The sequence below is a fragment of the Heterocephalus glaber genome, unplaced genomic scaffold (genome assembly GCF_053883595.1).
Source record: "Heterocephalus glaber isolate CG9 unplaced genomic scaffold, H.glaber_assembly_v1.0 deba00001610, whole genome shotgun sequence".
In the NCBI taxonomy this organism is placed as follows: Eukaryota; Metazoa; Chordata; class Mammalia; order Rodentia; family Bathyergidae; genus Heterocephalus; species Heterocephalus glaber.
Window position 1 is genome coordinate 19,285,799 of NW_028258381.1, and position 72,089 is coordinate 19,357,887.

Consider the following 72,089-nt stretch of genomic DNA (forward strand, 5'->3'; position numbering starts at 1 on the left):
GTTCTTAGAAGGCAGAGGCCTTTGAGGCAGTGACTTGATCCTGAGAACAGAGCCCTGAAATTGGAATTGGTGCTCTTATAAAAAGGGCTCCAGAGGGCTGCTCCCTGCTTCTGCCATGTGAGAATGCAGACAGAAGGCGCCACCTATGAAACTGGAAGTGGGCCCTCACCAGACCCTGAATTTGTTAATCTTGTATTTCTCAGCCTTCTGAATAGTGAGAAATAAATTGCTGCTGCTAGTAAGATAAGCCCAGACGTTGACATTTTGTTATGGCAGCCTGAAGAGATTAAGACAAGAGTTCTGGGCGCTGGGCGCTTGGAGCTGGGAGAAGGCCTGCTCTGAGATGCAGCAAGAAGCCCAGTGGAGAGGGAGAGGGTATAGTAACTGTGCAGGTAAGTGTGAACCTCAACCTGAGCTGGGGATGAGATAGGGAATGAGAGGCATAGGAAAGAGACAGGGAGTGTGCAACACACAGGGACTCTATCTATCTTGTTCACTTACTGTGTGCTCAGCATAGAGTAGGCAGTCACTAAATATTTCTGAAATGAATGAATCCATAGGACTTGGCCACTGATTCAATGTGGGGCTGGATTAGTCAGCTTCCGCACTGTTGAGACAAATACTTGATACCCACAATCTAAAGGAGAGGTATATTTGGGTCATGGTTTCGGGGGATTCAGTCCATGGTCAGCTGGCTCCAAGATAGAAACATTATGGTGGGAGGGTTTGGCAGAGGAAAGCTGCTCATTTCATGGGGGCCAGGAAGCAGAGCAGGATAACAGTGCTAGAGTGTAAGGAGCCAGGGACCATATATAACGCCCAAGGTCATGCCTCTGTGATCCACACAGACACACCAAGAATTGCACGTTACTAACTCTCTAGGTACCTACCAAATTAAGCATAATTGTTATAGGGAGCAAGGATGGGGCTACTGATTGCAGTAAAGGATAAGGTACTGAGTGGTACTCGGGGGATGCAGGAAATCAGGGAAAAAGGCAAAGCAGCAAACAAACACAAAGCAGAAAGCAAAGAACAACTCAGCCACAAGACAAAAAAATAAAATCAACCACACACAGAAGAGATAGGCTCACCTCCCTGGGACTTCTAGATCAGTGGGGTATAGCTGAACTCTTCTAGGGTTAGAGTCCCAGCCCTATCTCCTACTGTCTGCATGATCTTGGTCAGATTACTTCATCCGTGTCAGTGCCTGAATTTCCTTGGGTGGCTGTGGAATACAGTGGATCCTCATTACTACTAGCCTGACATATGAACAACTTGGGTTATGACCAGAATTTTAATTTTAACTTAACAACCAAAGTCTTGATTTATGACTTGAATGCTGGCCACTTGTGCATCCAGATGGTCTCAGATACAGATTTTTTCTTCCAGTACCAGGAATTGAACTCAGGACTTTGCCCTTGCCAGGCAGGCTCAGTGCCACTGATCTACATCTCTGGCCCATCAGATACAGATTTAACCCTTAAAGAGTTCTGGAAGAAACATTACAATATCCTTTCCTGTGTGGGGTTAACTGAGAAATCCTGGGTCAATGTCTCTCTAAGGACACTGAGATCTGCCTGTGTACAGGAGAGAGACTTTGAAGGCGGTGTAGAGGAGCCTGAGCCTTCACTGACCAACTTGCATTACAATCAGCCCTTCTGAAAGAATTGAGTTCACAAGTCAAGGGTCCACTGTGTACCAAGAGGATATTTTCATAAGGCTCAGATAGCACCTGCTACGCAGCGAGTGTTGCAGACGTTTGGCTGCTGCTGCTGTCCTGACTACAAGAGAAGGGCTCCCCTGTATGAGACGCGTGCAGCCACCCAGAAGCCAGGCTGCAACTGTGGACACCACAGGATATGGTGACAGCTGCTCTCATTGGCTGTCTCCAAACTTAAGGTCGCAGCACAGAATGATGGAGCCAGGCAGTTTGAGAGGCTGGGAGATAGGAAGAAGCTCCGGGAGAGAACAGAGAGAGAAAGTGATGTTAATGAGGAGAAAATGGCTCCACCCCTGAGCCCCAAGGACACCAGGAAAGTGAACAAAGGGCTCCTAGAGTAAGAGTCCCTTTTGAAGGAGCAGAACAAATGTTCCCAGGCAAGAGAGCTGCGAGAGTTCCTGAATACCCAAGGGTCGTTTGGTGGAAAACACTCTAGAGCTATGATTTCAACCAACAGCCGGAGCAGATGGGTTCAATAAAGCCAATGGTTATTTACATCAATGCGAAGACTGCATGTGTTTATTTCGGGCTCCTGGGGTCTGGAAAGAAAAAGGAATGATTGCAAGGAAGAACATGCCGAAAGGAAAAAATGGACAGTCTAACAAGAAAAAAATGTTCATGCTTAGTGGAATCCCTTTCATCCCAGGGCCTTGGAGGGCTCAGCATGGAGATCTTCAAGCTCCCCAAAGACCTCAGATCCATTCCCACTGGGACCCACAGAGGAGCACAGGGAGTCATTTTCATTTTCCTGTGGCCAGCAGAACACAGGACTGGGTGGAAAGGAGGAAGAGTAGAGGGGCACCTACTTCAGTGTGTGCTGGGAACTGAATCACGCCCCATCCTGTTAGCTGGATCACTTCAGGCAAGACCAGAACCAATCTGTGTTTCCATTCCCACGTCTGTAAAGGGGCAAAGTAATCAAATATCCCTCACTGGGCACTGTGACATACTGTGTGTGTGTGTGTGATAATGGGGACTGAACCCAAGGCCTTCACACTCCCCAGCCCTTTAAAAACATTTTTATCTCGAGACAAGGTCTCACTAAGTTGCTGAATTGCCCAGGCTGGGTTTGAACTTGTGACCCTCCTGCCTCAGCCTCCAAGAGGCCTGGGGTTACAGGTGTGCACAGTTGGGAAGGCCTGTTTGGCTCTTGGTGGAGGGGTCTTCTCTCCAGACAACACAGTGACACACCAGGGCAAGCAGGACAGACCAACATTGCACCAGATTGTGTCTAGCTCTTGTCAGGGGTTGGGAATAGGCACAGGCAGCGTGATGCAGTGGGCAGGGAAATCTGGTACCTTGAAGAACATTCTCAGCTGGCTCAAGCTCTGGGCCATGGGCTGGGCTAAGCTGGCTTAATGGGTGAGCAGAGCCCACTGGGCTGGAGAGCTTCTCAGAGGCTGGTGGGATGCTGTAGGTATTGCTCCTGGGTTTGGGAAGTGGGGTAGGATTTCTGGCCTGTGCATTTGGGGAAATGCCCTCTCTCCACACAGGGGACCTAGAAACTGGCTTATTTCCTCCCCAGCAAGCCTTGTTCTTGGCTGCTTAGTGCTAGATGTAGAAGAGGTGGCACCAGAGCCCGGGGAGGGGCTGTCGGGAGGAAAGCTGATTCCCCTATAAATCTCCTAACTCCCACTTTTCTCAGTGGGGTTGGAAACATCGAAAACTGCACGCAGGGTTTCCTAAGTCTTTAAACACCCCGTTTGCAGCAGCTCTTAGGGTTCCTTTGGAATCAGGTCCCACCAGACTTAGCACCAGCACATGGCTCTTTCGATAAGACCTGGCAGCTCTTCAGACTGAGCATTTCCCCAGCTCTCTGAAGTTGCAAATGGTCCTCCACAGCCTCACCACAGGAAAGCTGCCACCTGCTTGGGCACAGTCCTCAGATCTGGGGTGCTGGGAGGCTGGACCCTGCTGGGAGGCTGCCTGGGGTCAGCTGGGAGCCACTAATGAGTGCATCCTTCAGTTAGGTTAAGGCCTGGTCTCTTCCCTCTTTCTGCTACATACAACCCTGGGTTATAGCCAGGCTTTTCTTTTGTTTTTGCTGGCTAAGGGTGCTGACTCAACTTGCCTGGTGCCACTCACAAAGTCCAAGGCTAGCAGCACTCTTCCAATAACATACCCCTCCCATGTATGCTCGTTGGCCACTTCCAGGTAACAGGGCTTTTTTTCGTTGGGTGGCACCTATAATCCATGTTCACTTACTCCTCGATCCTCAGCAATGCCTGGCACATGGTGGGTGCAGTGAACATAGGCTGAATGGATGAGAATGGAAAAACCAGTTCCTTTGCAAAAGAGACCAAACTGGAGAGGGAGGCAGGGGAGACCATGGGGGTAGGAGGTGGAGTGAATTAACCCAGCTGCAGGGCTGGCCCTACAAGGGTGTGGTGACAGAGAAGGGAGAGCCTGCGGTTCAAGTGACAGAGTCCAGGGGGCCAAGGTGGACTCTGGCTCCATCCAGGCTGGCTTTAGTTCCCAAAGAAACACAAAAGTAGGGGCTATGAGTCTGCAGCAGGGACCTCTGGAGAGTGACATGCCTTAAAGTTGGGTGCGTGGCAGGGCTTTGGTTTTAGATGCCTTATTCCACCTGAGCAGGAGTCTGAACAGTGGCTAAGTCCTTCAAGGCAGGGTCCTGACCTCAGAAACATAGGTTTGGCAAGGGTGAGGCAAAGTGGGCTGGATCTAGCCAAGCTAGATGGGGTTCAGGGAAATGTGTTGTTATGGACTGAATATTGGTGCCCACCACTCTCCCCAGTTCTGTGTTGAAACCCTAACCCCCACTGTGATGGTATGTGGAGGTGAGTCCACTGAGATGTGGCAAATGGATGCATCATGGGCTCATGGGGTGGGGCTCTCATGATGGGATTAGTGCCTTTATAAGAAGAGAAAGAGGCACAAGATCCATCTTACTCTTTGATATGAGGACACAGAGAAAAGACAGCAGTGTGTAAACCAGGAAGAGAGCTCTCCCCAGGATCAAACTGGCCGACACCTTGATCTTGGGCTTCTCAGCCCACAGAACTGATGGAAATACATGGTTGCATTGAAGCCACACAGTGTAGGTAGAGCAGCCAGAACTGAAGACAGATGTGGAAGCCCACTGCCCAGGGAAACCAGTGGCAAGGAGGATGCAAGGAGGATGCAAAGGCAGTGGGGACTGAGGGGATATAGGTGAATGGGCACATGGGGTGAGCTTGTGCATATCGGACTTGGGACACCAAGGCCAGCCACTGACATCATTGCTGGCATGCATGTGTCTGTTGCAGACACTGGGCTAACCTGTTTCCTGGTACTACTGCCCAGCACTCTGGCTTCTATGCTTGGGTCTGTGTACAAACTCCTGAGTGGGTCTGGTCACTCACTGTGCTCCTCAGGATGGCAGAACTACATCTCCCAGCCACTCTTTCCTTCTCCTCCTCCTCCTCCTCCTCCTCCTCCTCCTCCTCCTCCTCCTCCTCCTCCTCCTCCTCCTCCTCCTCCTTCTCCACCTTCTCCACCTGCTTTCTGTGCAAATCTTGGTCTCGCCTGTGAGAGGCACATGCACACACACAGACATTGCCTACATCTGCTTAGTCTTCAGCTTTCTGGAGTTCCAATTCTATCACTGGTAGAATTGGCTTGCCTTCCATCTGGAAGTCATCTAGGTTGAAACCAAGCAGGCTAGAGTCTCCTCTGCTCATGTGTCAGCCCAGCCATTGGACATTGTCTTCTCCCCAAAAACCCTCGAGCACTGACTTGTAGCTAAATACCCAAAGTCCTTCCTCGCACAGGTGGATGATGAAGATGTCTCTCAGAGGTCATAATGGTAACTTGTTCCATAACCTGTTCCTTATTGGCTTCCTTTCTCCGTAGTCTCACTTTCCTACCCCTCTACCCAAGCTTTTGGGATCATCTTCTAAATGCATTATATCCATTTGAATTCTTGCTGCAGGGACTGTTGCTAGGAAACCTAAACTTAGTTACCTGGTGTGAGCCTCTCCCTCTACCCCAGCCTAGCTGTTCAATATTGGCTCTGGACCCAAGCAGTGTAGAGCTGGAACCCATTTTTAAGGAGTAGAGACTTAGAGTCCCTCGCTCAATGATAGGAGCTGCAGAGTACATTTCAAAGGCTGTGGATACAGGGTGGGCTGGAGTATGGCAGCTAGCTCCCCCGACAGAGTTCTCTAGAGCTTTCTTCAGCCCCTTCCTCTTCTCACACCCAGGTGGTTCCCAAGTGCTATTGAATCTACCTCTGTAATATCTTTCTTAGACCATTTGTGCTGCTGTAACAGAACACCTGAGACTGGATACTTTATCAAGAACAGATTTATTTTTCACAGTTCTGGAGGGTGGGAAGTCCAAGAGCACGGTGCCAGGCTCTGGTGAGGCCTCTGTGCAATGTCTTAACATGGCTGACAGGTACCATACATGAGAGACAGATGCAAAGGAGGGTCAAACTGGCTCTTGTAACAACACTCCATTGATCACCTACTCCCTCTGTAACGCCAGTCCATTCATGAGGTGGTGCTCTTATGGCCTAATCACCTGGTAAGGCCCCACCTTGAGTACTGTTACAAGGCCAATTACATATAAACATGAGTTTTGGAAAGGGCCTTTAACCAGTAGCATATTTCTTGAACTATACATCTATTTCCATTCTCTCTTATTTCTGGCCTGAATGTATACAGTACCTCCCTTCCCTTCCCACTTTTTTTTTTATGGCACTGGGGATTGAATCTAGGGCCTTTACACTAATCTACATCCCCAGCCCTTTTTATTCATTCATCTTATTTTGAAACAGGTCCTCACTAAATGGCTAAATTGCTCAGGTGGAACTCAAACTTGAGATCCTCCTGACTCAGCCTCCAAGAGGGCTAGGATTATAGGTGTTTGCCAACACACCCAGTAGAAGCCACTTTAAAAGCTACTGAGGTATAAAGAAGGGAAAGGAAAAATTATGAGAAAAGAAAAAAAAATGGAAATGATGTCTATGTAAATAGGGAAGGGTAGAGGGGGTGAAGGGTGCACAGGGAATGGGGAAAAAATAAGAATCAAGATACATCATGTACAGGTACAAGCACCCAATGATAAATGTAAACGTACTGTATACCTAAAATGTACCAATAAAAGAATTTAAGATTAAAAAAAAAAAGCTACTGTGGTGAACTGGGTATAGTGACACATGCTTATAATCTCAGCACTCTGGGAGGCTGATGTAGGAGGATCCCAATTAGCGTCCTAGCTGGGCAATATAATGAATTAGTGAGACTTTGTCTCAAAATAAAATTTAAAAAAAATTAAAAATTCATTTAAAAAAGGACTGGGGAGGTAGCTTAGAGTGAAAGCCCAGGGTTCAATCTCCAGTACTGCAAAACTTCTCACTTCAGTGCTCGGGAGGGATCTTTCTAAAGCCCATCTGAACCTTCATCCTTTTGCTCAAAAATCCTTGCTGACATCCCACTACTTATAGGAAAATATTCAAATGTCTCAGACTGCCATTCAAGGCTCTCTATGACTTAGTTTTGCAGAATCATTCTTGGCATTTTCCACCCACATCTTCCAGAAATACCAGATTTTTCTCCATTCCCAGTAAGTTCTCATCACCTTCCCTTTTGTTAGGAAACTTTCCTCCGCTATATTGATAGCTGGCATCCTGAGAATCTGCTAGAGGGGAGCTAAAATACCTTATCCTGTGTTTCTTTCTCCTATCACTCCTGTCTCTGTGCCTGTCCAGCACTTTGTCATTGAACAAATACTCATCCAGGCAACTTTTGGATGCTCTGGGGTTGTAAGGCGTGGAGTATTTATTTGTTTGTTTGCTTGCTTGCTTGTATTTAACCATGAAATTGTGAGCTCCATGAATAAATGGAATAGGTCTTCCAGTGTGTACCAAAGCTCAGGATGAGCGGTAGGTGCTTAGTAAACCTTTGTAATTCAAATTGAACTGAAATGAATTAGATCCCGGACAATAAGAGAGTCACCTTGTGCCTTGTGTGAATGATCCAATTCCACAGACATGAAATACAGTGTGAAATGCACTTAACACGGAAGCACTACTGAACATAATTTAATCTTTCTCCAGTGGTTCAAAAGCATTCCAGGATCCTGTAGTGCTGCAGGGTCATCAGTGCAAGCATCTGTTCTCATTGTGTGGAGCTGCCAGCTAAGAGCTCAGGCTGATAGGGTTCTGGAGAAAGCAGAATCCTTCTTTTTTTAAGCCAAACAATTTGCTTAAGTGTCTTTAAAGTGCATATTATAATCAAATCTTTGATTAAAATTTTATTTAACAAAGCAGGTTATTTCTGGTGAGCTGTTGGGTAGATAAGAACATGATTAATGGTGACTATGGGGAGATGAGCTCATCAGGGGCAGTCCTTGCATAGGAGCAGTTATGACTCTTGCACCAAAAAATGGCAGCAGGTTCCGGAATGGTGATGCCAGCGCTCTCTGAGCTTGTAACCAGCACAGGGACTAGGAGTAATGTAAGTGCTCTCCAGTGGGCCAGTAATGCTAGGCCAGGACAAGTTTCTGAGATCAGACTGGAGATTCGGTCATCCCCTCTGTGTGGTGAGGCATGCTCTCTCTCTGGAGTCAGGGTTGGCCAGCTGGATGGAGCAGCATGGAGCTGAGATCTGGATGCTTTGAAAAAGAACAAGCAAATACAATTATAATATCCACACTGCAACATAATCTGCTGAACTTCCGATTTCATTCCTGCATGTGAAGAGCTTGGATGTCACCACCCCTGTCTCTTTTTTTTGAAATGGGGGTCTCACTAAGTCATTAAATTGTCCAGGCTGGGCTCAAACTTGTGATCATCCTGCTTCACCTTCCCAGAGTGCTGGATTGCAGGTGTGAGCCACCCTGCCTGGCTTCACCTCTATCTTTTAACAGCAAGAAAATAGATTGAAATTCAATGACTTTTCCTCAACTCCTCAGAAATCGAGGATGCAGAGCAAACCACCGTTTGAAACCTACTGAGATAGGCAAACCCAAGGACGCACAGCCAAGGTCTGTTTGCCCAAATCTGAAGCCACTTGAATCCATAAACTGGTAGGAACTCTTAAATGGCAATTTTCATGAATGCCATGAGGCCGTGTGGCTCACCCAAGAGGGAGATACCCAGGTATTTGGTGATTGTGGAACACAGATGAGTGACATGAACGTCAGCAATGTCAAAGGGATGTGAGGGATAAATGGGAATGCTCTCTTCTAAGGTCCACATACTGTGTGTGAAGCGATATAGTGTTATTTGAAGGTGGACTTAGATTTAATTAAAAATGTGTACTGGAAACTCTAGGGCAAGTGCTAAATCATTTTTTAAAAGGAAGTTTAATTGATATGCTAAAGCAGATAAGATAGAATCAAGTAAAATAATTAAAGCCAAGGAAAGCAGAAAAAAGGAGAATAAAGAACAAACACAATGAATAGAAAACAGGTACAAACACAGCAGATATTAATCCAGTTAAATCAATAATCACTATAAATGTGAATGGTCTCTATACACAAATTTAAGAGATAGACTTTGTCAGAGTAGATTAAGAAAAAAGACCCAATGATATGTTGTTTACAATGTAGGAACCTATTTTATGAAGACTCAGATAGGTTAAAAGGAAAGACATGAAAAAAAATACACCATGCCAAGACTAGCCCCAAACAAACAAACAAACAAACAAACCAAACAGTTTGAGTAGCTATGTTAATTTTAGAGAAAGACTTCAGAACAAGGAAAATTATCAAGGATAAAGAGAGGCCCTACATTATGAGGAAGAAGTCAATTCTTCAAGAAGATATAATTATCGTAAATATTTAAATATGCATATACTAATCACTTATCAAAATGCACAAGTCAAAAACAGAACTGCAAGGAGAAATAGATACACCCAAGAGAAATAGATACATCCACTATTACAGTTGGAGATTTCAATACCTCTTTTTCAGTAATTCATAGATCAAGCAGGCAGAAAATCAGTATGCAAAATAACTTGTACTTGACATAAAATAACCTGCTGAGTTACATGGTGAACATACTTTTCTGTTTTTTTTTTCTTTATTTGTCTCATCTCTTTATTTTGTTTCCTTAAACTTTTTGGCATGTATAAAGAGACAGCCATAAGTGAGGCCAGAAACATTACTGGAATTTAATTTGGGTGAAAACCCTTGGTTCTATTAAAGCAAATAATGATACTCCCCTTTAGTTTATAAGAGTATTATAAGATAATGATTCTTATATGATATTTTACTTGTACAGTCACTGCTTTAATTCTAAGTACTTTTATTGCCTTAGTCCATAAGATCCTTACATTACCTATAAAATGGGTAGGAAAAATATGAGGTGTTTCACTCCCATTTTATGGGCTTCAGAGTCCAAAATTCAAGGGCATCAACTGACTTCTCCGTGACTCCCTAGCTAGAGGTGGCAGGTCTGGATAAAGAACCCAATTCTTTCCACTCTTACCCCAGCTATTCCATCCACTCCACCAGGTTTCCTCTCAAAACAATTGTGTTTGAGAGAGACGTCTTTGCACATTGCTATTTTGGACTTTGTAGATGCAGCATAAGGGGAGACACCCCCCACCAACACACTACAACATCTGTACTATATTCCCTTCCAAAGATGTTTGTGAAAACAGCAGCTATTGTTGATGAAGTCATTCTGGATTTGACAGGATTCCAAGCCTCCTGCCTTCAGTCCTTCTCTCCTTGCTGCACTCCCTCTGCCTCCACATCCTCCAGACCACTGTACCTGAGGCTCCCTCTGCTCCCAGAGCAAAGGCGGAGAAAGAAGCCCCCCATATTTGTCTTAAGATGCATTCCTGGTGTAAGTCAGAGAGATTTGGGGGGAATACATATTGTGCAGTCTTTGTTGTTGCTTTTTTCTCTTGCAGATGAGGGGTTTTTTTGGTACTGGGGATTGAACTCGGGATCTTGCACTTTTGAGGCAGGAGGCAGAATCCCTGAGCTAAATATCCTGCCCAAGATGAGGTTTTTAAAGAGAGAATTTTCACTGGGATGGTTTTAAGGCCACAAGGGAGGTGCTTGTACTGATTGTTGCCTGTTCACAACTCTCTTGTGCCCCATTTGTCCAAGAGAGGTAAATGACAGAGTTCCCCAATAAGTGTAGCCCCTGGGCCTAGAGGTGGGTGATTGTTCTGCAAAAGTTGTTGATGGCAAGGTGCAAAAATAACTGCAAAAAGGATCTGGGCTGGGCAAAGAGAAACCAAGTCCATGAACCATTATGATGAGAGCGTCAGAAGCTCCATGTACAGGGTGACAGGCAGCCAAGAAGCCTGGTGCTGGACCAGAAGGCTCATTATCACCTAAAGGGCACATTGCTACGTGGAGCAAAACAGCTCTGAGCAGAAGCTGATGGTTGGTGAGGCCAAAAGGGTTCATGGTGTATCTTCTGGTTTCACTATAGCTAGGAGTGGCTGTGATGTCACCAAGGGACAGCCGCTAACCTCCAGACTTGTGTTCTGTGAAGAAAATAAACTCCCTTCCAATGCCTCTCAGACTGGAAGGGGCATCAGAGTCCCCTGGAAGGCTTGTGAGGGCACAGATTGCTGGCATTGATCCCTGGTCTGGAGTAAAGCCTGAGAATTCTCGTTTCCAACAAGTATGGAGGAGCAGACCTGCAGAACCACTGATTAGCTCACTGGAGGTCAGGACAGCACTTATTTGCCATGGCCACAATCCTAATGATATCAGGTTATATTGGAGAGCCAGAGATGGGACCCCTCCACACATGTCATCCTGGAGGGACAATCACACCTGAGGGTTTGACAGAATGTTCCATCCTGAAAGCTGGATCCGCAAGTCTAATGAGTGTGGAGGATCAGAACTTAAATGTCACAGCTAGGAACCCGCATAGGGGCAGGAAGAAAGAACCCTAATTTAACTGGGCTGACCCTATGTTGGCAAGGTCAGGTTTGCAGCTACAGGGCTGAGGTTATAAATTAAATGAAAATAGAAAATAGATAGAAAAGTAAAGTTGAAATTTATTGTATTCTTTTGAGTAGAGTGGCTAGAAAAATTCATACATCCATATTCAGTAGGATCTTCTTAATTTGGGGGAGGAAGAAATCGAAAACCCCCAGGGGAGTATTAAATGAGTAATGTTCAACTTAATTTACTGTTTATGATTTTTAGATGAATGAAAATTGACTGTAATTGGCAGCCTGGAGGAGGATAGTTTAAAAATTCATTAAAGTACATGCAGGTCAAATTTACAAAAAAGGTTGCAACAGAATCCCTTCCTAAGTAGGACCTCAAGGTCCCATGCCTCCTGTCTCCCTATTTCAAAGTATTTGATACAACCGGATGCCAGTGTAATGAAATTACTTGTGTATTTTCTTACGATGGGATTTGACCTGTATTATGTGTATCAATACACTTTCCTAATTGAAAAACGAGGCTTAGTGAAACATGGCAAAATGAAATGTCAAGGCAATGTTATTCCTTTACTCGTATAAGACAGATGTGCCAAGCTCAGGGTGTGGGTTGCGGTGTGCTGGGAGGGCTGTAAAGGTGGAGGATGTGCTGCAGGGGTGAACTAGGAAAGGCAGGGTGGAGCCTTCCTGGCCAAAAGACCTGCCTGGGCAGGGCAGGAGAGTTTGGTGAAAGGTTTGAAAGGGGCAGAGTGAATTCAACCAACTGGAGGTTGAAAACATTTCAGAAAAAAACCCAATAAAAAATAAAACAATAATAAAAACAATACAAAATTTAAAAATACAACATAATTATTTGAATAGCATTCGCTTTGTAATAGGTATTGTAAGTAAGTTAAAATATGTATATGGGAGAATGAGCAGGAGTTCTTGGCAAATACTGCACTTCGCCCAAGGGACTTGAGCATTCATGGATTCTACTGTTCATAGGGGAAAGGACTATCCAGGGCTGACCACAAGATGATTCTGTTGCAGTTTGAAATGCATCCATTCACCGCAGACTCTTTACCTGTCCGGTTCTGGATAGTCCAACTGGTTAGGAACTAATTCCTTACCGTAGGGTTCACATCTTTGAATGTTCAAAGATGACTAGCAAGGACCCGAATGCTTCACGAAGGCTAAGAGGGTGCTGGTCCTCTACCTGATTCTCAGTGGACTTTACCAGAAGTCCCCTTGCTCCCTCAGCTTTTCTTCAGTCCTATTTCAGACCGGCCCCCTGAATGAAGCTCAGAAGGAACATGGAAGGAGAGTATGGTCTCAGTGAACCATGGGTTCAACCTCTTTCATCCTGGAAACTGCATTTTTAGTGCAAGCTAAGATTGCATTAATTTTTTGGCAGTCAGATCACATTATTGACCCGTGCTGAGCTTACTGACAGCTCTAACTCCCCAGGCTTTTCATATAAACTGCAACTACACACGGCTCCCTCTTCCCACACCTGTGCCTTTTGGACCCAAGGGCAGAACCTTACATTTGTTCCAATTAAATTTTATCTTGTTAAACCCAGTTCATCACTCTATCCTGTCAAAAATGCCTAGAGCCCTTATTAGGTTTGCCAAAATATATGCCGTACTCCCACAAGCTTCCACTCATCAATCCACACACATTTGAATGCTTTTTTCTGTGTCAGCTCCATTCTCTGCATTGAGGGTTTAAAGACATTTAAGGCTGTCACTCTGCTTTAAGAGAGCTCACAGACCTGTGAAAAAGCAAACACAGTGTAGAGCTTTGGGTGCAATAAAAGAAACCCTGGGTTTTATGGAAGCAGATAGAAGAGGTCCCTGATCTAAACCTGAATGATGGAACAGAGCACTGGGGAAGGGTTCCCTGCAGGTGACACCCATAGTAATTCCTGTGTTATGAGTAGGAGAGAGATGTAAGATATGTGACAGCACTTCGGACAGAGGATAGAGGCAAGACAGAGAATGTGTACCTTGGAGAACATGCAGGCACTTACTGCTGATGGTGGGAGTATGTGGTAAGGCCAGGTCATGAAAGGCTCGGGGCTTCTGACTTCACCCTCATGGCAATGGGGAACTGTGTGGTTTGAATGTCTCCTCCAAAACTCACACTGAAATTTCATTGCCACTGTGGTGGTATTGCAAGGTGGAACCTTTGGTAGATGACTAGGTCAGTGGGACTCCACCCTTGTGAATGGGTAATTTCCATTAGTGCAGAAGTGGGTTCATTATTACAGGAGTGGCTATAAGTGGTGTGATTAGAATATACAGTGAATGTTTAAATTTTAAAAATTACTATAGGAGAAGACAAATTGCCATGAATCTCCCTCAAAATACTCTCCCTTCACTTCAGACACACTTATCCCATCCTTTCTGTCACTTTCAGAAGCAGTTCTGGAAGTCTTCTTTTGTGAGCATCCTTACAAAGTGTGATGAAAACTATGGTGAATGCTGCTTCCAGATGCCATCCAATGGAAGGGCGGGCTCATAAAAACATGGAGGCATGTCCTCATCTTCCTTATTCACCAGATCTTCTGTGTGACTTGTGACTCTTCCCTGAAGTCAAAATGACCATGAAAGGAAAGTGTTTTGAATTGTTTCAGGACCTTGAGGCAGCCACAACAGTGCAACAAAACACATTCACAAAAGAGGACTTCCAGGACTGCTTTAGAAAGTGGCAAAGAAGATGGAATGAGTGTGATTGGAGTGAGGGGGAATTTTGAGGGGACTCATGGCAATGTATCTTACTGTAATAATTTTTTTTAAAAAATGTAAGTACTCACCTTATTTTTCATTCACATCTCATATTCTGAAAGTGAGCTCTCTGACTTTTGCTTGGTCATCTGCCCTTCTGCCATGTTATGACAGCACACAGATGGGCTTCAGGTGCTGTTGCCATGCTTTTGGGCATACAGCCCTCAGGGTTATGGGCTGAATAAACTGCTTACAAATGACCAGTTTGTAGTATTGTGTTACAGCAGCAGAAGTGGATGAAGACAAAACTGCCAGAGAGGCTTACTCAGGGGAATGACAGACATTAAGTCTGAGTTGAAGGAACACCCTATTGTGTGGGTGGAGGGACCAGGTACAGGATAGATATCTAGAGGTGGAGGGGCCAGTGGGACTGTTACGGTGCTCTTGGCGAGGAACGATGGTGTGGCGGTAAGTCAAGGTGGAGTGGATGGAGAGAAGTATTCAAATCTGGGACTGAATCAACAAGTCTTGGTAATGTTTGGGAAGAAGTGAAACTTGATGCCCCAAATCTCAGCCTTGCTACATGCACACATAATGGTAGTCTTCATTTGGATGAGAAATTAAGAAAAGGAGTAGTTTTCATTGTGGGCATTTTGAGTTTAATACATGGTGAGACATCTGGTTAGGAATAGCCAGAAGACAGTTGAATACATCTCTCTATGTGGTTAGGAGAGACTGGACTGGAAGTATAGATTAAGGGTCACACATCAAGATGATAGTTGAAGATAGAGAGATGAAGATGTTCAAGAGCGTGAGTAAAAACTGGGCTGAGATGGAGCTGTTTATGAGGTTGGTGCTCACCTATCCATCCCTCCATGTGTTCATCTGCCCATTGAACCCTATATTTGTCCCTCTACCCATCCATCCATCCATCCATCCATCCATCCATCCATCCATCCATCCAACAGAATAACTCCTAGGGGCCAAGGATATTGATTAATATGAGCAAAGCAGAATCTTTTGTCTTTAAGGAGCTTATATTCTCATACTAGTAGGGGGAAACAGATAAACACATAGCAAACAAGGAAATGAAATGAATGGTATAAAGAAGATAAAATAGGGTAGTGTGAAAGAGAAAGGCTAGGTGAGGCTGCTTTAGCTCGGTGGTAAGGGAAAGAAGAGGGGCATTTTTTGGAGACCTGAATGAGAGAAGACAGTTATGTGACAATCTGAGGGGAGAGCCCAAAATGGCCAAAGGGTGGCAGGTGTAATGGTTCAGATAGGAACCAGCTTGCCTTTCCTTGTGAGCAGAAGAAGCTGGACAGCTGGTGTTTCCTGCACAAGAAGGGGAGAATTGGGTCGGGCCATGAGAAAGGTGGTCATGTCCGGTATACATTGGGCAGGATCTTATAGACCTGGTGGAAGAGTTTGGATTTCATTCTGGTTGTGGACTGTGGTGAATTCCCATCAGGAAGATAATGTGATCTGATTTTTGATTAGGAAAGATCATCTTTGTTGCTGAATGGAAGAAGTTTTTAGGGGGGCAGAAGTGGAGGCAGGGAGACCAATTGGGACACCTACAATGGTCCAGGCAGGAGGTGATGGTAGTTTGATTAGGGAGTAGCAGGGTAGAAATGATCATATGTGATATGAATTTTGGAGAATTAGCTAATAGAATGGATTTGTGGATTAGATGTGGGATGACAGGAAAAAAGAATAGTCAAGGATACACTTAGTTTGGGCACATAAACATTTGGATGAGCTAGGGAGGCTTAGGTGGCAGGGAGGGTAGGCTAAGTTTAAGAGAAGGGGTAAATTAAGATGCATACTGAAGAGTAATCATTGGCTTTAGCAAAAGACAGGCTAGTTGGAGATGTTTTCCAGATATTTCAGTGGCACTGGAGGTAGAAGAGTGAGGGGTAAAGTGGGAACATGGAGAAATAATTGCACATCTTTTTCAGAAAACTTTACTTGGCAAGGAAGAAGAGAGATGAGGTAATAGCCCAAAGACAAACCAATAAGGGATTCTTTATACATAATAAAAATATCATTTAAAAGATGGCAGGCACTTGAGCTTGCTTAAAGTCACTGGAAAAGAACCAAGGCAAGGAAGGACCATGCATTTCAGGAGATTGAGGAGCAAATGGATGAATCTGATGAGGAGGAAGAAAGGGACATTCAGGACCCAAGAGGTGAGGTAGATGGGGCTATGTCCCCCTGATGGGTGGTATTTTCCATCAGTCTATTTTCATAGACAGGAAGCAAGGCTTTCTCTTAAAGGGAAAGGGAGGCATGGTGGAGTAGGAAGTGACTCTAGTGAAGAAATAGAAGACTGTTACACAGGCCTATGGGGATAGTTGAGTATATGCTTTTTTTCAGTAGAGTTTGGCCAGTGGGAGTTATAGAAGAAAAGGAAGATCATAGGAATTGACAAACATATTTCCAATATTCTTACCTTGGAGATATTAAGTATTTTGAACAAGCCATGAACAGATCCTGGGGGCATACCTGTGGAGTATTCTTTCAGACTTATTTAATTTAAAAGTAAATATTCTTCCATGGTGTGGAAATTCCTCAAAAGGTTAACAATGGAGCAATGGGAGCTCAGAAATTCTTCTAGGTATCTATACTAAAAAATGTGTACATGAATGTTCAAAAAAGATTATTCATGATAGCTAGAAAGGGGAAACAGCTCAAATGTCCACGGACTGCTGGGTGGATAAATAAAATGTGACATATTTAGACAATCAAATTTTATTTAGTGATCAAAAGAATGAAGTACTTGTATGTGCTACAACATAAATGATTCTCAAAAACATTATGCTCAGTGAAAGAAGCCAATCATAAAAGTCCACATACTCTATGATTTTATTCATATGAAATGCCCCGAACAGGAAAATCTATAGAGAGAAAAAGTAGATTAGTGTAGTCTAGGGCTGAGGGTGACGGGGGGTTGGGGGGTGGGTTCCTGATAATAGGTATGGAGATTTTGGGAGGGGGTAGTGAAAATGTTCTAAAATGAAGTTTGTTGGTGATTTCCAAAATTGATTGTGGTGGTGGTTGTACACTTCTGTGAATATTCTAAAAGCTATGAAATTGTATAAATAATAAATTATGTGGTACATGATTGATATCTCAATAAAGCTATTGCAAAGGAAAATATTCTTCCAATAATCATTCAGTGAGACTAGGAGCTACTTTTGGGTTTAATAACTCCACTTAGGCACTGAACTTTTCAAGAGACTTTGCTGAAGTTAGTACACCTTGTTGACCACATATTCCTGATCTGTTTGTCCTCTCAGATGTGGGCTAGATCTGTCCTGTTTGTGTACAGAAATGCTGGAAGAGTAGAGAAGGACTCTGATCTAGAGATTGGGTGTAGACCCACAAGCAGGAGCTGAGGGAAGCTGCAGTCTTGTATAGGCAGCAGATTCCTAGGGGCCAGAGTCCAGGCAAGTGGTTAGGAATAAACACCAAGGACACCATGAAGAGTGACCACAAGGATGGTACAAGTCAAGGGTCCTGATAGAGGAGGATCCAGATAAGTAGACGGGTGGCTGCCAATTGGCTGGCAACCAAAAGATTGTTATTCAGCAGAACCCTAGCAGGTGACTTGGGGTTGGAGGTCAAGGCTCTTGGATTTGGGGAGGAGGGACCAAGGGAGCTAGGGTACCAGGAGCTTGCTAGATATCCTTCTCCCTCACAAGATGCACAGCAATTACCTGAATTTGGGCATGGGGTCAGAGGCAGATTGTGACCATCAGCACCTGCTATGGTTTGTGTAATTGTCCCCCCAAGTGGTCATGCTACTGAGAGGTGGTGGTGGTGGTGGAATTTGGGAGGTGGGGAATTAGGTCACTGTGGGTACAGCTTGGAAGGGGATGGTGATATTACAGCCCCCTCCTTCTCTTTTGTTTCGTGGATGAATTGAGCAATTTGCAGTGCCACCTGCTCCCTGCCACTGTCACCAGAGGCCCAAAACAATGGATCTGCCTCATCTTAGGCTGGAACTTCCAAATCTGAGCCAAAAGAAACCTTTTCTCTCTATAAGTGAATTATCTCAGCTATTTTATTATAGTGATGAAGATCTAACACAGTGACCTAATAAAGAGCTTCAGGAAGTGAGGCTCTTACCTCTGGGCAGTTTTGGTTCTGGGTCTTGGGGGAGTGAGGGAGGGGATCAGGTGGACTCAGAGAAGTAAGGTTGCACCCCAAAACCACATGTGGCCTGAAGTCAAGGAGCTCTGCACCCATGGGAAAACCAAATGTGAGGCTGAATTGGCACAGTCAGTTCTTTTGGGGGCAGGAGAATGAAACTGGAGATTGAACCCATGTCCTTTGCGTCAGGCTATATCATGGTTTAGATCTAAATTGTCTCCCAAAATTCTCATATATTGGGAAGGTGGTTGGATTGTGAAGGCACCATACTTGTCAGTAGGTTCCTGATGAGTTTAGTAGCTGAATGTGTTGAGTGTGCTATTAGGAGGCGGGGCCTGGTTGGAGTGGTCCCTGGGCGTGTAACCTGGAAGGGTGGATTCCTGCCGATTCCTCCCTTCTCCCTTTGCTTCCGGGTTGCATGGGTTGAACCGCTTTCCTTCTCCATGTGTTCCTCCATGCTCGTTCTGTCTTGGATTCAGTTGACCATGGATGGAAACCGTGAGCCAAAGTAAACCTCTCCTCCTTTAAGTTACAGGTATGGAGCATTTTGTCCCGGCAAGAAGAAAGTGACTAATACGTATATTCCTTTTATTTATTTATTTATTATTTATTTATTTTAATTTTGACCCAGGGTCTTGCTAAGTCACTAAGTTGCCCAGGCTGTGCTTGAACTTGCAGTCATCTTGCCTCAGCCTCCCAGAGCGCTGGGATTACAAGTGTGTGCCACTATGCTGGCTAACAGTGAGTTCTTACGGAATCCTTGCTGCTTCCTGTTTTAAGTGCTCAAAAACTTCAAACCTGAACATCTAGGATCTCCTGGATCAGCACAATGCACACTCATTTGCCGCCCTTTGGGGTTCAGAGGCCAGAATTTAATTGGTTTTTTTTCTCTCTCAGAATAATGGGAAAAATAACACCTGTTCTCAGTTCATAGGGCAGGAGTGAAGGGGCTTTCAAGGCAGCCAGCCTTGAACCCTTGGAGGCCCCTGAACACCTGGAGGGCCTTGTCTTCACCTCCAACCACACTCTCCTGGCCTTCTTCCAGGTCCTTACCCCCACCTCCTGAGCCCACCTCCTTAGGCATCCAGGACTCTGGACCAATGCTGCCCTCTGATTGATCAGTGCCTTTGCCTCACAGGTTGTCAAATATATTTAGATATCACCATTGCACTTTGGGGATGTAGAGCTCAGCTTCTCGTCTTCGGGTCTGCTCTTTGCTGCTCCTGCTCCTGGCCCCATGCTCTAATTAGTTCCTAGAGTTCTTTTGGAATTCATTCAGCTCAAGAGACTTGCACATTTGAGTGCCAAGATGCTTAGTTACCAAGCCCATCCCTCTAGTGCTGGTTCATGCTTTTTAATGTTAATTCTGTATTTTGCTGAAACAAGATTTCTCTCTTGGACAGATATAAAAGAACAAATCAGGAGATGGAGGATGGACGGTGTTTGGGAAGAGCATGAGCTAATTAATGCCTGGATATGTGTGGGCGATGGTAGGAGCCAGTTTGGACTCTAGGCTTGTAGTGTTCACCCAAAGGAGGGAAGAAGGTCTGTGGGAGAAATGGGTATTTGGGGGCAAGGGACACAGAGCTCTGAGTGTCAGGCCAAGGAGCTTAGGGTTCATTCTGGGGGCTTTGAAGATCGCTGGCCTGTGGATACTGCCCCTGGATGGTGAGGAGGGGATGGAGGTGAGAGACACATCAGGGGACTTTTGTATAAATCTGGGAAGGAGGAATCAGGGCCTGGGGAGGACAAGCCAGGGTCCACAAGGCAGTCAAGGAGGTGACAACAACCTTCCTTCAGGTCATGGGACATGGGGGACAGCATCTGATTGGTGACCTTGGTGACCCTGCTGTCTAAGGTGTTTCTCATAGTAGTGCTGCTAGGAACCCTGTCCCGACCTTATGCCTAGAATCAGTCACAGGCTGGCCAATTCCCAGTTGTGACTGAGTTGAAACTTCTGGTTTCTAAGTGGTGGTTTATTTAAATTCCTCTTTAGGGATTATTAAACATTCTTGTGATTCTCTGTAAGCTTCTTTGAGAATGGAAGGGTAAATGGAAGGCTAGTTTTAACCCTTTCACAGTTTTATACTGGTAACTGGTTTCTCTCTTGCGCTCTCATAGTCTCATTTTGGGGGGAAGTAGGGGTGTCTGAGGTGATGTGCAGACATTGCTGAGGAAGACACCCCCATCCCATCACACAGGCAGGGATAACCCAGCGGCATCCCTCAGGACCATCCTCCCAGCGCAGCCCCCAACTCGGGTGCTCCGGCCCCACTCTCTTCGTCTTCCTTACTCCAGGTACATCATTTTCCTGGGAGACTCAGGCTGTGAACTGAGGAAGCAGGCAGGTGGGAAGAGGAAGCAGAACTTGGTGTGTGGGTGTGCCCTGTCCCGCCTGCCTGCCCCTTTGACTGGCCCTGGGGCTGGAGGCTGAGAACTGCCCTTCGTACTCCTGCTGTGCACAACGTAGTCTGAGGTCAAGCAGCCTCAACACAATGGTGGAGCTTGCTAGAAATGCAGATTCTCAGGCCCCATCATTGACCTAAGAGAATCAGAATCAGTGCTGTAAGTGGGTCTCCAGGTGATTCCTCAACGTGCTCAAGTTTGAGAAGCTGTGAGGAGAGTGTTTCTAGAATAGTGATTTTCGAGCACTGCTACACATTAGAATCACCCCGGGAAGCTTTTAAAACTCTAGAGGCCTTGGTTGCATTCCATACCCATTCAGTAAGAATCTCTGAGCCTGGCATCTGACGTTTTAAACAAGCTCCAGATGCTGCCAAGGCCCCGGGTCCATGGTCTACCCCTTAGTAGCCAGAGTACAGAATGTTCTGGCCTCTGCTGTCGGGGTCTGTCTGCCATGCAGAGGTGAGGAGAGGATCTGGCAGGGCCCAGCACCCTTTGGTCAGGCAGGGAGGGGCAATTCTGAGAGCACCCCGAGGGAACACTTGCACCCCCCACAAGGACTGCTCCAGGGGGAGCTGCGGGGTTCCCTGGAGAGGGGTGCATCGTAGGTGGTGAGTGTCATGTGGAACCAGGTCCTTGTGGGGTGCCAGAAATAACAGGAGCACTCTGACATGGGTTAGTTTTATTTCTGAGTTAAGTTGGGGGACTTGGATTCATGATAATGTGACCTCATCTTACCCTTCCCAAATGGTGAGATTGGACATATTGGGTAGTGATTTTTATCATCATTGACTGATCTATTTATCCATCTGTGAATCCTTCATCTACCCACTCTCCTAAACACACAGTCTATCACTTGGCTTCTTGTTAACGAGCCCTGATTTGCTAATTGCTGCTGTCTAAGATGGCCTGGATTGGCCATACATTGTTAAACTCTCCCCTAAGCATGGAAGGTGTGGAGGACAGAGCAATTGCTCTCCATATGGGGGTGCAGTTGCAGAGGGAAAAACCCCAGTGCCATAAGCAACACCCCAAGAAGCCACTCAAGGGAGGCCACAAAGCCGGGATCTTTATGGTCGGTATCTTGGATGCTTCAAGAATACTTGGTGTGTTCCGAAGCTATTTCTTGCCATCAAGGGTCCTGCATCTTTAGGCCTTGTGGAAATTCACCAGAAAAGCCATGCAGACATAATGTGCGGCTGTGGAAATCAGGGGTGCTTCAGTGACAAGCCATCCTCATTAGTGAGCACAAACGACCCACACATGGCCACAGATCAGCAGCCCATGGGCTTTGTGCTGTGGCAAATTGGCCCCATTGGAAAGGCTGCTAGCATGAGCAGCGCCGTTCAGCAGCCCTGAGTCATCCTGAAGCCTGGGCTCCCCACCCCCAAGCAGATGCGAGCACTGCATGAGTCCCTCAGCGTTCTGCGATGCAGATGGTTTAATGGGCACAGCTGCTGGCACCACATGAGGTGCGATGCTGTGGGTCTCACCCACCCAGAAGAGAGGGAATAAAATGGTTCCACACCCTTGCAGCCATTCCATTTCTGCCAGTGTTATTACTCCTCCTCCTCCCAGGCTAGACACCTTGCTGCTAGCTCTGATTCTGCCCTCCTTCTTGTAGCTGTGGCATTGTTTTATCCAGAGGCCTGATGGCCTTTGCCAATACTGGGGGAGCTGAGATGGTACAAGGGGCACAAAGGACGGCCTCCTAGGACAGGGCAGGAGCAGGTGGAAACTGAGCTCTCTCCAGGCACTGTGCCTGACAGTGTCCACCAGTCTCATTAGTCTGCAAAGGGTGAGCTCCCATGAACCCATCAGGCCAGGAAGCACAGAAGTAGGAAACTGGGTGGCAGCCCATATGTGGCTGTGGACAGGGTTAGGCAGTGGCTTGGCCAGGCATTTGCTCAGCTCATGTGGACAGCAGGACAACTCTGGGCCAGGCACTGGCAAGATGCAGGCCCTGGAGCACCTATTGGGCGAGAGATCAGAGGGACTTGGGAGCTGGCTCTGCAGAAGGGTGCCCTGGGGTGCACTGGGAGGGCAGGAAGAGAAGGCTGCTCTTTGGGGCCTCGCTGGAGAATTGAATCCAGGTTTGGTTGGCATCAATGAAAACCAGGGGCAGGGGAATCAAGGACAGGAGCAGGAACACAAGGCCCAAGAACTGGGATAGTGATTCCATGCTAAGAACCCGGGTAAGTAGAACTGAGGTTACCACTGAGTGTCCTGGTTTAGTCAGGACTGAGTCTGGGCCCCCGAAGAGTGGCAGGCTTTACATGGGGGCTTTGGGACCCTTAGTCCTGCAAAGCTGGGAAGTCTGAGGCTGAGAAATGAAGCAGAGGTTGGTGACCCCTGAGACTGAATCTGCCACCTGGCTCTGTTTTCTTCCTTTCCTTCCCACCGCCATTGCCCCATCCTAGCAGCCAGAGCGACCTCTTCCTACTGCGACTGCCACCCTCTTTGTTCTGTCCCCTGAGTTCACTTCCTGGAGAGGCAGAAGAGGGGTCTGGTTTGCTACCCCAGCCCTGTTGGGAAGGTGATTTAACCTTGTGGTGGCTCAGTTTCCTCATCTGTAAAATTGAGATAATAATAATAAAATCTCCTTAGAATAGAAGTGAGGATTCAATGGCATAATATGGTAAAGCCTTAAAGTCGTGCCTGGCCCAGAGTAAGTGCCTGCTGTTGTGATTTTTGTTGCAGCTGCTGTTATTGCCATTTGAGCCCTCTTTTTCCTCCCCCATCGCCTCCTCACCTGAGTATCACAAGCCTCTAAAGCTCCCTTTCACCTCTAGGTGCAAGCACTCACCAATGCTCTGGCTTCTGTGCCACAGGTCACATTGTCCTCGGTCCCGAGTGTGGCATTTCTTGGCCGCATTACCTCTTACCGAGAAGTGGCCCTCAGAATGGCCTCCTTCCCTGCAGTCAAATTCCCCTCTGAAGCACTTTTTCACCCTGCCTATAGGAGAGTTATGTTTAGAAAATGCTAATCAGATCCTGTCATTCTGCCTCGCTCTCAGTAACCCTATATTGCCCATGGTACAAAGTTCAAGGATTTTGACCCCAGGCAGAACACTCTGCGTACTTTTTCCTCTAAATATATCCAAATTCTTGCTCTATGCCAAACCTGTCTTCCCTTCTGCCTGGAGGGAATTAACTTTTCTCTTTCATTTCCTTCCTCCTTTCCTTCCTTCCTTCCTTCCTTGTAAACTCTTACTCAGTCTTTAAAACCCAAACTCAAAGAAGTATTCTCCAACTTTCTCAATACAAGCACCCATTGACAGCGACCCCAAAGGCAAGGACAGAACTTTGTTCCTGACACCTACACGTGGTTGGGGAGGAAAGCTGGATTCTGTTGCCATGGGGTGACCTTCCTGAGAATGAGTTAGGAGAAGTGAGTTAGAGTCAGGAATTTATGACAATGAGAAGCTTTTTGGCTAGCACTAAACAGGAGTGTTTTTCCGTTGTATAAAATGTCAGGCACTTTGCAGCAGCCAGAGATCACACATTCCAGATGACACAGTGGGGATGGGAGGGTGGAACTGTCCAAGTTTCAGCTTTGTTGGAAGTATGGATGCTCTTTCAAATCAGGAAGGGCTAGAGCAACAGACTCAGGAAAGCAGCGACAGGCAAGCTCCAACTCAAGCTGTGAGCTGCTAGGGACAGAGCTCTGGGAATTCTCTAGGGAGATGCTATCAGCTGAGGCCACCTGTGTTAGTGCTAGAGATGAAACACTGGGAATCAGCAAACAAGAGTGAACCACCTGGACCCAAGGTCAAAGGGCCCCTGCAGGGCAGGGACAAGCTTCTCTAAGCCACCAGGAGCTATGCAATGGTCACTACTGCTCCTGCACAAGTCATCCCCAACCTTAATAGGTATAGTTTTGTATACAAAGCTGCAATGAGACAGAATTCCACAGGAAAAGCTGGTCTTCCCCAGGGGGATGCACTGGCAGCTGGAGAATCTGCTTTAAGATGGCTCTCTCCTAGGCTGGCACTGAGGCTGGATGTCAGCTGGAAGCTCGTGGGGGTGAGGGCCAAGGGGCTTGGTTTCCTGCCATGTGGGCCTCTTCCCAATCTGCTGAGGCTTCCTTGTAGCATGCTGGCTGGGTTCTAAGAGTGAGCATCACAGAAAACCAGGGGAAGCTGGGGGAAGTTTAACCCTTGGCTTCCTGGGAGTAGGGAAATCCCATATTTATTGGGTTTGCTGATTTTCACAGTGTAAATACTTTCATCATGGTTAATTTCAAGCTACTGAGCAGAGAGGCAGGAAGAAGTGTACCCAGTTGGCTCTCAGGAGCTGGTATGAGCTCCAGCACCTCACTGGGTGGAACGTGGCCTGGGCTAGGAGATCACATAGTTTTACTCCTCCTGAAGTCTACAAGCATTGCCTAAAGGCAAGAGGAAAGAACTTAGACCTCCCCCTCTTACTAGGAAGAGTATCAAGGTCCTATTCCAAGAGGAGCTAGTAGGATGAGAGATTTTTTGCTGCAATTTAGAAGCCACAGACTGTGGATGCAAATGCCTAGAGAAGCCTGGTTGATAATACAAAATGGTGGCGGGGTCAATTGTCAGGTGATGAAAGTAGCTGACATGTATCCTGAGTGTCAGGGAGAAGTCAGAGGTGCCAGAGGTGCCAGTGAATTGGTAACCACTGGATTGGGAGAGCTGAACACGTCTAGACTAGACTTGGCCCTGAGGCTACAGTAAGTGTCCTCAAGTTTAACTGTTTCCCAACTCAGGGGAGATTAGAGGAAATAAATTAATCCTTGTATTTCTTTCTTTTAAAAAGCATATTTAACTTGTAAACTTGTGTTGAACAAATATCAAACATCCTTTTTGTTACCATTAAAGAGAATAATCTAAGTACTATGTACATATGCACAATGGAATGCTATTCAGTCATAAAGAAGGATGGAATCCTATTATTTGCAACACTGTAGATAGCATTGGAAGACACCATGTTAAGTGAAATTACCAGGCCCAGTAAGAAACATTGCATGATCTCACTCATATATAGAGTCTAAAATAGTTGATCTGATAAAAGTTGAGAATTAGGGGGAAGGCAGAGATGGGAAAGGGTTGGATAATGAGTACTAAGTTATAGTAAATAAGAAATATAAGTTCTGGGATTCTATTTCACCATAGGATGACTACAGATAATATTAATATGCTGTATATTCCAAAAAAAGCTAGAAGAAAAGATTTTGAATATTTTCAGCACAAAGAAATGATGACTATTGGAGGAGATATGCTCACCTTGATTTGCACATTACACAATGTGTATATGCATTAAAACTTCACATGGTACCCCACATATATGTATGAAACTTATGTGTCAGTTAAAAAGACTAACAGAGGTGGGAAGGAAGAAACATAAAATCACCTGAAATTTTCTTGTATGATTCTGGTAAGAAGTGACCTTTCAGAGTGGTTCTTAAATTAGGCTTATTCCTTGTTGAATGTATCTAATATTTCAAAGGCACAGTAATTGCTTTATATATATATATATTATATATATGTATAATATATACATACTCTATGTATACACACATACACCTATATGAATTGCTGACACATATTATTCAATAATGTTTGCTAATTGAATCAAGAAGATCTGCCACTGCGTAGTATGATTCTTGTAACATTTGTCCCATGTGTCTCTGCTCCAGGGTCTCAGAATGGAGTCAGCTAAGAACCACATGTAGCTGGTGACCATGTTGGGTTAGAGTGTGTTGAGTTGGAATTTAGAGCAAGGTCTCTAATTCCACTCTGTCCTTTGCTGTCCTTCTAGGCAATGCCTTCTGTGACACAAAGTCAGCTGCATGATGTAGAGGCTAATTAGCCAATTCATAGCTCCTCCAAACTCTGGCTCTTCCTTGTCCCTACTGGGTTATACCTTTTGGCAAACCTTGCTCCTGCCAGCCAGAGAGGAGAGGCAGGAAGAACCATGACAGCCACAGTGGGAAATTTTCAAGCTGGCTGGAAGCAACTACTAAAATTAAATGTATGGATTATTTGTGGGTTTCATTATTCAGACTATTCCTGTTCCCCACTGACATAGATAATTGGAAATTGACTATACTGACTTTTTGAAAAGATTACAGAAACACAGCGAATGATTTATGTAACTGAATGAATGGGAGTGTGGGTCTTCTGATTTTGTATGTGTGTGTGCTAATAAAAGTGGATAGCTTTTCAGTATTTAGCTTTCAATTAATCAATTAATATTCACTGGGAACCTTCTATCTTCAGTTTGGAGATTTGAAAAAGTTGGCCACAGTTCCTGACCTCTAGAGATGCATGATCTACCCACGAGAGGCTACACAGTAATACAATGACCCAGTAGCCTCTACATCGAATGGTTTAAGCCAAGAACAAACCAATGCTTATTTTAGGCCTGTAGACCAATGCAGTGCCTGATGCTTTCACATATGTGGTTTACCTTACTCTTTACAACAGTCACAAGCTAAGGCTTCTAACCCTCTGTCTTACGAAGAGAAACTGAGGCTCAGAAGGTTAGATGACTCTGTCATCAGCCCTCAATCAGTAGAGCCAGGATTCAATTTTAGTTTCTGCATTAGTCACTTTCCTATCACTGAGACAAAATACTAGACACCTACAGTTTAAATGAGGAGAGGTTTATTTGGGCTCACAGTTTCCTTAGAGTTTAGTCCATGGTTGCTTGGCTCCAATGCAGAAATGGCATGGCAGAGGAGCCTGGCAGAGGAAAGCTGCTCACCTCATGGGAGTCAGGAAGCAGAGGTAAAGAGGGGAGCCAGAAAGGATACATTCTTGCAGGTCAGACCCCCTCTGACCCACCTCCCAACACGAGACATTTGAGGGATAGTTTAGATCTAAACCACTTGTACTCCAGCTCTCCAATGAGTCATCTGTGGATCTTCAGATTCCATCCACATTTCTGGAACACTGTGTGCTATCACAAGTATGCAGTTTTCCTCCAGCATCACCCTTAGGAAGCTTGGGAAGGCTCAGGTCTGGATCATGAAGTATGCAGAGACCACACTGGCACAGGGAGGAAGGGGAGATGCAGGCTGGGTGGGGGAGGTGAGACAGGGAGCTAGTGGAAGAGACATGAAGGATGGACATATGGCTGTGGTAACCATAGCCGAGGGGTAGAAAGCAGTTGGAATACTCTGGAGGGCTTCCCTGAGGAAGAATCATCCTTGCACTGGGCCCGAACAACAGTGGCTTGGAGCAGGGCAGTGGGGATGGGGTGTGGAGAGACTTCCTAGGGAGCAGGAATCAAAAAGCAGCATCAGAGCAGGAAAGGGAGAAGACAAGTTTGTCTGTGTGTGTCTGGCTTTGGGTTTTTAGTATTTTGCAATATTTACTTATTGACATCAAATGGATTTATTACATCAGTAGAACTTTAATAGAATACTATTGTTGCTTTCACAATTAAAATGAAAATGCAGCATTTGTGCCAGGAGGCCAGAGCAGCTCGAATGGAAGCTTTTGAGTTGGCAAGAGGGTTTGGGTAGGGTAGATCAGATAGGTTAGTTTGAGCCAGGCTGTGTAGACCCAGCAGCTATGTTAAGGACAAAAACTTTTTCCAGGGTGAGATGTTGCTTTCAGAAAAATATGAGAATGCTATATGGTTTGCTTATGCCAGGGTGTTCTGTCTATAAAAACAAATGAAATTTGTTTCTTAGTTTAGTTTTTCAATATGGATGTGTTATAAACATCCAAAGTGTGCAAATGGTGTGTAGCATGAACAAACTCTCCTGCCTACTTCTGCCCCAAGTTACCCAGTTCTTCCTATAGAGAACTATTCCTAGCAGGTTTTGTAGGCATCCTATTCTATGTCAGGTTTTCTTAGGAGAGTTGTGGTATAGGTTATTTGCCAAACCAGAAGGGCCTCTGGCCTCAGAAAGAGCCATTTTTACATGCACCATTTTTCTCTTCTAATCCTCCACTGCCGCCCAAAGCCATCTGTTCATCAGAGGAACATTGGTCACATGGATGGTCAACACTCCTCATGTGGCATTTGGCACATAAATACACAAAGTTCTTTTGGATCTCTGGGTTCCAAGGTAGAGAACACAATCAAAACAGCTTCAGCACAAAAGGGAGTTATTGTAGTGGAAAGAGAGCTCAGAGCATCCAAGGAGAGGCATCTAAATAGAAGCAGCCCCTTGGGAACTTGGGCTGGGCACCACAAACAGGTTTATATAATCTTTCTCTTTCTGACCTTGTGCTACTGGCTTGCCCAGTTTTCTCCCTCTATAAATTAGCTTTTTTTGAAAAATAAAAACGCCCCAGTCATTGAGCGTACATGACCTTTCAGGCCCAGTGCTCACCACTCCTGTTTGCAAAAAAATCTCCTATGCCTTTAGTGGCAGTTCAGGTGAGAAGTGGATTGTGCTAGTTTGTCTGCCCGAGCCAGGCCACACAAGTCACACTGGCTGTCTCTGGGTCACATGCGAGCTGTTATTCAAGAGGGTGAGGTGAGGTCAAATGACTGGTTGGTCCTTTCTTGGCAGGACAGAATCACCCCGTGGCTTTATCCTGTTTCCCTGCCCTGTGTGATAAGCTCCTTGGGAGCAAAGACCTGGAGGGCACCTTGCTTGGCGCTCAGCACATAGTCTGATGCTCCGTAAATATTTGTTGCTTTTATTGATTTCTGCTCCCTTGTTGGAAGATATGATCCTTCAGGAAGGACTAAGAAGTCTGCATTCCAGATATTTATTCAACTGCCATTAAGGAGTGTGGTGAAGCAGATAGGACTCAAAAATTAGTTACTGCCAGGAGGTAATGATTTGGAGCTGTGTGTTCCTCGTGTGAACAGAATCAATAGATTATTTTCATTAGAAAAACAAGTCAAAAAAAAAATCCCACAGAAGCAGAGCAGCTGTAGCCTGGGATACATCCTCTAGGTAGAATTTAACTCTATGTCTACACAAGCCTTTAAAAATGTGACAGAGTAATAAACTCTTAATTGGAATATCTTGGAGGGTGGCCAGCCCTGGTGAGTGAAAACTTGTGAAATTATGACGAGTACAAGGCCTGCTTTAATGACTAGATAGGAATCATTGATAAGAGTGCAAATGTTTACATGCAAAATGAGTCTGATAAAGTGGTTGCCAAACATCCAGAGTTAATTTTCTTACATAGATTAAGCATCCCCCTTCCAATTTTGTTAGAATTGATAATTTGATCTGCAAACATATTTCTAAAATCACTACAAATCCCAGATGAGCTGATTCTGAATATATGTTTTATTGGTTTAAAAAAATATTTACTGTCAACTTGTGAATTTATATATTGCCAAAAATTGCATTAAGTTCTAATTGTTTTCTTGGGAGAAAACATTATATGAGGGATGCATGTAGCTGTTCGGGGAGCTCTTATGTTCTGCTAAGGTAAGTACGTGTACCTCATTGAGGTTTGTTACATCTCAAGAAGTGCCATTTGTTAGGAAACAAAAGGGAATAGGATTCTGGAAACCCAAGTCCTGGTGGGTGACTAAGGTGTCCAAAATAGTCTCTCACTCCGAGTTTGCCCTACCCCATCAGAAAGTGGAGCGGCCACTCTTTGGAATCCAGCTGGGCCCTGTGCCTCTTTGACAGTTAGAATACAGTGGAGGTGACTTTGTATCAGCTCTAGCATAGCCCTTTCCTGGCCTGACAGTGTCCCCTTCCTGCCTTTTAGGAGCCAGTGGCCATAGAAGTATGTCTACCAGGAGATGTCACGTTGTGTGATGTCTAAGCCATGTGGAGTGGGCTCAAAGTGCATGGAAGAGTAAGGGGCCCCACCTGTGAGTAAGAAGTCCCCTTGGAAGTGGGTTCTCTGGTCGTTTCCTCAGCTGGTGCCTTGTGAAGCAGGAATACACTGTCAGCTAAGACTTTCTGAGCCACAAAATCAGGAGCAACTGACTGCCGTTTCAGGCATTGGTGTAATAAATCACTTGTTCCTCTTGGCCTCAGTCAATTCATCAGAAAAATGGCAGTGGTACCTTTTCTGTTTCATAGGGTTGATTTCACAGTTGTTATGAGGTCATATTGGGACAAGGCCTGTGAAAGTCACTGGATAAGTTAATATAGGACAGATGGTAAGCTCAAAAAATGTGATGTGCCTGGAGGTGCTCTCTGAATGTTATAGTTGCTGGTTGTTCTCCTGGTCACATCTCCTGAAGACCCCTGTATCACCCACCGCTTGTCCTTCCACTTGCTTGGTTGTACCTGTTCTCTATCCCAGCTACTTATGTGAGGTCAGAGGCTCTCAGCAAACGATAGATGAGACCCTGATTCTAAAATTCTGTTTTATGATTCTTGTGCTAATGACACACCAGGAGCTTCAAATAAGGCCCAAACCCACATTTCAACATTTCCCTGTGGAGTCTGTTGTATAAATGTCTATACAGAGGCTCCTTGACCTACTCTCATGTTTTGTCCCAATAAACTCATCACGAGTTGAAAATATTACATAAGTTGAAAAATTTTTTAATGCTCTTAACCTACAGAACATCCTGGCTTAGCAACAGGACTCTGTAGATGCCACTTGCTTCTCCTTGTGATCGTGGGACTGTCTGGAAGCTGTGGGTATCTTTCGCTGCCCCATGTCATGATGTCATGAGAGAGACTGAATCCTGAACCCTATTATCAGCAGCCTTGGAAAAGACCAAAATTGAAAATTAAACTAGTTTCCACAGAAAGCCTATAGCTTTGACACCACTGTGAAGCTGAAAAATCTGAAGTTGAACCATCGTAAGTCAGGCACCATGTATTCCCCAGTGGGCCACCCATAACCCTGGTAATAGCAGGCTCTGAATGTGGAGCTTTCTAGCATGTCCTCTTATGGAGTCTGACACTGGGGAGCCCTATGTCTAATGGCAGAGAGCACCAGCTCTGTACTGGGGAGGTGACCATAGACGGAGGTGATAGTGTTTCATTTCAGATTCTAAATACTTACTGACCTTCTATTAAGTTCTCAAATGTGAACAAGTATCAGCATCCCCTCAGGGGCTTGTTGAAATGGATTTGTGGGTGCAGTTGTTGGAGTTTCTGAGTCAGTAGGATTGGGAAAGGAATTGAGAATCTGCATTCATAACTAGTTCTGGGGCAATGCCAATGGCAGAGACTTCAGTGTTAAAATCAGTTAGAAATAGCATTCTCTGGTATTCTGACATCTCATGAAAAGCTTTGCAATGTGGGAGTCATTCCTATCTTATAGACAACATACCACGTGTGATCAAAATATATGGTGAATGTTTAAATAAAAAAATATTTATTACAGTAAAAGACAGATTTCCATGTGTTCCCCTTAAAATACTCTCCCTCCCTTTAAGACACTTATGCCATAATTCTTGCTGCTTTTTTTTTTTTGGTACTGGGGATCAAACTCAGGACCTTGTGCTTGTGAGGCAGGCGGTGGAACCACTGAGCTCAATCCCCAACCCTTGCCACTTTTTGAAGCAGTTCTGGAGTCCTCTTTCAGGATTGTTTTTATGGGATGTGATCAAAATTATAGTGAATGCTGCTGCCAAGTGCCATCCAATGGAAGGCAGGCTTGTGAAAACATGACAGTGTGTCCTCATTCATCTTATTGATCGGATCTGGCACCTTGTGATTTCTGGCTCTTCCCCAGAGTCAAATGTGGTGGTTGAAAGATCAATATTTGATTCAGGACACAGAGGCAGCTACACCTCCAAGCAAAGACTCTCATGAGAGAGGACTTCAGACCTGCTTCAGAAAGTGGCAAGAACAATGAGGTAAGTGTGTTTGAAATGAGGGGAAGTGTTTTTGAAGGGGGTTAATGGCAATGTGTCTTTAACTGTAATAAATTTTAAAAATGTAAACATTCACTGTATTTTTAATCACACTGTGATTCACCACTCCTAGTCCAAAAATCCAAACTCTGAAATGCTTCAAAATCTGAAAAATTTTGAGTGCTTCCATGACACCTCAGGTAGACATTCACAACAAGAAACTTTGTTTTATTAAAAATTTTGTATAAAATCACCTCAAGGCTACATGTATGAGAGGTGCATGAAACATAAATGAGGTCTGTGTTAAATTTGGGTCCCATCCCCACAATATCTCATTATGTACATGCAAATTTTGCAAATATTTGAAAAAAATCTGAAATGCTTTAGTTTCTAAGCATTTTTTAATAAGAACACTCAACCTGTATAGAATAAAAGAGACTAAATGGTTTGTCCAAAGTGGGCATTGCTAACTAAAACAGCTGGGGTTTAAATTATTGTCGCCTTCACCCAAGGTGTTTACATCCCCTCTGGCTTTGTCCCCATGTAAGGGGGAAGCATGCAAGGAATGGGTATGGTCTTAACTCCTGAAGAAACCTACATTTTTCAGGTCTCTGCTCTGTGACCTGTTTCATGCATTACATTTTATTTCAAGTAGAGAACAAGAAGTTAAAGGTTTAGACTCTGGGGCTTTTTCTCTCCAATCCCATCTGTGGTCTGCGTTGCTGATATACTGGTGAGGATAGCTGCCTTCCAATCCCATCTATGCTCTGTGTACACTTTCTGAACTCAGTTTCTTTGCTTACAACCAATATCTCATTCTGTCTCCAATTGATACGGTTGTTTGGAGGCAGCCACAGAGCAAGTCCCTGGAAAGGGCAGAGGAGACACACTCTTAGTCATCTCAGAGGTAGCCTGCGCTGTCTCGGTAATCAGTGTTTTGGGGGAACTTCTCTTTGCTCTAATGAAGATTATGCCATGGAGATGAAGGCTTTAAGTATCCTGAAATCATGTTACTTGCATTTCAGAATGCTCAACTGGAAGTACAATTTGACTAATTTTTCTGAGTCAGATGTTCTGGGGCTGGATGTGAGCACTAATCATTATAATTCATCATTCTTTTTGTAAAAGCAGAATGTGTTTTTCCTAGATAACTTATTTTTGTAAAATGAAAGTGTAGAAGAAAGAGACTTATAAACTTACCAGTCCCCTATTGAATGCAAGGTATTATGATGACATCAATAATTGCATTTAAACATATTCTGGAATCAGTGTCCTCAAAAGACACTTGAAGATGTATTCCTGTGTGTTGAAAAGAGTCCTTTTCTCTGGAGAGAGCTGTGAGTCAGATGAGCTAGTGAGATGCTTTTAAACCAGTGTCTTGAATTGTAGAAAAAGAAGTGAAGGTCAATAGGAAAAAGAATAGATGTGCTAAGAGAAAAGGCATTCAACTTCATTCAGCTTCCTTTTTTCTTTTTTATGGACTGGTTATTGAATCCAGGGCCTGTACATGCTACGCATGTGCTCTACCACTGAGCTACACCCGTAGATTCATTTAAAATATTTTGACAGATCCTGAGCTGTTGTATTGTGGGGATATGAAGATACATGGGTTCTAGCAAGGCTTTGTATCTAGCAAGGCTTATTTGTATTTGACATTTGAGTGGTACAGTATAACAACCATATAGGTTCAAAGTTGCTTGAACATCTGGACCCCAAAGATGTTGGTAAATGAATTAACAGGAAGGTAAAGTGGGGATGACCTATAGGTCTGCACTCAGGCCAGGTCCTATTCAATGTATTTTGATCAGTGACTTGTATATACAGAAAAGGTAGTCACAGCCATCCTGTTTTGGAGTCCCATCCATCCCATGAGGCCAGAGTGGTGGGATGAACATAAAAATATGCAACTTAATTGGAATCACTGTGGACTTGTGCATTTGTACCTAAATTGGTCAGTTACATCCTGGGAGAGAACTGGCTTGGCAAAGGGTGAGATGTTAAAAGGTCTTAGTGACTATGAGCTCAGTATGCATCAGTATCATGAAATGTTTGCCAACAAGAAGAGGAAAGGAACAAGCAGCTTTAATTTGAATTAATAGAGGTAAATAGTCTGGAATGAGCTAGGAGTCAAGTCCACTCTCCCTACTCTGCATGCATATATTGGGCTGAATTCTCGGCATTGCACTGAGCTGGACCTGACAGCCTGGGGCTGGGATGGGGAGAGGGTGCTGCAGGTCCCTCCTACTTGGGCTGAATGTTCTGTAATCTCAGCTCCCAGCCAGGCTTCTGCAGAAAGAGGAAAAGATGTTCATTCATTTAGCCATGTTCTCTGAGACACACTGCAATGTGTTCGGGGTGGAGCTACATTGAAGCTGACAAAGCACAAGCAGCAAACTCCTCTCTTGCCTGGGTCCCTTCCAAGGCATTGGATGAGCCCTGGCAAAGTGTCAGTGTGATCATAGGTTTTTGCTAAATCTGTAAACCTGCGATATAATAACTATAATTGGCGAGGATTGCTGTCTCCCTTTGGCTCTGACTTCCCTTCCATTATACTTCCTTCCTCTCACACTGGGTTTCATTGGAGGAGTGGCTGACACTGTTTTTAATCATCTGAAGGGGAAGTTGAGTCAGTGTGGATTTTAGACTGAGTTCAGTGTTAGTATAGTTTTAAACTTGCTGAACTTCCAGTGTGTCGAAAGCTTCTACAAATACCTTTAACCTCCTTGGTACTGACTTACTTGACATGGTGACAAGAAGGTACAAATCCAGGAGTGTGAAGTGAGGGGTATGACCAAATTCCACAGGTCTCAGCACCAGAGGCAAATGGGAAATAGAGAAGAAACAAGAATTGAAACATATGGGGTTGTGACCTAGTTGGTGGGAAATTCTTCCAAGTATCAAAATAGTAAACTGCAGAGTGAAGGGTGGATTCCTTTCATATACTCCTAGACAAAATGAAATTTCTTTCTCGTACAATCACATAAAGCATATTACACCTAAAGCTTTCTACTGGAATTGGGAGAGCCTATGACACATTGGCAAATGAGATATTGTGATCTATAATAGTGTACATGTTTCTCTCTTCTCTCTTTCCTGTTTCTTGTTCCCTAGCTCCTAAAACTCTGGAATCTCCCAGGTGGTAAGTATCTTTGTGTCTGCTAGTGAGGCGACCTTAGGAGGGGTTTCCTGGCTGGGGGTTTGGTGCTTATTATGGCTTGTGTCTAGGTGTCCCCCTCAAAGCCTCATGCGTCGCAGGTGGGGCTTTTCAGAGGTGGCTGGATCTAGAGTGTGTGATTGTTTCATGATGCATTGCTAGGGTTAAGAGTGCTAGGATAATGAGTGGGTGATTACTAAGTCAGTCCACTGATTGGTTTGGCACCACCCTAATCCTGGTAGCCTGGAAAAAAAATATAAGGGACAGAAAGAGGCTTGTCTTGCCCCTTGTTGTTTTTGCTATCTTGCGGGTGTCATGAACTGTTCTCCTCTATGATGCCGCTCTGCCTTGGAGCCAGCCGATTGTGGACTGAAACCTCTACAAACTGTGAGCTAAATAAACCTTTCCCCTTTTAACTTTGGATGTCAGCTATTTTGTCTCAGCAATGAGAGAAAAGTACTAAGACAGTGCCAGTGGAAGCATGCATGTGATTAGAGGTCTGAAGTGTTCAGCTTCAGTCCTTGACCTCCAGAAAGAGAAGGGCTGAAAGTTGAGGTGGTCTCCACTGGGTGATGATGTAATCCATTACACGTATGTAGCAAAGCTGCCATGAAAACCAAAAGAAGCAGTGGCTTCCTGATACCTGAACATGTGCAGGAGCCTGGAGAATGGCGGCCTCAGCAGGGCCCAGAAGCCCTGCCCTCTTTCCTTCATGCCTCATCCTACATCTCTTTCATCGAGATGTTTCCCAACATCCTTTGTAATAAATAGGCACATGTAGGTGAAGTGTTACTGAGTTGTGAGCTATTGTAGCAAATTAATGGAATCTGAGAGGGGGTAGCAGAAATCCCTGATTTATAGCAGGTGGGTCAGAAGTGCAGGTCTCAACCTGGGATTTGCAACTGGTATCTGAAGTAGGGCCAGTCCTGGGGACAGAGTACTTAACTTGTAGACTCTGTCAGAACTGAATTGAATTACAGGACACCCAGCTGGTGTCCTGTTGGACTACTTTTGGTTGGTGTGTGGGGAAACCCTATCTCCCCACTTCTAGGGTTAGAAGAACTGTGTTGAAGGGTGTGTGACAGTAGGGAAAAGCACTTTGTATGGTTTCCTCATTACTCAGTCATCAAGTCAGAGGCTTTAAGATTAGTCTCTACATGAGAATTGTCCCCACATCTTACAGTTACAAAAGAAAATAACTTGACAAACAGAACATTACCATTAATAAATGGTGATGTACAAATAAACATTTTTAAGCATGTACAGTGGACCTTTGACTTACAAACTCAATCAGTTCCTGAGGGCTGGTTGTAACTCAAGTTGGTTGTAAGTCAGTACAGCTGAGATCTGGATGTTAACCTGCGTCCACGCTATAGATAACAATAGGCAGATGAATCTTTCATTAACCGAATTAATCCAAGTTGTTCGTATGTCAGGCTGGTTGTAACTTGAGGGTCCACTGTATTAGTACAAAACAAATTTGGGTCCACCATACTTGCTATCAAAAATGGTCTTACAAAGTCTTCATCATATCAAAAGGCACTCAAGAAATCGGAGGTTAAAAAGTATAAAAAAGGTGTCAGACATTTAAAGAATAAAAATATACCCTCTTTTTCTGGTTTTGTTTTTAAAATTTGTAACTTACTGTGAGGTTTTTCATTCTGAATATTTACTCTGTACTTAATCTGGTGTTTATAATCAGGTTGTTTTTCTTAAAAAAGGTCTCCCAAATTATATGAGCTGCAGGTTCCATGAAACCTATATTCTCCCCTGGCTGGGTGTTAGAGAAATTCAAACAGGTGTGTCCAGGGCCCTGCCAGGGAACCTAACATCTAGGAGGGGAGATGGGACAAGTTCAAGTTCATCCAAGGAGAATGCCTCGGTGAGGATGAGAAAGACCTCAAAAAAACCCCACAAAAAACTGCCAGCAAGGTGTGCTGAGCATTCAAGGGTCCTGGAGTTACCTCACCAACATTTCTGCCCTTCTCACTTTCACAATTCTTTTCCTGAAAAGAAGAATGCTTTAATCCCCCGCCCTTCCATATGCAAACCACACGCTCAGAACAGCACATCTGTCCCTGTTCCACTGTTTCCTGGGGGTCCAGTGTTCTCCCAACCCCTACCGTCGGCTGTGTCATCAAGGACAGTGGCTTCCACATAAAGGATATGGTCCCCTCCCTCACCCGCTCTGAGACCTGGGTTAAATCATTCGAACCTCTCCTCACCTTTGAAGCAGGGACTAAAATACCAACAAATGCCAATGCCAAGGGCTACTGGAAGGCACTAAATGAGTTAATGTACGTAAAATATTCATCATCTTTAAAGCTCTGAACAAATGTTAAATGTTATTACTATGCATCTGTCCAGGCCCGATTCAAAGGCTACCACCTTTATGAACCCCCCTCCCACCCTATTGATCATTCTTCCCCTGTGTATAACCCAGGTTTCTCTGTTTTGCATGTATTTAATTTGTTGTGTTATTGTTGTCAAGTCAGTCACTTATTTATTCATTCATTCCAGTGTTTCATGAATATTTAGTGACCTGTCCATACCCAGGCCTTCTCCCCTATTGCATTTATGAACTGGCTGGGCAGAGCCTGGCTCATTACCTTGCATTCGCTAAGGGCTCAGAGGAATGGCTGTTCTCTGGCCATGGCCTTGAACTGGAAGGTGGGGAGGCTCTAGATCAGCCAGGGATAATCCCTGCTTCCTCTAAGGTTGTGGTGGTTCCACCCTGGCTGGATCTTACCATCATCTCAGGGAGCTTTAAAAGACACAGGGGTACCTGAATTCCACCCCAGAAATTCTGCTTTAACTGCCTTGGGGTGAGGCTGGGGCGCTGAGCGGCTTTTAAAGCTCCATTCACTTTCCAGGTGATTCCAGTGTGCGCCCACGTTTGCCAAACACAGCTCTAAGGTAATTTTATTCTTGGTGGCAGGACTCACAGTCCTAGCGACAGCCTGTGGTTAGTTCCCTGGCCCCCCTGAACACGAACGACCCTGGGGTGGCAAACCTCACTTAATTTCCTCTGGCCTGGATCTTATAAAGCCTTTCTTGCCTTCCCCCGCCAGCCGGACTGTGCTCAGCTGGGGGTCTTTGATGGTCATTTGTGGTTTTGGTGACCTGCCAAAGGCCAGGTCAGACCTGCCCCCTAGAGCTGTCCAGTTTATTGACCCACGAATCCATTATCTCATTGAAAGGAGCAGCAGGTGGCCTAGGACCGCACTTTCTCTTGTGTTTCTCACCTTTCTAGAAACTTGCGATGCCCACCCCTCCCTGAGACCCCCAGCCCCAGGCCCTTCCACAGGAGAGTGAAAGGAAGCTTCTGAGAGCCTCTGCCCCTCCAGCCACCTGCTCCCACCTTCCCTGGGCCTCTAATCCAATTCTTACACCTCATTTCTGTGTTTTGAGTCAGCCCATCCTGTGTTTTCTTTCTTCTCTTCCCTTGAACAGCTTCCCCTGCAGGTCTGCCACCTGTGATTACGCCTTCTGTGCAGACGTGCCGGGCGGAACTTAATAACAGGGCCGTTCCCCTGACAGCAGCTTGGATAATGGTGGTGGCAGAGGTTCTTTCAGGGTGTGCTTGGCAGAGGAGGCCTCACTGGTATCACAATCCAAGCCGTTCCGGGTCCCACCTGTAATTACACCTCCTCCACCTCACCTCGACACCTCCCTTTCAGAGCGGAGAGTGGGTGACATTTACCTCCGGAGAGTCGGGGAGGCGCTGACTGTGTAAGAGTGAGCAGGATTTTCTGGTTGGGAAGTTAGTACTTCATTCTTTATCTGCCCTGCGGGCGCTGTCACTACCCCGGGAAGAATTCAGGCTGCAGTTGGAAAGATTATCCATTCGGGCTGTAAGGACAACACCACCACTATCCTTACCTTCGTGGGGGGCTTGTTTTCAAAAGAGACGAGGCCTCCATTCCAGGCCATTTTAGACCATTAGTGATATGTTTGCATTGCCACAAAAATGTTTACCTTTCCCTGCGGGGAACCGAGGTTAGTGCAAGTGCTGCTTCGGAGATGGTAACTGTGATCAAAGCTTTCAGCTTGAGCTCAAGGAGCCAGCAGTGAGCTTTTGGAGTTGGATTTCAACTCACTAATTGGCTCTGCAGGTGCCTTTGTTTTTCCTTTCCACTCCCTAAGCGCCCTTGTCAGTCCCGGGCTGGCCTCCCTAGGTGCTGGAGAATTCTAAACAAGAAAAGGAGAACATTCCCTCCCAGAAGCAGCAAGTAAACCCAGTTCCCATTCAGATTCGTGTCAAGAATCTTCTGTCAGCTGGATAAGTTATTTTACTTCTCGGTGCTTCACTTTTGATATCATTTTGGGGCCTGCCTGCCAGGTTTATGTGAAGATGAGATGAGATAATGTGTATAAACGCTCAGCAGGCCAATGTGGAGGCCCATGCCTGTCGTCCCAGCTACTCAGTAGGAGGCTGAGGCAGGAGGATTGCAAGTGCAAAGCCAGCCTGGGCAATTTAGCAAGACCCTGTCTCAAAATAAAAATTTTTAAAAGGGCTGGGGATGTAGCTCAGTGATAAGGTACTTACCTAGCTCTTGAAAGGCTCTAGCTTTGAGCTCTGGTGCTGAAAAAGTAAAACATAAATGCAAGGCAAGTGGATGTGTGGCCGAGTGTTCCTGCTTATTAGAGGAGAACTGTTTTTATTTTGCTATTTTTTTTCCTTCCCGTTTGCCAGTGGGGATCAAAGTCCTGCCTGGATGGCTGGCTTCCTGCTTTACAACGTGGGAAAGGAATCAGGAAGGGCAAAGAGGCTTTCTAAGCACCAGGAAGAGCAATAGCTGGAGGATCCCCTCGATGGTTTTCTTTCTGAAAGTTTTGTGTTTTTATTTTCATTTTTAGCACAAAGCAAACATATTCGCGAGCTGTCTGTTTTCTTCCCAGCGCCACCTGGCATTGGGATTGGTGAGTTCTGTGGTCGGCTGGGCCGTGCTTTCCACAGTGGCTTTGCTGTGCTTGGAGGAACCCTCAGGAGCAATCTGAGCACAGTGTGATTTGCTGAACACCAGCAACACTTTCAGCTCTGTTACCCTGTGGACCAGGCGCTTCTGGGAGCCATCAGGTAGCAGGTATTTTGCTTCCTTGCTGCTCCCATAACTGGTATTTGGTGTGGGGCATCTGGCCCTTAAATCCTCTCTTCATGCTGTTATCAATCCCTCTGAGTTTCAGCCAGTTACACTTAATTTTGTCCAATTGGCCTGCCTGCTGCTGGATAAACTTCTTATCCTCTTTTTGACAATCTTGGGCTTCAGGAAAGTCTGAGGGCAGCCACAGTGCTGGGTAGGAGATGGCTGTCACCATTGTAAGTGGCATTGATGAAGAGAAAGGACACCCTTGGTGCTTTTCAATCCATTATCCACCTACAGCAGAGCTCTCTCCAGGTCATTTTTAATAGGAGAAGCTTCTACCTTCCCATTGATATTCCAGGGCCAACGACTCAGCCTTTCCAAACATGCCCATCCATGAGCCTGCTTCACAGCCTTTAGGAGCATGAGCCTAATAAACCAAATGAAGCTTTGTTCTTGATAAATTATACAGTCTGCAGTCTTCAGTTACAGCAACTGAAAATGGACCAAGACAACCTTCTGTGCCCACTTAGCCATTGTAAAATGACCTACCTCAGAGGTGGTGGTGAGGAATGAGGTGCAATATTTGTACAATAAGTCTCTCAGTGCCTGGAATATCATCACTGTTCACCAAACCTTAGCTTTCGGTGATGTGCACATAATCAAGAATGAGCTTGTGATTGCCTTCAGTCCACACCTGATCTCCACTGTCTTCCAACTCTTTTTAGTGAGCACCTGCTATGTACCTGGCATCATTCCTGATGCAGCAGCTGGGTAATACAATGTTGCTTAGAAAGGTAACATTAATGTTCATAATTATACCCTTGCTCAAGTGTTTCTTGATATGGCTTTCAGGGTTGAAACAGGGACCGGGGAGGACCTTTGGTCTAACATGGGGTAGAAATTCTTGGTTTATGAAGGCCATGAGCAGGTGATCACGGTGTCACTCATTGTTATCTAGAGGACTGGTCTCCATCATCTACTTGCTGGCAGATAATGGGTGCTCAAACCACTTTATATTCGTGAATAAATTTGTAGTGGGGGTTGTAGCCTGGCTTTTTTTCATCTCTTTGATCAGGAGAAGTATTCTTAGTTATATTCAGCCAAGAATAGTAATGATTTGCAATGAAGTTGAAGAAAATCATGCACTGGAATTGCAAAAATGTTGCTTCATTGAAGGAAAGGAAGAGGGAAGAAAGGGAGGGAGGGAGGAAAGAAGTGAAAAGAAGGAAGGAACAAAGTAAGGAAGGGAAGAAGGAAGAAAAACTGCATTTTTCTCCTACCACAGTTCATTGTGGAACTGCTAGGCAGCTATCAGGAAATGAGTTGGGACTGAGTTGTGGGAGAATTGCTCAGTGCTTATGATGGAAGAGGTCAGCTTTGCCCTGCAATTTGCCAAAGGCCATCAGGGTGATGTATGCCTGACCCTTTCACTTCCTTTCCTTTTCAGACAGGACTTCTGGAGTTTTAACCATGGTGCACTTATTTTGATCTTTCTTTCTTCAAAACAAAACCTTCTCCAAGGTTAAAGAGTAGCAGACATAGCTTCACATACTGCAAATTTTCTTTTTCTTTCTCTCCTCCCTTCCTGCTCATATTTAAAGACTTCAGTAGGTGTTAGGAAATTTAAAAAATGCTATTGTAATTCCAGCACTCAGGAGGCTGAGGCAGGAGGATTGCCATGAGTTTGAGGCCAGCCTGGGCTACACAGTGTGTTCAAAGCCAGCCTGAAATACATAGCAAGAACCTGTCTCAAAACAAAACAAATAAAAGGCTCTTCTGTAAGTTTTAGAGATCTCCTATATGGCTATATTTAATAGTAATGTCTAGCTCAAATTGCTCAAAGAATAGATTTTAAATGTTCTTTTATCACAAAAAAGGTAAGTATGTGAGGTGGTAGATATGTTAATTATCTTGATTGGATCAGTGTGTGAGGTCCATACACACCCAAACATTACATTACACTCTATAAATATATAGAATTATTATTTGTCAACTAAAAAAGCAGCTAGACTTGCAATTTTAATATGAGCAATTTAAGAGAACATGGCTGTTCATAAACTGTATCAGATGTTTAAGAATCCAAATGAATACATTTGTAGGTTTGATTGACTGCATTTCTGAGTTGGTCAAGGACCTACTGACCTTTCTTGTTAGATTTGTACATCTTCCTCTTGAAGTACTTGAAATTTGGGGGAGAAATACTTATAAACATAGTATAAAATGTCTGAGGGAATTTAACCAAGTTTGTAAACAGGATTAATCATATGGAAATTTAATCTGAAAGCCCTATGAGAGTATGTACACTTAATGACTAAATTAATTTTAAATTAATAAAATTACAAATAAAAATGTTCTTCCAAAGCACAAGGAGGTTGCTCCCCTTTCTGTCCCTCCCCTCCTCCCACCAATCCCCACCTTCTTTCTTCTCTCCCTCCCTTCCCCCCTCTCTCATTTCCTAGCCCTTCTTTTTCTCTCTGTTTCTGTCTTTCAATCTTTCTTTTCTTAGAAACAACTTTTAAGGAAGGATTGTAACGGAATGAATGTTTGCCTCTCACACCCATTCCTATGTCAAAATCCTCACCCCTATGGTGGTATAATTAGGAGGTGATTAGGTCCTGAGGGGGGAGCTCTCAGGAGTGGGATTAGTACCCTTATAAAAGCGTCCTTAAAGAGATCCCTCATCCCTCTACCATGTAAGCCACAGTGAAAAGAAAGCCCTCTAAGAACAACCAGCCTACAGAATCTTCCAGCAGCTTGATTTTGGATTTCCAGCCTCCTGAACTGTAAGAAATAAATTCTATTGTGCATAAACTACCTGGCTTATGGTATTTTGTTGTAGTGGCCCAACCTAAGACAAGACTGAACCATCTGATAATTTACCACTTGTGGAAGGAATGTAATACACAAGAGGAAGGGAGAGAGGAGTGGAAGGAGATGGGATAGCATACCTCTTCCCTGTTGGAGCATTGTGGGATATAGCACATCCCTTCCTTGTGTTTTGCAGGGTGTGGGGACCAGCACCCTCCCACTGTGGATAAAGCTCAATCTGCATCCTCTAGTGTAAGTGCAGAATCGAGAGGGAGCTTGGAGTCCTGGGATCCAGGAGTAGGAGAGCAGTGGGTTTCCATTAAGAGCCTGTGGATGGCAGAAGAGCCAAGGAGCCTGGAGAGATCTGGCCCAGGGTTTTTTCACTCGCTGTCATCACCAGCATGGATAGGTTCCCTGTGCCTCAGCTTTTTGAAATCAGCATAATAATTTCCACCAGCCATGGTAAATTATGGAGGGGTGGGCTGGATCCGAGGTGACTGGCAGGAAAGTTCCTGGACCAGCTGTCCTCCAGGCCCTTCCCTTACTTGGACTTCACTGGGGCGGAGCAGCTGGATCATCTGACGCCCGAGACTGGGAAATGGGTTACCAGGAAGCCTCAGATTCTTCTTTGCAGGTCTGCAGAATTCTGGAGCAGCTGTGGAAAAAGAAAGAACACAGAGAAGTATGAGGGTTGCCTTCTGGAAGGAGAAAAGCCACTTCCTGTTGGCTTTCACACGCCCTTTATCCTTGGACTTCTGTCTTCTCTCTCATTTCAAGTAGAGGGTTGATAATATGGACATAGTCGTCAGGCAGCTTAGCATTCAAGACCAAACTCTGCCTCTTACCTATGAGCTCTCCCAGTGACTTGACCTCCGAGACTACACCTTCTTCATTTAATATTAAAAATACTTCCCTCATCTGTTCATTGTGGGGATTAAATAAAACATTTCACATACTGTGCTTAATACAATTCCTGTTAAGTTCTCCATTTATATTATTACCCTGTGTAATTTTCTTTCTTGAATCTTCTATTAGCTTTAGCTTTTTTTCCTTCCTGTTCATAGAGAAGGTACGGGAGAACAAAATATGGAAAACTGGGACTGTTTACTTATCAAGACAATGACATTAGGATATTGAAGCCATTTGTGTTTATTCCTTCTGTCTGTCCTTGTTTATTTCTCCTACGAGGATGAGCTCACCTCTTGGATCATTGCACCAAAGAGGGAAAAAACCACCTCCAGAGGTCCCCTTGTTGAGGTGTTGACATTGGCTGCTTTCCATTTTGTGCTGGGGCTGGCTACCCACTGGGAGTGCTGGTCTCATCATTTGCCCAGGCAGAGAGGTCTGATCTATGGGAACAGGACCACAGTGAGGTTCTGAGGTGGGAAGGACCAACATGTCTGAGATCACCAGGGAGATAGAGCCCACGAAGGAATATGAGGCAGAGTGGTCAGAGAGAGAACATGAACAGGGAGAGAGAAAGGCTGAGACAGGCACTTAGTGGTCCCCAAAGATATCCTCTTTTTAATCTCAGCACTTGTTAATATACAAGGCAAAGGGGACATTGCAGCTGTGATTAAGGTAAAGATTTTGGGCAGGAATATTATTCTGGATTATCTAGGTGCACCCAATATGATCACAAGAGTCTTGACAAGGGGAAAGGGAAGGTGGGGGAGGGAGGAGATGTAAGACTGGAAACAGAGGTCAGAACAGTACAATATCTGCTTTGGATTTGGAAGAGGGCTACCGACCAAGAATGCAGGCAGTCTCTGGAAGCTAGACCAGGCGAGGGATGGATTCCGTCCTCTATCCTCCAGTAGCAACTGGCCAACAACTTAATTTTAGTCCAGTGGGATTCTGACCTCCAAATAATAAAGATTTGTAAATAAATGAATAAATAAATAAATTTGGATTGTTTAAACCAATGAGTTTGCAGTAACTGGTTAAGGTAACACCGTTATGGTTAACAGTATTTAAAGGCTCAGGTACCTGGGTAGCACGAGAATGGGTGTCCCTGTATTTCGAGGCAGGGTGTGTGGTTTTCAAAGAAGGGTGAAGACAACAGCTTGGAAGGACATGGGACAGGAAAGCCAGCTGGACCACAAAGGATTAGGACTTGGCACTTTGCATACCTTTTGGGGTGAGCCAGGGTTTCAACTGATCCAGCTGGCTGTGTGGGCCTTCAGGGGCAGACAGAAGAAGAGTAGGCTGAGTTCTAGCTGCTGCTCAGGAGTGTGGGTAGATGGGTAGTGTGCAGTATAGAGGCACCTGGGAAGGGGGTAGGCCATACCCAGCTGGGCAGTTCTGCAGCCTCCTAGTGTGAAAAGTGCCTCTCAGAGGGAGACTTGCAGAGTCAGTGGTGAAGTTGAGTTTGAGATTTATGACTTTAGCCTAAGATGGCATCTGGAATACTATGTAAATAACCAGGAGTTGTAATAAATCAAAAAACAAATGAAAATTTGAGATTCCAGGTAGATACTGGTTTGGGGGAACAAGGTACACTCCAAGTACTAGAACAGGCTCCAGAGATGGAGCGGCAGAGGAGCTTTGGTAATGGGAGTCCAAAGCTGGCTGTCAGGGTGCTGGTCTGCTGGGGTTACTTCTTCCTACTCCTTGGGAGGAAGGCATGGAACACAGGGCAGCAGAGGTTGAAGGTCAAGAAGGCCTGCTACACAGAGTAGAGATGAGGTCAAGAACTTGGAGTAGACAGGAAAATCAAAGCAATAGCTACCAGGGAAGAAAGGGTGCCTTACTTAGGAGTTCTTCCCATGTTCCTGGTGGAGCCCGCCAGCGTGAGGATGGAGCAGATCAGAAGGTCAAAGCAGGGAGGAAGGAAGGTGAGAATGTGAATATTGACTGTAGGCTGCAGTGCTGGGGATTGAATCCAGGGCTTTACCAATGCTAGCAAGTGCTCACCACTGAGCTACCCCTCCACCCCCAGCCATCCGCTTTTATTACAGCCCTGTTTTAAGGTGAAGATGCTGAGGCCCCCAGAGGAAAAGACTTGCCCAGAGTTATGATGCTGCTAAGTGGCAAAGGCAGAACCAGCTTGAGGTCTCTGCACTCCCTGGCTCAGGCTGTTTTTCCTGCATGGCAGCCAGCTTCTAAACAGGGCCAGAGCATGATTTGCATTTGGCTTGGGACCATATGTGCATATTTTACAAGCATCGTACAATCTTGGCTCTCCTTTGGTAGGGAAAATACTATTTATTTGAACACCCGAGAACTGGACACCAGATTTGGTAAAGCTATTGCCTTTTCCCTACTGGGTGTGGGTCAAATGGAGTTGAGATGAGGTGGGAGAGGACTGGTAATAGGGCTAATGGATTCAGTGTGGAGATATGGCCCTTCCATTTTCTCTCTGCTCATTTTACATTGAAATGTCCTTCCATGGAATATTTCTGCGATGAAAACCTCTCCAAGAAGAAATCATTCACTATCCTTTATTATAGATGGCACAGTGAGATGTAAAAATAAATGAATTTGCAAACCAATATTTGTTGAGGAGCTGTTGTTCTGAATAGGGACACTGCCAACTCACATAGACTGTTGTTAGCAATTATGTACACCTGGGTCCTGTTTTCAGAGATTCTGCAGGGGTCCCTGTGCATCTAAAAGTCATTCTGAAGTACCTCAGAGATTGAGAGCCACAATGGTAAGTCCTTGTCTATGACAATGTCACTTTTGTGGGTTTGATCATCTTCGAGTGGCTTCCTAACTCCTGGGCTCCATGGCAGAGGCAGGAATGACACCAACAATGGGAATGATGTCACCAGCAAGCCCTGTGGGCTGACCAGAGTTTGCTGACTGCTTGCTTAGTCTCCTGTTTGGCTCTGTCTCATTAAGGGTCTGGAGTTCTGCTTCATTTTTTGGAGAAATTGTAAATTGGCATAGAATTCATGAATCTGAGGACTTGAATGTTTCCCTTGACAGTGTTAAAAGCCCATCACCTAAGCCTTTCCAAGTCCTCCCCTGCTTATGTACCACATGGGGCTCACACTTCCAGAGCAAGTCACCATCTCTTAGAACATGTGATTCCTATTAGCCTGCTGGCTTCCTCCAATGGTGCTGCTCTGGGCCTTCGAACGAATCCTTCTCTCTTTCTTGCTTTACCTGCTTGGCATAGGAGGGAAGGAGCACAGCACAGATTTTGCTCTTTGATGACAGTGGAATATTTCCAGATGCTAAGTGAATAATCCCTTTGGTTCTGCTGTACTTGCCAAGCAAGAGCATAACAATTGTGCGCTACAGAATAGAACAGAGAATAAGACAAAAGTGTAACAGGATGATTCTGAGAGCAGGCTGTGCTCGAGGAGAAATGAACACAGTGTCATTAGCATGCATGCTGGCCCACTTTTCCGGTTTTGTGTATGTTTTAAAGAATTTTGAATGGAAAGATTCTTGAAGGGGAAAGGTAAGAATAATTTGATAGAGCAAAAATATGTATGAATGGTGTGTGCCTCTGGTCCAATTCAAGAAGGTTGTATTTCTCTGAAAATCGTTGTTCAGTGAAAAGGCTGAGGTTGGCCGGAGCGGCAAAGGCAAGCAGACCTCTGCAGGAGGTGGTGCGGTAAAGAACTTAATCACACTTTGTATTCTCTCCCTCCTTTCCTGGTGTTGACTTGGTTGGGACATGTGTCACCCCACGACACCCACAGTTTAAAGGAGGAGAGGTTTATTTTGGCTCAGTCTTTAGAGGACTCAGTCTATAGCCCGCAGGCTCCAAGGCAGGAATGGGATGGTGTGAGGCCCTGTGTGGAAGACAACTGCTCATGTCATGGAGCCGAGGAAGCAGAGAGGAGGGAGGAGCCAGTGAGCGAGATGCAACCTTCCAGATCACATCCTCAGGAATCCACTGATGAGTACTGCGCCCCATGATCCAGTCACATTCTAAAGTCTCTACCTCTGAATACACAAGATTTTGGGGGACCTTCTAGATCTAAACCATGGCAGGACACATTTCTCAACACTGGAGGATGATGGGTGATATGCAAAGGTATATGGGAAAAAGAAAAGTGAGCACCTTAATGCTTGTGTGTAATGGAGTCAGTTTGATCTCAGATCGTGGATTTTCCTGGAATCCTGCAAGGGCTCCCGAGTCGGGCACTCTTCCTCACCCAGAATACCTGCAGTTCCTCTGGCAGTTGATCCGAGTTGCCTCCTGCAGGTTTTTCCTAACCCAAGGCTCTGCTCCTACAAGACCTCCAACAACAGCATATCAATTGCCACCTGTGTCGACTGCCTATTGCCTGATCATTGCATCCTTCTCCAGCTATGCCTGCATCACGGATCTGTTTGGTTCTGAGTCTGGGTCAGGTTCATTCCCAACATTCAGTCCATGGCTATGAGACCATCCCCCAAGCAAGGTTGTTTGACCTCCTGTAATGTTACCTTTATAATTCAGGAAAGCTTGAGCTGTATGATTTCTTTTCTTTTTGGTACTGGGGATCGAACTCGGGTCCTTGTGTTTGCGCAGCGAAACCACTGAGCTAAATCCCCAGCCGGCTGTATGATTTGTAATATCTTCACAGGTAGTCACACAACAGTCCTGGGAACTGGGTTGTGGTCTGAGGACCTTGGGTATGTTGCTTAACTTCTCTGGTTTGCGTCAGTGGCTTCATCTAGGGAAAGGGACAGTGGAAATTGAACCTTACACCATGCAACTCGGTGAACCAAATAGTCCAAAGGTGCTTTTATAGAAACAAGCTACATTAGTGTCTTTGTGAGTCTGTATTTGCTGTATTTTCAGTGTCTTTCAGCTCTCCGAGATGGCAGGGAGGAATCCTGAGTGGGATCCAAGTTTGTGGTTCACTTTGGCAAGCTGTGAGGGTATTTCAGGCGTATTCTAGAATCTCATCATGCATTGTTTTTTAGTGAAGCTATTTTATTCGAACATTTCACTTCCATGTGAAATGCCATAGTCTTCTACATCATAAATCCTACATCATAAAGCCACTTTTGGAATCATTTTAACAAACATTTTCAGAGCCTCTTTTCCATTTCTGTCCTCATCTTAATAACTGCTGTTGGATAATGAGTCTGACTGAAAGGTAAGAGGTATAACAAGCATTTCTGCAAAGTACAAACGGGACAAAATGCAGTTGCACGATGCAGGGATAAGTTCACATGCAAGCAGGGAGCATAGTTGGTTTGGAGTTAAAATATAAAATATCAACTGTACTGTGTAAATAAGGGCATCCTTCATATTTGTTCCACTGTGGTTGCAGAGAGGCCCATTGATTTTGAAATCACCTATGCTAAATTCTTTAGAAAAATTATGGTGTGTTTTAAAGGATCTGTCTGTATTTTAAATTTCAAGAAATTTCTCCTCTATATTTTAGCCCACACCTTTAGTGAAAATAAAACTGGCAACTCTTAGTGTTTATCCCATTAGTATTCAATTATATTTCCCAGATAAACAGCTGGAGGCCATCTCTTCAGTGACAAATGTGTTTGATTTGACTTAATCACCACCACAAGGCACATCATTTACTAACATTTGCTGTAGTACAATTTTAACAAGTAGGGTGATTCACCCAGGGAAGGGAGAGAAAAAGAATACAAAACATTGAGAGACAAAAAGAGACAAAGGAGAGCATGGAACTAGAGAGATAGCTGCACCCTTAAAAACCACACTTCTAGCTAGGTGTATGGCAAGAGGCTATCTATAATCCTAGCACTCTCAGAGACTGAGGCAGGAGGATTGAAAATTTGAAGCCAGCCTTCTGGCAACTCAGCAACTTAGCAAGAGCCTATCTCAAAATTAATAACAATAATAACAACAACAATAACAACAACAATGATAATAATAATAAAAGGGCTGGGGATTCCAGTGCAAAGGCTCTGGGTTCAATCTTCAGTACTGCAAAAGCAAAAACAAAGCAAAGCAAAACAAAACACCCTCCCCCAAATCTTCACTTTCATTGATGCATGTAATCTTGATAAAGAAAAATGTGCAAAGCATAATGGCACAACTTGGCAAATTATCCCAATTTGAAAATATATAATAGCACCCAGGTCAAGAAATGGAACATAGCCACACCCATAGTCACCTATGCTGGCCAGATTTTTGTTGCTGTGACAAGTATCTGAGAAAGTGAAGTGAGAGGAGAAAAGGCTTATTTTGGCTCATGGTTTCAGTGTATGGTGGGTAGGCACCTTTGCTTTTAGGTCTATGGTGAGACAGAAACCTCATAACAGAGGAAAGCTGCTCACCTCATGGCAGCCAGGAAGGAGGGAGAGAGAGAGGGAGGGAGAGAGAGAGAGAGAGAGCGAGCACACCAAGGACAGACAGATCCTTTAAAGTCACACCTCCAGTCTCTTACTTCCTCCAGCTGGGCCCTGCCTCCTCATAGCCCATTCAGCTATGAGCACATTAGTGGACTAATCCACCACTGATGAGATTAGCACCCTTCCCAACCAATCATCTCTTTAGGTCCCACTTCTGAACATTGCTACACTGGCGATCAAGTCTTTAATAATAAACAAGTCTTTGGGGTGGACACTTGATATTTAAAGCATAACACCACCCTTTCATGTCCTTTCCATGCCTTCCTGCCCCAAAGTAACTGAGGTCCCTAATTTATATGTTTTTAAGGATCTTGGCAAAATATCATTTGAACAGTGCTTAGCCAACCTGAGTCCTTGGTATTCCTGTGGACTAAGCTTTTCATGATGTAGGTTAGGCTTGCTCCTGTGCTCCCGAGTTTAATGGTGGCTGGAAGGGGAGCAGAGGGACAGGATGGGACTATGAGTCCTTCCCCCAGCATGTCCTGGGAGGCCACAGGAGTCTCTTTCCTTCAGCAATTTACCTCTTCAGCATGGCAGCAGGCAGACACCTGATCTGCTTGCTCCCTGAGTTGCTCTGAGGCTCTAATGACATAATGGATGTGAAAACACTCTGAGTAGGATGAAGTATTGTACAATTACTACATCCTTTAACCAGTGTGGTGGGTAGACATTGATAGCACAGGGATGAACAAAAGGAAGGCCAGTGTACATATATCCAAACCGAAAGAGCTTCTGATCCTAATGGTTTTAAATGGCCCTACATGTTTCTCTGAATTTAGAGAAATGCCATTAATTTAGCTCTTTAGGGCATAACCTAAATAAGGCTAGAGTCAGAGTATTCTCCTTATGATCTAATTGACCTTCTTCTGTTAGCTGTTCCTATTTCCCTGACTACCTCCAATTTATTAGAAATGCGAACAGTTGGTTATTTGTGAAGTGAATCATAATGTAACAGGTTCCTAGATTATTAGGACAAGAGTTAAGATATTACCTCCTAAGATTGGACTAGTTTTACACGAGAGGCTTCATATTCTAGGATTTAGGGTGCCAAACAGTGGCCCTTCTGGACTTCCCTACACAATCTCTGAAACACAGATTGATACTATTATAAACACTGCATTTGGCCTTGGCTAGATCATGGTGAGCAAAATAGTTATGTTCCTTGTCCAGTGACATTTTTAATTTCTCAGCAAGCTTTTTTATATCATTCAATTCCCTGCTTATTTTATGTCTTCATCTCAGTCTGTTATGGCTTTCCATTCCTAGCTTAGAGGCCAGCTTCAGCTTATCAAGAGTACATTTTCTGCTCTCTTCTGCTTCTGTCCGCCATCGCGTGCATGCGCTTGCCTCCGAGCCTAACCATGTCTTCTCACAAGACTTTCAGAATCAAGCGATTCCTGGCCAAGAAGCAAAAGCAGAATCGTCCATTCCTCAATGGATTCGGATGAAGACTGGTAATAAAATCAGGTACAACTCCAAGAGGAGACACTGGAGGAGGACCAAGCTGGGACTGTAAAGAATTGAACATGAGATGCAGGATATTTCTCTCCCCGGAGTCACAAAATAATACATTCTTTATCATGGTCAAGATTACATTACCATATCAAGCTTAAATACGATTGGCTGGACAGTTGAATGTGCTTAGTCAGGAATCTTGTTCTGTGATCACACTGAGTCAACAATAAATGTTTTGAAACCTTTAAAAAAAAAAGAGTACATTTTCTAAAACTCTTGTCTTCAATCCAGTAATTTGCTCCTCTTTTGAAGGTAGGTAGTGAAATTCTTTCCCACTTGATCTCCATTTTTGTTCCATTAAGTCTTCTGCTATAATTTTAATTATTATTGATTTATTTAGTGAGTGGTGGTGGCAGAAGCATTTCTTTTCTTGTCCTCAACAAAGGGAGATGTATTAGTCAGATTTCTGTAGCTGGGACCCAATACTCAGGACTTAAAGGAGGAGAGGTTTAATTTGACTCATGACTTCAAGGGGTTTAGTCCATGGTTAGCTGGCTTCAAGGGATAAACATGGTAGATGGGTGTGGTGGAACAAAGTTGCTTAGCTCATGGTGGCTGGCAAGGAGGCTACAGGAATAGTGTGAGAGAGGAAGGGGACAGGGACCATACGTCATGCCCAAGATCACGTCTTCATGACCTACCCAGATACACCAAGAAGTATGCTTCACTAGCCTGCTAGGCATTTTTTAATTCAATCAAGTTGATCTCACTATTAGGAGTCACAGGAAATATGTATAGTCGAGGTACTCACTGATGGCTGGATTAGGTGTGTTGATTGCTGTGTTAACTTTTGCAGTGGGCCCCACACTTTTCTTAGAGCTTTTGTGAATGTAACTCCTCAGACTAGTCCATAAGCTGTGGCAAGTTTATTCTAGGGACTTTCTACTGAAAAAGATGTGGCTTCTCACCATCATGGCCTAATGTTGTAAGTTGCACAGGCTGGGAAACTCTCCCTACAGCTCCTGGAATGCACTGTTATGGTGGTGTGGCCCATTGTTCCGAGTGCTACCTGCCAAGGACATGGTACTCCTGGACTCCTACCAACCTGATCCATCCATTTGGACTAGTTATGCTCTGGAAGTGGTAGATTCTCACTGAGTATTGAAAAAGAGCCTCTGATTTCAACATGGAGAGGTAGAGTTAGGGGGACTCTCATGGCCTCAAAAGTGAACATTCTTTCAGGAGAGGGACAGCTGCTAAAGTTTATGATGATCTTTGAACTGGATAGCAAATGGCAGAGAAAGAGGAGAAGAAAGAAGGATTGTGATGGTTAATTTTTTTTTCCTTTTCTGAGTTGGGGTCTTACTAGGTAGTCCAGGCTGACTTTGAACTTGCTATGTAGCCAAATTTTGCCTTAATCCTGAAATCCTTCTGCATCAGCCTTCCAAGTGTTACTTGGTTTGGGTAGTAGGGACTTTTTTACTGAGCTACATCTTTAGCCCTTTTTTGATATTTTACTTTGAGACAGGGTCTTGCTAAGTCACTAAGTTGCCCAAGTTGGGGGTCAAACTTGTCTTCCTCCCACTTCAGCCTCCCAGAGTGCTGAGATTACTGGTATTCACCACCAGGGCTGGCTTTGTGATGATTAATTTTGATTGTCAAATTGATTAGCTTGAGAGATGCCTAGGAGATTAGTAAAGTGCACTTCTGGTTGTGTCTGGGTGGGTCATGGGGCTGGGACCTTGGGGACTCTGTCTGGTCCCTGCCCCCTTCCTCTGTAGGTCTTCCTTGTCCTCTGTTTCATGGCTGACATGAGTTTTAGTGTTTCCTCCACCATGATACTACTGCTTTGAAACCAGCTGACCATGGACTGAGACCTAAGAAACCCTGAGCTGAAATTAACCTTTTCTTCCTTTAAATTGTGAATGTAAGGTATTTCACCCCAGTAACAAAATGCTGACTAATACAGGTGTGTCTACCATCAACCCAAGGGAATCACTGCTTGTGTTTTCCTTGTGGTTCCTTTTGCCTCATAGGGGAAAATCTCCCCTGTTCTATTTAGAAAGATGTTGACTGCTTGTCCTGGTTTTTCCTGGTGTTGTGAATTTTATTTTTTTCTGTGTTTTAAAGACATTTTAATTAAAAGTTGAGAAAGGTTATTTCAGGACTGCTAAGCAAAAGATATTTAAAATAAAAAGTTGAAGACAGCCCGTTACTGTTCATTGTTATAATCCTTATATGTATCCTTTTCCTTCAACCTCTCTTCTTCACATAATGAAGTTCTTTGTTTTCTCCCATCGCAAATACTATTTCTGTAAAATACTCCGAGCTTTTCTATTTCCATTTAAATATAATTGGAAGGAAACTTTTTCTATCAGCCTAATATTGTTTGGTAATTAAACCTACTTAAATAGGTCAATTTGTGTGTGTGTATTTTCTAGTCTTGATATATTTGAACCTACAACTCGGTTTGAACCCTGCTTTAAGTAGATCAGAGATGTTCTCTGGGATTTATTTCCCTCCTCTGAATCTCTACTTTTTGTTAGACTTTTATGTCCTGAATACTTAATTATTTTTCTTCTTTCCCTCTAATCTTTCAAGTCAAAATGACACAGTATGATATTCAAATTAACCTATTTCAGGTACATTTTAGTCTTTTTCTGTGTGATCAGGTACAATAAGTTAAAAATTACAGTCAGCTCTCTGTATCAGCAGGTTCTGCATCCACAGTTGGTCAAGCACTGATTGAAAATATTTGAAAAAAATTTTATCTGTACTGAACACATACAGGCTTTTTTTCCTGTCATTATTCCCTTCATGGTACAGTATGAAATCTCCTAACATAGTATTTGCATTTTATTAGTTATTATATGTAATTTAGGAATGATTTAAAATGTAGGGGAGGATGCCAGTAGGTTATATGCAAATACGATGCTATTTTATATACAAGACTTGAGCATCTGTAGATTTTGGTATCCACAGAGTCCTGGAACCAATCCCCTGTGCATTACAAAGGATGACTGTCTACTGCTAAAGTTGTCTTTGATAAATGATGTCCAAAAGTCCTGGGCCTCTCCTCTGTTTGCCCTTATTCCTTGGAAGTTTCTCCCCTCTCTCAGTGTTCGATAATCTCCATGTACTGAGCCCAACGGTAGTAGTAGCTCCAACCCAATCTCTCCTCAACCCTGCTCCTGCATATCCAGCCATCTGGTTATGTCCTATACTAAGTCAAAGAAGCATCCCCCAATTAAAAACACCCAAAGAGAACTCTTGATTCATTCTTTCCTGCCCAAATCCTCCCAAATTCACAGCTCCCATGTTCTCATCTCAGCAATCCCATTCTGCCAGTTGTCTAGTCAAAAACTTTAGAGCCATCCCAAACTGTTCTCTGTCACATGACATGCAATCCATCAAGACATGCCAGCTCTAACCTCCAAACACATCCTGAACCTGTCCCCTGCTCACCACCTCCTCTTCTCCACCTCTACCTCCTGACTTCTCTTTCTTTTTTTTTTTTTTTGAGGGGGGTGGTGGTGGTTGGATAGTGGTAATTGTACTCAGGGTCTTTGCACTAATCCACATCCCTAGATCTATTTTTATTTTATTTTATTTTATTTTATGACAGGGTTTCACTAAGTTTCCCAGGCTGGGCTCAAACTTGCCATCCTTCTGCCTCAGCCTCCCAGAGTTCTGAGAATTCAGATGTGTACTACCTCAGCTAGCTCTGATTTGTTTTCTTATTTCTCTTGATTCCCTGAAGTCGAGTCCCCTCCCTTACCCTCACAGCATCCACACAGCATTCCTCACAGGTGGAATGATCTACCCATCTACAATGCAAACCAGATCGCACCCCTCCTCTGTTCTGAACCATCTCCTAGCTCCCCATCTCATCAGAACAAGATGCAAGGCCCTCTTGTGCTGTGTGTTCTTGCCCAGGCCTCCTCCTCTTTACTTCCTGTCTTCTTCCCTTCCTGTCCTCTGTGCTATTGGAACATCCTCCCACCAACATCTGCATGGCTCAGGCCCTCCTTCCCTTATGTTTGTACAAATATTACTCTATCAACATACAGTTTTGGGACGCCTGTCAAAACTCAGATGGCTATAGTTGCATGGCATCTACATGTCTTTTAATGCCAGTGCCATGTTTTCGTCAGTATAGGTTTGTGGTATAATGTGAAATCCAGTACCACGGTGCCTCCCTTTTGCTTTTTTTGCTCAGGATTGCTTTGGCTACTTTGGGTCTCTTTTGATTCTATATAAATTTTAGAATTTTGTTTTAGGTCTGTGAGAAGGTTGCTGGTATTTTACTAGAGATTACATTAAATCTTTAGTGGCTTTTGGTATGGGAAGAGGTATGGAGATTCCTCAAAGACTAAAATTAGAAATTCTGATTGACCCCGTTATACCTCTCTTAGGTATGCTCCTGAAAAAATTGAAGACGTCATATTATAATGATACATGCATGTCCATGTTTATAGCAGTGCAATTTGCAATAGCAAAGCTCTGGTTATATGCTAGATACCTGTCAATATATGAGTGGGTAAAGAAAATATCATGCCTTTTGTGGAAAAATGGACTGTAGTGCTAAGCAAAATAAGATAGATACAGAAATTTAAATATTGCATGGTTTCTCTTGTAGGAGCAACCTAAAACATGAATAAATAAGTGAATAGAATGAAATAAAGGAGAGAAGGGAGGTTTTGGAGATGGGGAAGGGGATTGTGGGAGGGAAGCAGCAAGGGAAAGGGTTATAAAGGGTTCAAAAATGATCAAGATAAGTTATATGCATATACCAGTTTCCCTAAACAAACATCATTATTTCTCTATTGCAAAAATACACCAATAAAAAATTAAGAAAAAAAATCTCACTTTATCAGCGAAGTGATACCCCCCCTGTTAACACAGCACCCTCAATCACCCAACCCTTTGACCTCACTTCATGTTTTTGCATAGCACTTGACACATCATATATTTATTGGTTTATGTGTTTTCCCATTGCTACATCTTTAGGGCTTAGAACAGCTTCAAGCACAACCTTAGCACACCAGTGTATGAATGAATGGATTCTAATACCCCAGGTTTGTGCTTCTCAGTTCATTAACTGTCATCACTCTCGTCAGTAGTTTTCAAAGTATATTTCTGCTATAGACCATTTACTGCAGACATAGTCTTATGGGAAGGCCAATGATGTATGACAGAGGTAACTGGAGTGGCCTGATTCAGCAGAAGGGTAAGAATGAGGGCAGAGCAGCACTCCTCTGCCTCCAAGCTCCTTTCACCTCTTCCCCTCCCCATCAAAGCATGAGTATGTTTGAAGACCGTGAATGCAAACGTTATCTCAATCCCGTTAACTATCAGAGGAGGCAGATATAATTACCCCCATTTCATAAATGGGGTAAATAATCAGATGGGATAAATTGGCTACAATGATGTGGTAAAGAAGCCACAAGACCATAGGGTGGCTCAGTCAGATGCCAATCAAGCCTGCTAATTCTAAATCAAATCAAGACTTGTCCCTCATACTCCTTGCTTGCTTTCCTATCTCTCTTCCTGATTAATCATCCTTTGGTCTTGGTATCTTCTTTTATTTCAATATCTCCCTTTCTATTTACACTCTTTGCAATACCATATGGTGGGGCTTTTCTTTTAGAGACTTCTCTGGCCAGAATCCTGATAATTACTTTCATTTGTTTGCTGAGGTTTCTTTTTCGATCTGGGAAATATTTTCTCAATAATTTCCTTAATTATGATTTCAAGGTTACTTACCTTTTTTATTCCTCTAGGGACTTATATTAATCATGTTGGATGATCTTGACCTACTTTTAGGGCCATCATATTTTATCTCTTGAAAAACAGAGAGCCGTTTATTGAAATCTGTTGTTTTAAGATGGAAATCATCACACTCCCTTTTGCTTTTGCTTTTTGTAGTTTCCATTATCCTCACTCAACTGTGGTCTGAAAATATTAAATGGAAAAATCTAGAAGCAAACAATCCATATGTTTTAAATTGTGCATGGTTTTGAAAATCATGTTGAAATCCTGCACTGTCCTGCTCCCTCTCACAAAGATGTAAATTGTCCCTTTGTCTAGTGTATCCATCCCATATACATTACCCTCACATTAGTCACTTAGTAGCTCTCTCAGTTATCAGATTGACTGTGGTGGCAACACCCTGCTTGTGTTCAAGTAACCCTTATTTTTCTTAACAAAGCTTCAAACTGGCAATATGGATATGCCACAGAAAAGCCATGAAGGGATTCTTTGAGTCAAAGATGAAAGCTTATCATAGCTACATGTATGAGAAAACACAGTACACAGAGTTTGGTTCATATTTTGCTCACTGACACAAAATACTTGATACCTGAAACTTAAAAGAGAAGTTTATTTGGTTTGCAGTTTCCAGTGGGTTCAGTCCAAAGTCAGCTGGCTCCCAGGCAGCATGGTGTGAGGGCCTGGGTAGAGGACAGCTGCTCATTCCATGGAAGCCAGGAAGCAGAGGGGAAGGGAGGAGCCAGGGATGAGAATAAACTCTTCCAGGTCATGCCACCAGTGATTCACCTCCTCCAAGCAGGTCTTATCCCCTAACAGCACATTCAGCTACTGAACTCGTCAATGAATGAGTCCATGGATGGGCCTAGTATCCACGTCATCCAATCACCTCCACACACATGAAGCTTTTAGGGAATATTTTAGATCTAAATCATAACAGTCTTTTCCCTGGCTCCAGGCACTCACCGAGGGTCTTGGAACTTAGCCTCTTGAAATAAATGTGTATTGGGGATGACTATAATTGATTTTTACATTACAGATTTCTTTCTTTTCTGCATTCTCTATTCTTTCCATCACCAAAATCATAGGCTGAAAATCTGTACTTTGTCCTCTGTTTCTACTGACCAACTCCTTGGGGTGAGCCCACTTGTGTTAGTATTGTTCCTGTAGGCAAATGACACTTTAGATAGAAAATGTCAACACTAACTATGTAAAGTTTCCCTTTTTGTTCAAATAAGAGATTTTTTTCTAGATTCTAAAAAAAATCCATAGCCAGGAGTGCTCCATTCTCTCCTTGGACACACTGAGAAGAAAATCTATGTTAAACTTACCAACACATGATCATACAGTTCGGGGACACGAACATTTATGCAACTTTAAATTGATAAATCGTAAACTTGAGATCATTTATTTAAAAAGAAACACCCGATTGGTTTTTGACCATGAAGTTTTCAATTTCCCCAGCATTCTATTATATAAAATTTCAAATACACAGCCAAGTTGAAAGGATGTTACAGTGAGCACCCATATACCCATCACTCAGATTTAATACAAACATGTTAATCTGTTTGTTGAATTATTTATCAAGCTATACTCTAGAAAAATTTTCAGTAGTACCACTGACTGACTCTTCAATAGGAGAGGAACTTATGAATTCTTTCAACAAATTACTTCTCTCTGAACTTCAAATCCTCCTCCTCTATAGAGTAAGTGTTTGGAGTAGACAGTGGTTTTCTGTGTTTCATAGAGCCCTTCAGTGGTGTAGAAGGGTCTGACATAGAGAACTCTAGTTCCATGCAAGTGCCTGAGAATTCATGTTGCACCAAACTCCTCTGTGGGCGCTGGATGGAGAGTATTAAAGAGTGGGATCTGTGTGGGCAAGCCAGGCTCCAGGGTCTCCCACAGTGTCCATCAGAAAAGCTGGCTTGAATTCTTTCAGATTTTGGTTTTCACATGTCTTAGTCCATTTTCCATTGCTATAAATAAAAACCACAGGCTGAGTAATTTATAAAGAATAAAGATTTATCTATCTCATAGTTCTGAAGGTGGTTGCTATTGGTCAGGCCCTTCTTGCTGTGGGGACTCTCTGCAGGACCCCAAGGTGGCCCAGGACATTACACCGTGAGAGGGAAGCAAACAAGATGCAGGCCCAAGTTGGCTTTTGTCACAGAGCCACTATTGAGAAAATCCATTAATCCATTGCCATTAATGAATTAATCCATTCATGAGGGTGGTGTCCTCATGGCCTAATCACCTGTTAAAGTTCCTACCTCTTCATACTTTAAAACAGAGATTAAATTAATGTTGGTGGGAACATTTAAGCCATAACATATTTGCAAGGGGAAATTGTGCAGCTATGTATATTTTGAAAATTCTTGGACAGCATGATTTTAAAATTCCTTTTGAGGCCATAGAAAGGATATGTATGGTCTTCCTAGCTAGCTTATAAACTTTTAAAGGGGATGAACAAACTCTCATATTTGAGACCCTTGTATGCACTAGGCATTTTGCCAGATCTTTTTCCTTGTTATTGCATTTACTTCTCATAACAACCCTATAAGACGGGGATTGTTAACCTTACTTTACAGTGCAAAAATCCAGGACTTAGCAAATTGACTCACTCAAAATTACTTGGCCTGTGGTTAGAGGAATTAAGTGTATAGTGATACATGGGGCCTCCAAAACAAGAAGGCCTTTATCTATTGGAATACTTTATTTGTTGACAATACTTTATTAAGGTAGTCATGAAACTCTTGGTCAAGAAATCTTCTGTGTTTCAGCCCCAGCATGTTGAAAACACAGAATTCACCTTTTAGCCACAAAGGCTGTTATACCAGGACTATGATAGGAGAATCTAAGACTGAGGGGATGGGAGTGAGAATCGAGGTTAAAGCAAACGTATGTTATTTTTTCATTGAGGTCTTTGTCATCTTTATTTTTTTATTTCTAGCTTCCAATCTCATGTCCTGTATTGAAGAGCCTTCTTATTAATGTGATGTTGGGAGAGTGAAGTGTACTACCTTCAGAAAATAGAGATCTTTCATCTTGGATCTTTTTGGGCAATATTATGACCAACTGGATATCTTCTTATGGGTCTTTGCCTCTAGAAACAAGTGAAATAGAGATAAGGATCAGTTACAATTCATGCTTCACAGTATCTGCAAAGGTTTCTAATGGTAGCTATAGCAATGATCTAGATTATCAGTGATGGTATTTTGATCACAGCATCTTATTCTATGATGGTTGCTTTACATGTTTCTTGATCCTCAAGCATATGGGTTTCTTTCCATTATAGTAGATAAAATGGATTCTGCCACTCTCTTGTTGTGAATGCAGAATTTCTGGAGTTTCTGTCCTTTGATAAGAAAAACAGAGAGAATGCCCACTTGCCTACTCTATGTTGTACTTTTTCCTCTGATATGGAAACAGCATTTTTTTTTCCTATTATCTCAGTATCCTTTGTATCAGTCAGGTTGGGTTAATTTATGCTGCAATAACAAAAAAACCCCAAATTCCAGTGACCAGAAACAACAGAATTTAATTGCTCCCTCACTACATGTCCTTTGTGTATCAGCAGTATTTCTCTGTTAGTTACAATCAGCCCAGGGCCCAAACAGGGGGAATATCTACCATCTTGAACATTACAGGTTATTTTGGAAGATGGACAGACAGCCTGGTTGTGTCTTCACTAGGAATTGAGTGCTCAGCCTGAAATTGATACACATTACTTTCATTCCTGTTTCAATGGTGAAATCTAGTTAAATCTAGTTATGCAACTCCATTCAAACATGAGGAATCCAGAGACACCATCCTACCACGTGCTCAGAAGGCAGAGTCCTGGAAGAATTTTTGAAACACAACATGTCAGCTTCTGGTCCTATGTCATATCTTTAAAGACCAAGTCAGTTCCTCTATTATTCTCTTCATAGTTCTATTTTCCACCCACTTCTCTACACATAAGCTTGAGTAAAGTCTCTCTCTCATTATGTCAAAATTGCAATCTTTTTTTGGGGGGTACTGGGGATTGAACTCGGGTCTTTGCACTTGCGCAGCAGGCAGCAAAACCACTGAGCTAAATCCCCGGCCCCACAAAATTGTAATCTTAATATAGTGCAAATATACAATGCCTTATTCCCTGGCCCCTTGGACAGATTCATTTTCTCATCCATTTCATTCACAGAATTTCAAATTCTTTCCAAAGAATCCAAGCAACTTCTCAGAATTTTGAGGAGCAATATAGTGAAGATTTTGTAGGAATGGTAGAGGGACAGATGTCACTGAGGTATCTCCCACTTCAGTTTGATCTCCCATTTCATAGTTATTAGTTCCCTGACTTTTAAAAGTTGCCTAGCATCCACTGGGATGCTATGACTTGGTTTTGCAAAAATACTGTGGTAGAAATGATGTATATGATTTCTGAGCATGATTTTAAAGAAGGGGGTTGCCATCTCCAATGTCTTTTTCACTTTCCACCAGCTAAAACCAAAAAACTCAAAGGCCTTAGGATATGGTAAATCCACAAGATAGAAGGTTCCATAATCACCAGGGACTCTATCTTAGATACTTTTCTCATTGCTGAGACAAAATACCCAACATCCACAAGTTAAAGGAAGAAAGGTTTATTTAGCTAACAATTTGTAGAAGATTTAGTTCATAGTTGGCTGGCTCCAGGGGAGGGTGGCATGGGGAACTGCAGAGGAGAAACGGTTCATGGCAGGCAGAAGACAGAAAAAACAAGCCAGAAACATGATATAACCACAGATCTTTTTGTCCCTTATATCTTACCCGGGCTACCCACCCTTAGGGTAGCAGCACAAACTCTAGATCCAGCTACCTCCAAAAAGCCCCACCTATGACTGCATGAGGCTTCGGGGGACATTTAAACACAAGCCATAACATTCTCCCCTGACTCCCCAAACACTCATGTACATCCTTTTATGCAAAAGGCACTTAGTCCATCTCTAAGAGTTGCTAAAATCCTAACAGTTTCAGCCTTGGTGAAAAGTTCAAGTCCCAAGTCTCCTCTGAGATTTAAGGCAAAGTCCTAGGTGCAAGCCCCTGTCTAAATGAAAAGAAAGTTAAACACTTCGACATAATAGCACAAAAGAGAAATTTCAATTCCAAAAGATACAAAGAGGGGGAATAGAAAGGAATGGGAACAAACCAAATCCAAAATCTAGCAGGACAAATATTAAGTCCTGTAGTTCCATGTCCAGCACCTGAGGCAATCGGTGGCAAAATGTGAACTCCAAAAGGGTTCAGTGGATGCACCCCTATGGCATTGCTAGTGGTGGTAGCTCCCATGGCTTTTCTCTGGGGCCAGCTCTACTCCTTCCTTGCAGTTTTCCTCATCCAATCCATGTTCCTGGCTTGTCCAAACTTCTGGGGTCTCCACAGCACCTTTGGCTTCTCATTCGCAGCTTCACATACTGCCTTCTCAAGGGCAAACTGCCTTCCCTCCCAGGTCTTCTGAAATCTGAGTGGAAGCCTTCCTTACCCCACAACTCTTGCATTCTGCATGCACCTAAACCAGCACCATGTGGATGATGTCAAGGTCTGCTACCAGCTGAAGCAGTAGCTAGGCTTCCTTCCCTCTTGGCTGTAAGTGTTGAGTGTCTGTGAACCAAATCTTGAGGAACAACTTTCTTAGGCCACCGCCATCCTGGAACATGGTGCTCTGTGATTCTTTTCTCAGAGAAAAATCTTTCACTTTTGCAATTTTGAGGCTGCAAAGGGTGGATTCCAGCTGCTTCTTGTGATGCCTTCAGGCCATCCTTTCCATTCCCCTATTTCTTCTCAGCAGTCAAAATCTCTGTTCTATCTTTGTAGCCTACCACTTTACTGGAGCTTCCTTTGTAGCCAAATTCACATTATACATCATTCTGCTGGGCTCTTTGCTCTTAATTATCCACATAGATCTGACTAAAAGCCCCCAACAGCACCCATACCACTCCTCAACATTAGACTGTCTTGAAATTTCTTCTGCCTGTTTAATTAGTCCACCACCCTTAATTTCAATCTCAGGCAAAGTCTCTGAAAAAGGGCAAAAGTGCAGACAAACTTCCTGCTAAGACATAACACACATGTTCTGGAGTCCAACAACCAATGAAGTCCTTCTTCCCAAAAGAAACTTCTAGAGCCTGGTCTTTCTATCAGCAGCATTTCTATCAGCATTCTGGTCTTCTGAGCTCTGACCAGAATCTCCCATCAAGTACAGCCTCAGGGGTTCTGGCTCTACTTTTTCAGCAGGCATCTCTGAACCTTTCCAACATGGTCAGGTACAGTCACAGCAGTGACCCCACTTCTCTGGTACCAAATTCTGTATTCATTACTTTTCTCATTGCTGAGGCAAAATACACAACATCCACAAGTTAAGGGAGGAAAGGTTTATTTAGCTCACAGATTGTAGAGGTTTCAGTTCATAGCTGGCTGGCTCCAGGGCAGGGTAGCATGGCAGGGGGCATCTCAGAAGAGAAACAATTCATGGCAGGCAGAAGACGACAAAAGCAAGCAAGCGATTAGACATGACCACAGCTCTTTCTGTCCCTTATATCTTGCCCAGGCTACCTGCCCTTATGCTGGGTAGCACTCACACCCTTCATCCTAGCATCACACCGTGAATCAATCCCAGCATCACATCCTTGATCCCAGCCATACACACCCTAGATTCAGCCACCTCCAAAAGCCCCATCTATGATTGCTTGAGGCTTTGGGGGACATCTAGATACAAGCCATAACAGACCATAATCACCATGTGGAGAGAAGCTATATATTCACCAGGAATGTCTGTAGGAGAGTTTTGTGTAAGTGAGAGATTATTCAGTGATAAACTTTTGGGGTCTGTTTGTAGTAGCTGACATTATCCTAACAGACACAGGGATTTATATCATGTTCAACTCAGCCAGTAACTCTCTTAGTAATTTTTATTCTTCCAACTCTGTCTCTGGCAAAACTGGTAGTATTGTTCTCTTCTTCTCCTAGGCTTTCCTAGGTAACACATGATTTTACTCGTTTTACTTCCTTTCTTTTGTTCCTTCTTCTAGGACTATTACCCTCCAATCAAATTCTTGTTTTTCTGACCAATGTTTTAATGAGATCTATTCGGTCACAGTTTCTGACAGTGAACCACATTCCTATAGTCCTGAAGGAATTCAGAAAAGTCTGTTTAATAGAACCCATTATTTGAAGAAAGTTGAGAAACCATCTTTAATTCCTTGAACTTGCTTTAGGGATTTTAATTTCTATTCTAAATGGATTATCAACTATTTCCTCCTAAAACATGGCCTGCTGGACATTTAATGTTCTCCATCTTGTCACATACATATCCACTGATATGGAAAGGCATTGTAGGGCCATGGACAGACCAGGAAACTAGAAGAACTAGGCACCAGTTCTAACTCAGCCTATCAGCACTGCATAACCACAGATAAATTCACTCTCTTTTCTGAATGTCAGTTTTCAAATCTTGGACCAAGAGAATACCCCTGGAAAGACCAAGAGAACTCTTTGTACTCCTGTCATATAGATCTTTATTGGTTCTATTCTTTGTGGTGTGGATGAGACTGGGGTTTATTTCCAAAAAACCAAATGGACATAATTCTAGACTCAAACTCAACATGTAGACTCATAGAGCAACATTATCTTGATTATTTTGATGCATGTCAGTTCCATTCCTTTAAGGAAAATGTGTAAGCACCTATGTTTGGTTTGTTTGCTTTAATTCCAGTTAGATTTTTCAGGTATCATGGAAAAAATGAAACCATAAACCTTATCTTTATATATGCTCTCCTCTTCCACAACATTTATTGGCCCTTAGTGCCCAAATGATAGGCTGGCTACCCTGAAACCTTTATTAATTTAGACATGAGTTTTGGTGAGCAACTGATACTGGTATTGAATGGGGCTTTTGAGATAATGGAATGAATGAGATTGAAAAAAATCATAGAAAAAAATTCAAGAAACTTCTAAGGAAAAAGGTGCTGTTTCAACTGGGCGGTGTGGTCTTGCCTATGGGGGACACTGCGGGAAGACAGTCTTAAAGACACTCCAGAGACAGAGCCTCCTAAGCATCAATGAGACAACCTACAGTTAAAATCTCATTTCACAGCTTGATAAAAATTAAACATAAAAGACTCTTCTTATTCCACGGAAATGGAAATATGTGCTGTTCTGAATTGAGAAGTGCTACCTCTAGTATTTGAATTACTAACTTCCAGCTCTACCTTGCTTTTGAGTAATGGCTCATAGATCACATTGAAGGTAATTGCTCATCACATCTGCCTGAGATCACAAATGTATCTGCCTGGAGTCTCAAAGTCTTGTCAATGTGACCTCACGAAGGCCTCTCACCAGTAGGATCCTGACTCTGCATGGAGTCACTGATCCCAGTATTCAGTTCTTGTGATCTTGGAGCAGAGACTCTGTAGACATTATTTGGCTTTGTAGGGCTCTGCCAAAGGTGGACTTGAGTTGAACTACATGGGAGAGGAGAAAGTAGAGACTTGTTCCTTCTTGTGTGCTTCCTGTGAATTTCTCTGTTTCTTGTAGACCTTTTGTGGCCCACCTATGTGTTTCCTGTGGCCTTCCTGTGGATTTCCCGTGGAGTTCTCTATGCTTCCTGTGGCCCTCCTGGGTGTTGCCTGTGGACTTCCTGTGAACCTTTGGTGTATTTCCCGTGAATTTCTCTGTTTCCTGTGGACTTTGCACAGACACAGACTTCCTGTGGACTTCCTGTAGATTTCCTATTTGTTGCCTATGACTCCCTGTGATTTCTGTTCCTGCCAGTGTCACCCAAGCAATAGCATTTCATCCCAGCAGTAGCAGTTCCTTTCTGTGCCAATGGCTGAATCCAGTTTGCAGTTACTATAGTGCTTGCCAATGAGTTTCATTATGCCACCTTAGAGATGCCTGCATCAGCCAGTCATTCTCCTGTCCCAGCCTTGTAGATGTTCCTGAAAGTTTTCTAAGTTTTAATAATTCTAGCCTCTTCCTGTTGTTCCTGTAGCCTAGCGGTGATCACTGCTTCTTTTATTTGTTTTCTCTGTGCAAAATTCTAGTTACTTAGTTAACAACTCTATACTTAATTTAAAAATAATTTTTATTAAATTCTCTCAGTGCAGATAACTTTGTGATTTCTTATTCATGACTGGACCTGACTGACATACCACTCTTAACAGGATGGTTTGTAAGTTTCAATTTTTTTTCAATACATTTATGCACACACATATCATATGTTTAATAAGGGGTATCTGAATTTATTTTTACAAAAGATGATCTGTGTCCTTTGTTGAATGTTCTGCAAATTCTTTCTTTGCTTGCCTGGCTTTAAATATGAAGAATAAATAAGAAATAAAAAATAATTAAAATAATTTCCATACCAGCACCTATGAGCCTTCCTTATATTTGTTCATGTTTGCATAGTGTTGGTCATAATGATGACCATGCCTAGACCTTTTAGCTATTTCTAACTTTTTTGCAATTATAGGAAAATGTAAATATATACAAATATACACAAGCAACTCCTAGGTGCATTTTTTGGTTCATGTTTGAGTATACATCTTCAGGACAGATTCCTAGTACAGGAACAATTTAAATAGCAAACACATTTAAAAACATTTTTTTGCACCCAATGTGCTTCCCCCCAAGAATTTATCATCATTACTACCAACAATTTAAGATTATGCCTATCTACTTTCTTTCTTTTATGAATTCCTAAAAGTTCTGGCTTTTTAATATTCTACCAATAGTATTGGCTTCCTGTTTTTTCCTGGGTACAAGGAGTGACCAAAGCAAGTTTTTACCTGCCATAGTGACTTGGTTTATTTAAATATCAGTTCTCTTCATTGGCCTTGACATTCCCCTTTTAATGAATCTTAAAATAATCTATTGCCAATCTTGCTTCTAGTCTTTAAATCTTTTTCTTCTGACATAGGTAAATGCTTTAAAAATTTTTCTCCCTGTAAGTGAGTTTCCCTCTCCTTGAAGGATGAACTCTTACAGAAAGTATTCATGAAAAGACTGTGACCAAGACATGAATAGTAACTGTAATAAAAATAGCCAACATTTATTGAGCACTTATATGCTTCATATCAGGTTAAGTGTTTTTGTATTGAATATATAATTTAACACTTACAATAACAACCTTATTTTATAGATCGGGAAACGGGCTTAGAGTAATTAAGTTACTTGCCCAAACCATACAGCTAGCAAGTGTCAGACCCAGAGTTTACATGTGAGCAGTCAGACTTCTTTAATTAATCATGAGTTTATTCATCTATGTACACATTGATTGAACACGTGGTGTTGTAGACAGCCCCCATGATCCCTGCCCCCTGGTATATATCAGGAAGAAGTTTTCCTATGCAAATAGGGCATGTGAGTAGTGAATAGTGAATTGGTTGCATATAACTTATGTAACCAACAAGATATTGTAAAATAATAGTGTGTGGGTCCAAGTGTGTATCATAAAAGATGTTGTGGGTTCTGTCTTGGTCTCTCCAGGATCAACCTCCTGCCACCAGCCAATGTGAGTGAGTCATTCTAGAAAGCCAAATATTCTCATGACTTTAGCTCCAGCTGATACCTTGACAGCATTCTAATGAAGCAACAACCAGAACCATGCATGAGAGCTGCTCCTGATTTCTGACTCATAAAAACTACTTAATAAAGTTAATTTTTGTTGTGTTATGCTGCTGAACTTTGGGGGTGTTTGTTACACAGCACATAGCAATAGATAACTGCTGTATTCACTAAGCTCTGGTCATTTTTCTGGGTGCTGGGGATAGAGCAATTAATAAGACAAGATTCTTACTCTCATGACACTTAAAGTTCTCTGAAGGAAACAGTTAATAATCTAACAAATAAACAGGAAAAATATTTAATGTTGATACAGATAGTTCAAATAGAGTGAGATGATAAAGTCACTTTGAATAGATGATAGAAGTACTTAGTGAGGTGCTAATATTTAGGTTGCAATCAGAAAGTTAATGAAGAGAAAAGAAAGTAAAGCTTATTTAGAGAGTGAGAAAGAGAGAGATTGAGAGAGAGAGAGAGAGAGAGAGAGAGAGAGAGAGAGATGAGAACTAGCACAAAGGCCATGGAGAGAGGAGGAGCAAGCCATGTGCTTGGACTGTACAAGCGGTGGGTAGCAGGGTAGAAATAGTCTCAGAGGTAGAAGCAGGGTCACATCTGGCTAGCATTGGCAGGAGTTGGTTTTAACAGAACTCACCTGTTAAAGCAAGTGATACCATTAGATTTAATTTTTTGTGCTGAGGCTTGCACTCCTATATTTAATATTGTCTACATTTTTATTAGTGCACATTGGTCATACAGGCTAATGGGGTTAATTTTGGCTGACTCATACATGCACATAACATACTTTAATCACTCCCATCACATCCCCCCTTTGTCCCACCCTACACTCTAGTTTCACATTTTTGGGGGGTTACAATGTGTGTAATGTATTTTGATCGTATTCATCCCTGTATCGACTGGCCTTACACCTCTGTCCCCCTTACAACATTCATCTTGTCTAATACTTTTAAAAAGAGCATTGCAACTCCAGAATGGAGAATAGATTGCAGGTAGCTAAGCTATTTGTGGACATTTTGCTGCTGGATACAAAGGGTGAGATAACGAGAAAAATGGGGGACTCAGGAATATTAGATTTTTGATGTAAGCAGCTGAGTAGACAGCAGCTTCTGAAGGGTGACAAGTGGGAGGAGCAGGCTTGTAGTCAGGGCTGAGTTTTGTTTGGGCAGGTTCATTTTTAAGATGCCTCTTTAGCAACCAGGGATGACCTGGAGATTTTAGGCAAAGTCAGAGCTGCAGCAAGAGATCCTGGAGGCGGTACTCTTCACCAGTCTTCCATGCTGTGTACTGAGGCTCAAAGGAATAGTCAACACCATCTTGAAGAGCAGCCTGTGGTCACAAATGGACAAACCTGAGCCAGGGCATGGCTGAGTGATTTGCTTAAAGTTACTTATGCCACCCTACCTGGAACTGGTAGCTTCCGGAGTTTCATTTAAGTGAAGGTTCAGTGTAGTTATTCAATAGCTACTCTAAGCCAGGCTCTCTGCCAAGAGTTTTTATTTATTTTACTTATTCCTACATATACTGTTTCTACTTCTGCGTATACTGTCCAAAAGCATAAATTCTCCTCCAGGATGTGTCTCTTGTAATCCTCATGGACTGCATACTGACATGTGCATTTGATATGACATCCTGCATGCTTTCACAGCAGGTCAACTTATCTATGTAAATCAAGGGGCCAGCACTTCCCAGAGTCCAGTGCGGCTGCACATGCTGTGATTTCAATGAGGGCATTCTTTAAACAGTAGATGTGAACACAACCTTGGAACTAGCCAGAAAAAATATGTGGCGTTAAGGTTGATTTTGTACACAGGACTCACTCAGTGTGATGAACATATAAGCCAGACTCCTCAACCCTCCCATTTCCTCCTTCCTTCCCTCCCATTTTCTTCCTTCTGTACCATTTTCCTACAAATTCCTCTCTAGTCCCCAGAACCATGCTGGGCATTGTGAGTGTAACAATAGCTACTATTCTTATCTTTCAGTTTGGTCACCTACTTCCTGGCTATGAAGTCATCAACCTCCAGAGGGCACAGATTTGGTGTTGCACTTTTGTGGTAAAATATGTACAACATCAACATCACCATTTAAACCATTCAACAGTGCATATGCAGTGGCATTTAGTACACTCACGGTGTTGCACAAATATCGTTATTTAGCTCCAAACTGTTTTCACTGCTCCCGAAGGAGACTTGATGTCTACTAAACAGTCACAATGCATTCCTTTCTTCTCGTAGCCCCTGGTAACCACTAACTTGTTTTCCATATAATCTATGGATTTGCTTATTTTTGAAATTTCAAATAAGTGAAACCATGGAATATGTGTCTTTTGGTGCCAAGCTTCTTACACTTAGCATCATGCTTTCAGGTTCTTCTGTGTTGCTGCCCATTTCAGTGCTTCCTTGCTTTTTATTGTATGGTTATGGCTCATTTTCTTTAGTCATTCATCAGTTAATGGACATTTGAGTTTTTCCACTTTTTGGCAGTGCTGCTGTGAACAACGGTGTCCTAGTTTTTGTTTGGCCACATGTGTTCAATTCTTTTGGACTAAAGCCTGTAAGTGAAATTGCTGGGTTGTATGGTAATTTTATGTTTCACTTATTGAAGAACCAGCAACCTGTTTTCCCCAGTGTTACATCTTTGTGCCTCTTTGCATGTCTTAGCTCACTATAGGGCAAGGCATTTGAAATGTCAATCCTTTAAGACATGTATTTGTGTGTGTGTGTGTGTTTGTGTATGTGTGTGTATGTGTGTGTGTGTGTGTGTGTGTGTGTGTGTGTGTGTGTGGTGCTGGGGACTGAACCCAGGGCTTCACACGTAATAGGCAAGCTTTCTACCACTGAGCTGGAAGCCCAGGCTTTTAAAAATTTTTTTGAATTTTGAGACAGGCTCTTACTAAGTTGCCCAGATTGGCCTCAAGCTTGTGATTCTCCTGCCTCGGCCTCCTGAGTGGAGGTAATCCCAGTAGCTGTGTAGCTCAGTTTCAGATATGTATTTGCTTGGCTAAGTCTCTTTCTCTTCCCACCATCCCTTCCTTTCTCTGTATGACCTGTAAATATCAAAAAGGTTATAAAGCTCTTACAGTTGAGTTCTATGATGAGAAATGATAATAAATTTTGGCTAATATGTTTAATTTGAAACTTAAAATATTTTTTAAAAGGACAAAGATCTCTAGTAATTCTACCACCTTACTATGGCAACAATCTTCAGTTTTGAATTTTTATTCCATTTGGTCTTTGTGCATATATTTTATATATTTATAATCAGAGTATACACTAAATGTATATGCTGCATTTCTTAATTAATCCTTTTCCAGGAAATTTCCATACTGTGGTATGGTCTTCACCA

At 43.4% G+C, this 72,089-nt stretch overlaps 2 pseudogenes; one reads left to right on the forward strand and one right to left on the reverse strand.

The window, feature by feature from the left end:
* Positions 1-40,460: 40,460 nt before the first annotated feature.
* On the reverse strand, positions 40,461-44,848 carry LOC101713891 (large ribosomal subunit protein eL32 pseudogene; annotated as a pseudogene).
* A 7,396-nt stretch (positions 44,849-52,244) lies between these two features.
* LOC147822632 (large ribosomal subunit protein eL39 pseudogene) lies at positions 52,245-52,638 on the forward strand (annotated as a pseudogene).
* Positions 52,639-72,089: the final 19,451 nt, after the last annotated feature.